This window comes from Bos taurus, chromosome 9 (assembly GCF_002263795.3).
Source record: "Bos taurus isolate L1 Dominette 01449 registration number 42190680 breed Hereford chromosome 9, ARS-UCD2.0, whole genome shotgun sequence".
NCBI classification, from domain to species: domain Eukaryota; kingdom Metazoa; phylum Chordata; class Mammalia; order Artiodactyla; family Bovidae; genus Bos; species Bos taurus.
Genome location: NC_037336.1, coordinates 10,378,746 through 10,450,834, shown reverse-complemented (window position 1 = coordinate 10,450,834; position 72,089 = coordinate 10,378,746). Strand labels below are relative to the sequence as shown.

Here is a 72,089-nt window from a genome sequence, read left to right as displayed (position 1 = left end):
GCCCCTCGGTGCTGTTCCAGAGCTTTCAGAAGGGCAGCTCAATGGTTAAGGTGTGAACTCTCAGGTCCGCCTTCCTACATGAAAATTCCAGTTCCACCACTTACCCTTTACATTTTTCTAACTATAAGTCAAGTGCAAATTAGATACCGCAGAGGGTTTTGATGAGGTTTCAACAGGATCATCCAGGCATAGTACTCAGCCCAGTGCTATTCAGATGTGTCAGTCACAAGTCTTCGGCACCACGTCAGAGCCTCCCAGCGTCCACCTCCCAACAGCCCACATTGCAGGGTGAGCAGGGCCCGCTCCCCAACTCGCCATCCCAGGCACTGCACCAAACTTCCCAACCAGTCACTGCAGGTGCCTCCTGACAACCTGCAAGTGAGAGGGAGTCAAAACCCCCGGGACAAACTCTTATCAGGGGGATAGGATGAGCGGGAGCCAGGCAGACAAACCCCTCCTTCCTTCATCCTGGACCCTCAAAGGACAACTTATCCTTCGGACCTGTCAGTGGGTGGGGGAGGTTCCCTAGAAGACCTGTTGTGTCCATCAGGCTCCCACAGAGCAGAAGCCATGGTGCGGTGTATCACAACCCATCACACATCATTTTCTGCAGAGCTTCCTTCTTCCCAAGACTCTGACACCCCCGGACTTGCTCCTCCCAAGTCAACTTCCGGTGTTAAAATTCCTGCTTGCTTCAGTATATGAGCCATCAGGGAAGCCCAAGAATACTGGAGTCAGTAGCTTATCCCTTCTCCAGTGGATGTTCCCAACCCAGGAATCAAACCGGGTTCTCCTGCATTGCAGGCAGATTCTTTACCAGGCAAGCTAATCCACCTGCAATGCAGGAGAACCCGATTTGATTCCTGGGTTGGGAAGATCCCCTGGAGAAGGGAAGAGCTACCCACTCCAGTATTCTGGCCTGGAGAATTCCAAGGACAGAGGAGCTTGGCAGGCTACAGTCCATAGCATTACAGAGTCGGACATGACTGATAGATTTTCACTTTCAATCACTGCAGCTAACTCAATCTAAGGTAACCACTATTGTTACTTGAACTAGCTTGATTGGGTCTCCACTACTTGAAACCACAGGAGCCAGAATCAAACAATGAGGCAGAGTACATGCTGTAATTTCAAATTAGATACCAAGAAATAGGTGACCAAGAAATAGGCAAATTACTCTGGCTCAGAGCTCAGACCTAAAGATTTATTTTGAAGTTTGAAGGTAATTTTGAAGAATAAAAGTAAATAATTCTTAAATCAGTTTACTAATACATAATGTACAGTAAGATGCTTTATATAATGTGATGATTTTTCAAATGTATGTTTATATATTGGGTTTCCCAAGTGGTTCAGTGGTAAAAAAATAAATCCGCCTGCCAATACAGGAGATGCAGCTTCAATCCCTGAGTCAGGAAGATCCCCTGGAGAAGAAAGTGGCAACCCAGTCCAATATTCTTGCCTGGGAAATCTCATGGACAGGGGAGCCTGGTGGGATATAGTCCATGAGGTGGCAAAAGAAACAGACACAACTTAGCAACTAAAGCAACAACATTTCACATCCAGGTGAGAATCTTAGAGAAACATACGTTTAATAAGGAAAACAACATTTATTTGTTCTTCACTCCCCATCTCCTGCCTTTGAGAAAACTTTCTCAATGGCACCCCACTCCAGTACTCTTGCCTGGAGAATCCCACGGACGCAGGAGCCTGGTAGGGTGCAGTCCGTGGGGTCGCTAAGAGTCGGACACGACTGAGCAACTTCACTTTCACTTTTCATTTTAATGCTTTGGAGAAGGCAATGGCAACCCACTCCAGTACTCTTGCCTGGAGAATCCCATGGACACAGGAGCCTGGTAGGCTGCCGTCTACGGGGTCACACAGAGTCAGACACGACTGAAGCGACTTAGCAGCAGCAGCAGCAAGTATACTGGAGTGGGTGGCCATGCCAGTATTCTTGCCTGGAGAATCCCATGGACAGAAGAGCCTGGCTGACTACAGTCCATGGGGTCACAAAGAGTCGGACACAGTTGAGCAACGAACACAGGGATAGGATTAGGAAGCATAATAGAACCCACCTCAGAGGACCGCTGTGAGGAAGACATGAGGCTTTTCTCATCTCAGGAAACCTTAATGTTATTCATCTAACTGCTCACCCTGAGTTTCACTGTCCACACCTTTCCCTCACCCTACATCCAGCCCATCACAGTTCCCACGAGCGTGTGCCCCCGCCACATACCCCGCATGCCTCTCTCCTCCGCCTCCAGTGCTAGGTCTCTTTAAATGCTGCCTCCTCAGGCTTATCGCCTCTCCTTCCTAGACCCCACACCATCACTCTTTATTCCTTGTGTGCTAAGTCGCCTCAGTCGTGTCCAACTCTTTGGGATCCTGTGGACTGTAGCCCACCAGGCTCCTCTGTCCATGGGATTCTCTAGGCAAAAACACTGGACTGGGTTGCCATTTCTCCTCAAGGGATCTTCCAGACACAGGGATCAAACCCGTGGCCCCTGTGTCTTCTGTATTGACAGGTGGGTTCTTTACCACTAACACCACCTCGGAAGCCCTTTATTAATTTCTTAATGATATATGATTTTGTGAGATGACTGAACTGTCTACAACCCTGTTTCTTTGTTGCCTATTTACTGCATTGGAATACAAGACTCATGGGAGCAGAGATGTTGTCCATTTGTTTTCCTCTCTCCTCCCCGTGCTGAATCAAAGAATGAGGGAGTGAGGGAGTGACCATGTGCAGTGCTTAGCATGGTATCTTAGCACCCAGCATTTCCTGGAGTCTTCTTCAGAGATCTTGAATTGCTTTTATAATGGGAACAAAGGAAGCTAGTTTTTCTCTGATGAAGCCATGTTGTGCCTTTAAAAATATTCATCTGTCCTAAAACTAAGTCTTCGGAAAATTCCTTTCTCTATTGTTCTCTTATGCAATGTTTGGATTTCAAAATGAGACCTAGTTTCTACAATACAGTAATAGGAGCAGGACACAGTTTAGTGTGCCCAGAGTCCACGCAGAGTGCGCAGAATGTCAGCTGGCTGGGGTGGACAGCATCAGGGCGGGTGGCCAGAGGGGCACAGTCACAGAGACCAGATGTCCACAGACAAGGAGCTGGCTTCCAGACTGAGAGCCATGGACAAGGGGAAGAGCCTTCTGCTGACGATGCAGATATAGGATTTTGTAAATGAGGGCAGCGTTCTTCAAACTCAGAATGAAGCAGGAAGGCACCTGAGTCAGCAGGATGGGCTGCAGACCAGTTCTGGGCAGGCAGTTCTTCCCCCACGCAAGGCAAGCAAGTCAGCTCCTCCAAAAACAACAGGGAGTGACTGAGCCCTTCTTCAGAAGGTAGTTTGGCCTTGTCTGGGCTGCGACGTCCCATGTTGAAATTGTTTCTATCAATTCTTCAAGTGACACTCAACTAAGGATATTAGGCGATGCTACGGCAGGTGAGTCCAGACTTTCTCAGGGTCATTACTCAGATCCTCGTGGGCTCACTGGGGGAGCCCTGGACAGGCTTCTGGTTTCCCTTCATTATTGCTGCCTTTGCCAGCCACCAGGGTCCCTTGACCTGGATTCAGGGTCAGGATCAGGAGAAAAGACTAAACTGGAGATTTCCATGAGGCCCAACTTCAGCACTCATGGTCAAGGAACCGTGCCTCTTGGCTAGGACTCCGCCAGAGAATGAGGCCGGTGAGGGCCTGCAGCCATGCTCTCAGTCACTGAACTAACTCCCCACCCAAGTCTGAGTGATCTATAAAAGCCCACAGGAGCCCCAGAAGCAAAGAGAGCGCTGGTTGTCTGCCAGGGAACACTAAGCTTCACTCCCAGGCACCATGCACACTATCTACTGCCAGCCCCCAGTGGAGTGAGTGCTGGTCCCAGTTGTGCAAACCCCAGCAGGACCCAAATCCTGCCAAAGCAATTAACGTACATCAAAGAAGCAGACTTGAAATGAAAACAAAGGGATTTAAAAAGTTCAACTGTGAGTTAAAAAGTGCACAGCTGCTGGTACAAGTGGGTTAAGCTGCTTTGAAATTGGTGCTGGGTTCATAATGGGACTTGATTACTTCCACGTGGTACTTAACAGGCTCATGAAATTCCACTAATAGGAAAGAAATGCATTTTAAATGTTGCTTGACAGAAAAAATAATACTTTACTAAGAAATGCAAAAAGAAATTTTTTGGCAACTTAAGTGTATTATCTCAGAATATTGATTTAAAACTGTTCTAATAATATAGAAGAGCTTAAATGACCATTTGCTATTAACATGTATCCAGTTGATTATGTTGGAGCCTTTTCTTGTTTGTAAGAAACTGTTTTAGACTTTTAAATAAACTTCAATTATGTTTGAAACTTGCGTGTGTATATGTGTGTGCAGTCAGTAGTGTCTGACTCTTTTGCAACCCTATGGACCATAGCCTGCCAGGCTCCTCTATCCATGGAATTTTCCCAGCTAGAATACTGGAGTAGGTTGCCATTTCCTACTCCAGGGGAGGAAACTCTTGACCTGAAACAAATAGACTGCCAGGTATTTCTCCAGTGAACATGGGTTTAATCAGGATCAGCAGAGAATTGCAATTCAAGGTCTGAAACTATGATGAGCAGCATGAAGGCCCCTCCTCTAATTCCCAGTAAGGGAAGATGAAACCTTTAATAGAGAGAAAAGGAAGGTATGAGAGCTTAAGCAATGAGTCCCCTCTAGGAAAGAGGAGTCTTTCTCCTACCTGGTGTGCTATGTGATCATCACAGGGTGTGAGAGCTCCCCCTGCTGGTCTCCCCACTCTAATTAATTGAGATTCCTCTTTATTAATTTGTTACAAAACCTTCCAGCAAAATATTTAAGAGATTTCCAAGACTCCTCGAGCTAGACATCGTCTACTGTCTGGATTAATCTCTAACATCTGGACCCTTCTGTCTCTGAATTGTGGCTGAGCCATTCTGTTCTGTCTGGACTTGGTGATATAAACATGAACCATTACTCAACAGCATGGTTTCATTGCTAACGTCTTAGACCCTTGGTTCAGATCCTGGCTAAGCCCCTGATTACCCCTGTGACAATAAGCAAATTACTTAACCTTTGTATGACTTTTCCTCCTCTGTGAAATACAATACTACCTAAGGTTGGGAACCCAAACAAACAAAGACCCCATCAACAGGGTCATCCAACTTAAAATATGTATCTAAGACTTGCATTTATAACATGCACACACCCTAGGCCACCTTTCCAGACCACTAGCTCCTCGTGATTTGTACAAGCTTCCCCTCCTTCCAATCATCTCTGCTCTGACCAACAGCTGGCACAAAACACTCCCTAAGTGTGGACCAATACTGGGTGCTCGTCTAGAGTCCTTAAGAACAAACTCTTTGCAACAGACCACACTGGGGCCCCAAGACACACTCAAACTAGAGACAGGTCCAAGGTGGGCAACATCAATAAGCCTACCTGGGAGATGTTATCTTGGTCAATGTGTGCCTCTCTGCTTAGACCACACAGTTAAAGCCCTTAGAAACAGAGACAGCTCCACTTTCTCAGTGCTACTGTGTACAACCCTGGAGGAGGAAATGGCAACCCACTTCAGTACTCTTGCCTGGAGAATCCCATGGACAGAGGAGCCTGGTGGGCTACAGTCCATGGGGGTCACAAAGAGTCGAACATGACTGAAGCGACTTAGCATGCACACTGCATTCGAGGCTTTGTTTGTCATCTACAACATGATCTCATTTAATTTTTGTCTTTATCTTTGCACTGCTGTGGGAGAAACAAAAATGTCAGCCAATTTCTGATGCTGACTCTCTTTGAGAATAGATAATTCCACTCCCCAAGTTCCTCCACTAATGATATTTTTCAGTTCTTTGTATGAGGGGCTGGTGGATACAAAATGATTTCATATTCAATTCTATTCCTATTCAGTATTTTTATCAGAACTACAGTCTTGATAAAAAGTCAGTATCTAAAATGCAGCAAAGTTTAAATTCATTTTTTTGGTTTTACCTTTTTATTGAAGTATGAGAAACATAAGGAAAAATGCACACATAATAACTATATGGATTGCTATATTTTCACAAACTCCAAACAGCACCCAGATAAAGAAATGGAACATGGGCAACGTTTTGCACTTCCTTCCTGTCAGCATCCCCTCCACAATGATAACCGCCACCCCAACTTGCAACCCCACTGACATGGTTTTGCCTGTATTTCTCTATAGGATAGAGTCACAGAGGATATAATCTTTCATATCTGACTTATTTCGTTTAATATTCTGCTTGTGAGAATCAGCTCTATTGCTATGTGTAATTATAAATGGTTCCTGATCATTACTATATAGAATCCCATTTTATAAACACACTACCACTTACTTATGACGTTTAGTGGCAGTTTGATGGGCAGTCTGAGGCTGTTATGAATAGTCTGTGTCCTTCAGTGCACATATGTGCACTTCCATTGGGCATCCACCTAAGAATTCAGTGTGGGGCCACAGGGTATACATGTGTTCCCTTTTACAGCTACTGACAATGGGCTTTCCAAAGTGGTTACACCAACTTACATCCTGTTGTTAGTGAAGAGGCATTCCAGTTCCTCCACAACTCAACCAACACTTGGTACTTTCCATTTTTTAATTGCAGCCATTCTCATAAGGGGATTTTAGCTCATCTCTGACTTACTCTCTAACCTAGCCTTTCCTGTGGCTGTGAGGTATAGCACACTGCTTGGCAACAGTACAGAATCACTCTGGAGGACAGTCTCAACACAGTAATATGACCTGCTGCTGCTAAGTCACTTCAGTCGTGTCCAACTCTGTGCGACCCCATAGACAGCAGCCCACCAGGCTCCCCTGTCCCTGGGATTCTCCAGGCAAGAACACTGGACTGGGTTGCCATTTCCTTCTCCAATGCATGAAGGTGAAAAGTGAAAGTGAAGTCACTCAGTCGTGTTCGACTCTTAGCAACCCCATGGACTGCAGCCCACCAGGCTCCCCCGTCCATGGGGTTTTCCAGGCAAGAGTACTGGAGTGGGGTGCCATTACTTTCTCCAGTAATATGACCTACAAATAACAAATCTCACCCCCAAAGCCTGGAAAATCTCTCGAGGAGGAGATAAAGAACCCGGACACACACTGCACAGCAGGACGTCCTGCAGGACACTCGGGGCAGCCTCTCCCAACCCCATCATCAGGCCAGCCTCCCCTTCTTCCTCAGGACTCCTCCTCTACTGTCCTCGTCACTGGACTCTTCCTGACTTCTTCTAGCCTTTATGACTTTGGGGCTCTCTCCCCATCCTTTGGAGAAGGCAATGGCAACCCACTACAGTACTCTTGCCTGGAAAATCCCATGGACAGAGGAGCCTGGTATGCTGGAGTCCATGGGGTCGCTAAGAGTCGGGCACAACTGAGCGACTTCACTTTCATTTTTCACTTTCATGCATTGGAGAAGGAAATGGCAACCCACTCCAGTGTTCTTGCCTGGAGAATCCCAGGGATGGGGGATCCTGGTGGGCTGCCATCTATGGGGTTGCACAGAGTCGGACACGACTGAAGTGACTTAGCAGCAGCAGGAGCAGCCCCATCCTTCTTACCCTGAACAGCACCTCACATTCAAGATGAATGGTCTGACAAAAACCCAGTTCCTCCTCCTTTAAAGCAAGAGGAACGGCAGATCATGACCATTATCCCTGGGCACTGCCCCATGATACCTGTGTGGTGGGAATTTGACAGGACACCATCTTAATTTACCCCTGTCCCCTGTCCCATGCTGGCAGTCAGGCATGGCAACCCCTTTCCATGAGGGCTTCCATGCTTAGACAGGCAGAGAGCCTAAGCCAGTATCCAAAGGCCTTCTCACTCTTTTGCAAAGTCCTAGATCCTCAAAAAGAGATTGTGCTGGGGGTCCCTGAGGAGAATGAGAGGAACGCTGCTTGTGAAAAGTGGCCGCTTAGAGAAGAGACTGCCTTTCTGGGTAGGGGGAGAGGACCTGACAGAGGGCTGTGAAGGGCAGCCCCTGGGTCTGGGCTCCCTGACCATGTGGGAAGGAGGAAGGCAGGGAGGAGGAAGTACCAGGAGAGGAAGTGCATAGGAGGAAGTGCTGGAGGGGAAGTGTGGGGAGGAGAAACGGCCAAAGGAGGAAGAATGGGGAAGGGGAAGTTCATAGGAGGAAGTGCTGGACAGGAAGTGCATAGGAGGAAGTGCTGGAGAGGAAGTGTGGGAGAGGAAGTGCTGGAGGGGGAGTAGGGGGGTAGAGAAAGGGCTGAAGGGAGAACTGCTGGGGGGAGGAATTGTGGGGAGGAGGAAGGGCCAAAGGAGGAAGTGTGGGGAAGAGGAAGTACATAGGAGGAAGTGCTGGAGAGGAAGTGTGGGGTGGAGGAAGGGCTGAAGGAAGAAGTGTTGGGGGGAGCAATTGTGGGGAGGAAGAAGGGCCAAAGGAGGAAGTGTGGAAGAGGAAGTGCTGGAGAGGAAGCGTGAGAGAGGAAGTGTGGGGAAGAGGAAGAGCTGAAGGAGGAAGTGCTGGAAAGGAAGAGGAAAGGCCAAATGAAGACATGCAGGAGAGGAAGTGCAAGAGAAAGAAATGTGGGAAGGAGGAAGCACCAGAGGAGGAAGCTCAGGAGGAGGACATGGCGGAAGGAAGAAGTGCAGGGAGGAGGAAGTGCTGGAGAAAGAAGCCCTGCTAGTCCACAGGAGAAGCTTTTGTTCAAACGGAAAGAGGCATGTCCCCCTCCACCAGATGCAGACCAAAAGCAACAGGCTTCCGTGTAGATGAGGCCTCTGCCCAGCCTGTGCCAATCAGGGCCCATGAGCATACAGGCCTTCAATCCCTGTGGTCCATCCAGCCCTCTGTGCAGATGGACATGGAGCACACCATGACCCAGCGACCCTGGGAAATGCGATGAGACTCAGGACGATCTGCGGTCACTGGTCACCAGGAGGAGTTCTAGGTGCTGGCTGCCACCTCACTTGCTGTGGAGCAGGGCCCAGAAAGCTCTCTTCAGGAGAAGGACCCAAAGGGAATCTGGGGCCTCCACAGTGTTCCTGGAAGTCTGAAAATATTGGAGTCAATCTTTTCAATTTGATTTAAATGCCGTAAGAACTGGGATGTTTCCTGTATGCTTGAGTTTATTTCCACACCTGTCACACCTGAACTATATATAGTTCCTTTTCAAAATAAATCTATTTTTGATTGATGAAACTATAAAATTGAAACTGCAAAATAAAAGTGAGATTACTCCCATGTGGGTCTAAACAAGTAGATTTTTATTTAACCCATGTGAACATTAGAATAAAATATAAAGTTTGGATATAATCCTGTATAATTTTATATGGCATTTTATGTAAGCTATAATGCTCCTCACATAAAACATGGGGAATTCAAGATTATAATGATTAAATATCTGACATTTCCAAGTATTCATGTGAGCATTTAAGATTACTTGTCATTTTTTCTCTTTGTTACCTTGCATTTTAGATGCTATTTTTTTCACAAGGTAAGCAGAAATACCTGAAATATTACTACTGTCATATTAACACATACCCTGAACTATTTGCAAGTGTCTGCAACTGAAATGTTTATTTTTGAACACACAGCTGTGCTCCTGTTTTCATGACACTGAAAAGTGTTACTTGAATAATACACAGCCTGATTTTGAGAGAGCCAAATTAATCATGATTAAAATTGAAAATTAACTTTAAATGTTATTGTGAGACACTACAATCACAGTCAGAAACATCCAGAAAAAAAAATTGTAATATTATTCTCATTTAACCTAGAGTAGGTATGGTTTTCTAATAGATTTTCCTTATGAATAAAAGCCTGGATAATAAAACAAGTATTTATTAAAAATTTGCAATACCCTTTTATTGCAAATTTTTCATAGCAATGACCAGGAGGATTATGTTATATTATTACAGTGAATAAAATCATAATAGTAAGAATCATAAAAATCTGATACCTCAACTATGCTGATTTTTAGATGCCTTTCCTTTGAAGTGTTTGAAGTACTTGAAAATGGATTATCTTAACACATTCCATTTTCTAGGATGGTAAAAAGGCAAATATGACTATCCCCAATGCATAAACAAACTGAAGCACAAAATTTAATAGATTTCTGAAGACCACAGTTGGCCATTAAATTATTCATATGTGTGTATACTTTAATGCTTCTATGCTTTTTTCTTTTATCATAGGACTTTTTCCTTATTCTCACTTCTTCATAATGCTTTCTAAAATCTAAGACCAAACTGAAATGTTACCCTTTCTGTCAAGCCCTCAGGTAGAAATATCTGACACGGCTGTATGTTATTCACCAATTCCAACTTCTTTAATAATTGACTCTCATCCTTTTGATTTTAAATAGTTTTCTTAAATTATGCTTAAAAACAAACCCAAAGGGCTTCTCTGGTGGCTCAGTGGTAAAGAATCCACCTGCAGTGTAGGAGATGCAATTTCAATCTCTGGGTCAGGAAGATCCTCTGGAGAAGGAATGGCAACCCACTCCAGTATTCCTACCTGGGAAATTCCATGGACAGAGGAGCCTGGCAGGCTATAGTCCATGGGGTTGCCAAAGAGTCAGACTTGACTTAGCCACTGAAAACACAGAATGAAACAAACCAAAAACAAATAAAAAATACACCAGAATTGCTAACTATGATTATGTGTGGGAGTTGCACCATGCTTAACTTTTCAACTTTCTATTTTCCAGATTTTCCCTAAAGTTCATAGAGTTTATGATTGGAAAAAGCAAAACAAAAACAAATCAAATGGGGAAAATGTTTTATGAGCTATCCCTTTAACTTAAAGCTGGGAAAAGGCACTGATCCAAGGCTAGAATATAGAAGAGACATCATAGGAGGGGACAGAGGCCTTTGGATAGAGGAGGGACCGAAAAGTCCCACCCCCCCCCCAAGATTTTACCTCCTTCACATGTTATATCTAGATGTGACTCTGCTCCCCAGGAAGCTGGAGAGACATCAGAGCAGCCACTGGAACCCGTGTCTTAGTTTCAGGAAAGTATAAGACAAAAGGCCAGAGGGACAGGTGGCATTTGAGAACACTAGTCTCTCTTCCTTAAATGAAATAGAGAGGAAGGAGTCACTTAGAACCTCCTTGGGAGAAGTAAGAATCTCCTAGGGAGAACCTCCTTGGGCAAACCTCCTTGGGCTTCTCTGGTGGCTCAGCTGGTTCTGCCTGCAATGCAGGAGACTTGGGTTTGATCCCTGGGCAGGGAAGATCCCCTGGGTTCGATCCCTGGATTGGGAGAAGGGAAAGGCTACCCACTCCAGTATTCTGGCCTGGAGAACGCCATGGACTGTATGGGGTCGCAAAGAGTCAGACACGACTGAGTGACTTTTCAGTTTCACTTTGGGAGAAGTAAGAGGTGGTGGTGAGTCAGTCCATCTCCAGAGGCCAGAGCTCAGCTGAAGTCTCCTTGTGAACTGAGCCTGAAAAGAGGTAGTAAGTCCGCTCATGTGCTGGGTGGCGAAACAGGCCCCAGAGGAGAGGGGTCTGGTCTGTAGGAAGCCCCAGGCCCTCACCTGGGCACCTCTTTCTATCCACAGTCTCCACTGTAAGGTAGGAGTTGGAAAACTTCAGGCCTGTGAGCTTGATCCGGCTTGCCACCTGCTTTTGTAAAGAACATTTTATTTGAATCCAGTCATGCCTATCTGTTTACGTATCTTCTTTGGGTGCTTTCACAACATGAGCCAAAGACTTGTCTGGTGGCAAAGCTGGAACTATATACCAGTCGGCCCTTTCTAGCAAAAGCTTGCCACCTCTGCTCTGAGGTGTGGACCTCAGTGTGTGCTGGAAGCAGGGTGGTGGGCCTTTGGAAGTTCCAGCTCAGGAAAGGCAGAGAGCGCAGACCCGAGTGCACAAGGCCACGTACCTCGCCTCTCGCCCTGCTAGACTCATGGGGTGGTAAGGCGTCGGGGACTTGAGACTGACTGAACCGTGGGTTCAGCTACAGCTTCCTCCCAGGGAACAAGGGAGAATGCATTCCGGAGGACAGGCGACAGCCTTCATCACCCGCAGTGCTTGTTTGGTCCCCTTGTCTTAACTTTAATCTTTTAAAAGTAGCATCTGTCCTCATGTGTGTCACGTCATAGGCAAATGATCCACCCAAGAAATGTATTTTTGCTGCCTCCAAGCCAACTTTCTAGTAAAATTTGTCAGAAAGAACGTTGACAAGGTGCAATCTGGTGCGAGGTTGAGGAGCTGCAGAGAAAGTCGTGCCAAAGCTGAGACAGACCGAATTCATACTGGAACACGCAAGGGCGTGAGCAGGTTGATCAAGATGAGCACACTTCTTCCCAAACAGCATCATGATGTGGGAGGGTGACGTCAGGAGTGTGCCAGTGAGTCCACAGGTGGGAAATGTGTCATCCAAAATTCTGTTTTGTGAAAGCATTCCCTAAACACAGAAGAGTTTGAGACCCATTTTGAAAATACTGATCACATGCAAAATATTCTGTAAGGCTCCAGACGAGCTCCATTTAGAAAGGAAAAATAAGTGTATATAAAAAGATCTAGCGAAGAGTCACAGGACCCATAGGGGACTTTATGGTCCATTTGCTCTACCACCTTATGAGATTAGAAGTAGAAAATGCATCTAAGCTCATCTTTTGCCAGGATGGCTCTCCTAGCAAGTTCCACTACCTTCTTGGACTCAATTCTGAGTGTCTGGGGCCATGTACTCTCCTTGTCCTTCTCTTGGAGGCAGTAAAAAGTCCTGTGGGAGAATTGCCCAGCACCCTGGTGGAAAAGGTAATGGAGCAAGGAATGGGGGAGAGAAGACTGGTCCTCACTCTGCTATTTCTCAACCACCAGAACCCACATGATTCCACAGATTCATTCAGTTGGTGTATTCTTCCTACTAGACACAAAGCCAGTGCTGTGGGAAAAATAAAGATGCTGGAGACAGAGCCTGAGCTTCTAGGAGTTTATGGGCAAACAGAGGAGCAGCTGCAGGAGGAAGGAACATGCTCTGGGAGGTGGAGCCACATCCCACATGTGCAGTGGTGGAGGGGGGCCCTCCAAGCTGGTGTGGAAGGCCAGGTCAGAGGGGAAGTGTCCCAAGTGCAAAAGACAGAGGCAGCGAAGGAGATGAAAAGGAATGACTCAGGGTCGGATTCAGCTAGAATATGCCATCACAGGGGAGCAGTGCATGGTCAGTTACGCAAGACAGCCAGGACCCAGACTAGAGAACAAATGACTCTGGTGTTACCCAGGGAGCAAAGCAAAGGCCTCTGAGAAGTGAGGCAGTGGTGATCTGATCAAGGAAAGACTTCAGAAGGATTAGTCACATGGTGGTTTGTAGACTGAAGTTGGGGTAGGTTTCAGTTCAGTTCAGTTCAGTCTCTCAGTTGTGTCTGTCTCTTTGCAAAACCCTGGACTACAGCACACCAGGCTTCCCTGTCCATCACCAACACTCAGAACTTCCACAAACTCATGTCCATTGAGTCGATGATGCCATCCAACCATCTCATCCTCTGTTGTCTCCTTCTCCCATCTTCAATCTTTGCCAACATCAGAGTCTTTTCCAATGAGTCAGTTCCCTGCATCAGGTGGCCAAAATACTGAAGCTTCAGTTTCAGCATCAATCCTTCCAATAAATATTCAGGACTGATTTCCTTTAGGATTGACTGGTTGGATTTCCTTGCAGTCCAAGGGACTCTCAAGAGTCTTCTCCAACACCACAGCTCAAAAGCATCAATTCTTCAGTGCTCATCTTCCTTTATGGACCAACTCTCACATCCATACATGACTACTGAAAAAAACAGCTTTGACTAGATGGACCTTTGTAAACAAAGTAATGTCTCTACTTTTTAATAAGCTGTCTAGGTTGCTCATAGCTTTTATTCCAAGGAGCAAGTGTCTTTTAATTTCATGGCTGCAGTCACCATCTTCAGTGATTTTGGAGACCAAGAAAATAAAGCCTATCACTGTTTCCATTGTTTTCCCTCTACTTGCCGTGAAGAGATGGGACAAGATGCCATGATTTTAGCTTTTGAATGTTGAGTTTTAAGCCAGTTTTTTCACTCTCCTGTTTCACTTTCATCAAGAGTTTCTTTTGTTCCTCTTCACTTTCTGCCATTAGGATTGTATCATCTGCAAATCTGAGCAATCTTCATTCCAGCTTGTGCTTGATTCTGCTTGTGTTTCTTCCAGTCCAGGATTTTGCATGATGTACTCTGAATATAAGTTAAATAAACAGGGTGACGATTTACAGCCTTGACATACTCCTTTCCAAATTTGGAACCAGTCTCTTGTTGCTTGTCTGGTTCTAACTGTTGCTTCTTGACCTGCATACAGATTTCTCAGGAGGCAGGTCAGGTGGTCTGGTATTTCCATCACTTAAAGAATTTGTCCCAAAGTTTGTTGAGATACACACAGTCAAAGGCTTTAGCATAGTTAATGAAGTAGAAGAATATGTTTTTCTGGAATTCTCTTGCATTTTCTATGATCCAATGGCTTTTGGCAATTTGCTCTCCTAGTTCCTCTGCCTTTTCTAAATCCAGCTTGAACATCTGGAAGTTCTTGGCTCACATACTGTTTAAGCCTGGTTTGGAGAATTTTGAGCATTACTTTGCTAGCGTGTGAGATGAGTGCAATTGTGTAGTAGTTTGAGCATTCTTTGGCATTGGCTTTCTTTGGGATTGGAATGAAAACTGACCTTTTCCAGTCCTGTGGCCACTGCTGAGTTTTCAAAATTTGCTGGCATATTGAGTGCAGCACTCTAACAGCATCATCTTCTAGAATTTGAAATAGCTCAACTGGAATTCCATCACCTCCTCTAACTTTGTTCATAGTGATGCTTCCTAAGAACCGCTTGACTTTGCACTCCAAGATGTCTGGCTCTAGGTGAGCAATCAGACTATCGTGGTTATCTGGGTTATGAAGATCTTTTTGTATAGTTCTCCTGTGTATTCTTCCCACCTTTTCTTCTGCTTCTGTTAGGTCCATACCATTTCTGTCCTTTATTGAGCTCATTTTTGCACGAAATGTTCCCTTGGTATCTCGAATTTTTTTGAGATCTCTAGTCTTTCCCATTCTATTCTTTTCCTCTATTTCTTTGCATTGATCACTGAGGAAGGCTTTCTTATCTCTCCTTGCTATTCTTTGGAACTCTACATTCAGATGGGTATATCTTTCCTTTTCTCCTTTGCCTTTAGCTTCTCTTCTTTTCTCAGCTATTTGTAAGGCCTCCTCAGACAACCATTTTGCCTTTTTGCATCTCTTTTTTCTTGGGGATGGTTTTAATCACTGCCTACTGTACAATGTTATGAACCTCCATCCACAGTTCTTCAGGCCTGCTGTACAATCATAAGGGATATGATTCAGGTTATACCTGAATGGTCTCATGGTTTTCCCTATTTTTCTTCCATTTAAGTCTGAATTTGGCAATAAGGAATTCATGATCTGAGCCACAGTCAGCTCTGGGTCTTGTTTTTGTTGACTGTGTAGAGCTTCTCCATGTTTGGCTGCAAACATAATCAATCTGATTTCAGCATTGACCATCTGGTGATGTCCATGTGTAGGGTCTTCTCTTGTCTTGTTGGAATAGGGTGTTTTCTGTGACCAGTGTAGTCTCCTGGCAAAACTCTGTTAGCCTTTGCCCTGCTTCATTTTGTACTCCAAGACCAAATTTGCCTGTTACTTCGGTTATCTCTTGACTTCCTTCCTACTTTTGCATTCCAGGTCCTATGATGGAAAGGGTATCTTTTTTTGGTGCTAGTTCTAGAAGGTCTTGTAGGTCTCATAGAACCATTCAACTTCAGCTTCTTGAGCATTACTAGTTGGGGCATAGACTTGGATTACTGTGATATCGAATGGTTTGCCTTGGAAATGAACAGAGATCATTCTGTCATTTTGAGCTTGCATCCAAGTACTGCATTTAGATTCTTTTGTTGACTGCAAATGGATTATTCCAGTTCTTTTAAAGGATTCTTGCCCACAGTAGTAGATATAATGGTCATCTGAATTAAATTCACCCATTCCAGTCCGTTTCAGTTCACTGATTCCTATAATGTCGATGTCAATCCCCTGTTTGACCATTTCTAACTTATCTTGATTCATGGACCTAACATTCCAAGTTCTTATGCAGTATTTCTCTATATAGCATCAGACTTTACTTCCATCACCAGTCACATCCACAACTGGGTGTTTTCCCTTTGGCTCTGTCTCTTCATTCTTTCTGGAGTTATTTCTCCAGTCTTCTCCAGTAGCATATTGGGCACCTACTGACGGGCAGTTCATCTTTCAGCGTCATATCTTCTTGCCTTTTCATACTGTTCATAGGATTCTCAAGGAAAGAATAGTGAAGTGGTTTGCCATTCCCTTCTCCAGTGGAACACATTTTGTCAGAATTCTCCACCATGACCCATCCATCTTGGGTGGTCCTACACAGCATGGCTCATAGTTTCATTGAGTTAGACAAGGCTATGGTCCATGTGATCAGTTTGACTAGTTTTCTGTGATTGTGGTTTTCATTCTGTCAGCCCTCTGACAGATAAGGATAAAAGGCTGATGGAAGCTTCTTGACAGACTGACTGTGGGGGAAACTGGGCCATGCTCAGTAAATCTTTAATCCAATTTTCTCTTGATGGGTGGGGCTGTGTTCCCTCCATTGTTTGACCTGAGACCAAACTGTGGTGGAGGTAATGAAGATAATGGGGACCTCCTTCAAAAGGTCCTGTGCAGGCACTGCAGCACTCAGTACCCCCGACCCTGCGGCAGGCCACTGCAGACCCACGCCTTCACAGAGACTCCTGGACACTCACAGGCAAGTCTGGCTCAGTCTCTTGTGGGGTCACTGCTCCTTTCTCCTGAGTCCTGGTGTGCACAAGGTTTTGTTTGTGCCCCTCAAGAATCCATTTCCCTGTGTAAGTTAGTTCTGTAATCAAATCCCACTGGCCTCCAAAGTCAAATTCCCTGGGAGTTCTCAGTCCCTTTACCAGATCCCCAGGTTGGAAAATCTGTTGTGGGTCCTAGAACTTTATTAACAGTGCGAGAATTTCTTTGGTATAATTGTTCTGCAGTTTGTGGGCTGTCTGCTCAGTGGCTCTATGGAGGGCTTAATGGCAACCTCCTCCAAGAGGGCTTATGCCACAGGCTCCATGACTCAGGTAACTTCACCCAGACCCCTGTCCCTATAGCTGGCCACTGCTGACCCATACCTCCACAGGAGACTCAAATAGGTCTGGCTCAGTAGTGGGGTCTCTGGGTCCTGGTGCACAGAAGTTTTTGTTTGAGCCCTCCAAGCGTCTCTAGCAGGTATGGGGTTTAATTCTAAACACGATTTTGCCCCTCCTACCATCTTGCTGGGGCTTCTACTTTGCCCTTGGATGTGGGGTATCTTTTTTTGGTGGGCTCCAGCATTCTCCTGTTGGTAGTTGTTCAGTAGCAAGTTGTAATTCTGGAGTTCTTGCAAGAGAAAGTTAAATCCCACTAGCCTTCAAAATGGAGAAGGCAATGGCACCCCACTCCAGTACTCTGGCATGGAAAAATCCCATGGACAGAGGAGCCTGGTAGGCTGCAGTCCATGGGGTCGCGAAGAGTCGGACACGACTGAGCGACTTCACTTTCACTTTCACTTTTCACTTCCATGCATTGGAGAAGGAAATGGCAACCCACTCTAGTGTTCTTGCCTTGAGAATCCCAGGGACAGGGGAGCCTGGTGGGCTGCCGTCTATGGGGTCGCAAAGGGTTGGACATGACTGAAGCGACGCAGCAGCAGCAGCAGCAGCCTTCAAAGTCAAATTCCCTGATGGCTCTCAGTCCCTTTGCTGATTCCCAAGTTGGGAAATCTGTTATGGGCCCTAGAACTTTTGCAAAAGTGCAAGAACTTCTTTGGTATAATTGTTCTCCAGTTTGTGGGGGTAGGAATACTAGTTAGAAACTAGTTAGGAAGCTAGGACAAGACAGACATGAAAGAAATGATCAAAAAGCAAATTCAAGAAATTCTTTGCCTTATGTTGAACATGATCCAATCATTTATATTGAAAATGCCATTAAAAAATGATGAAGCCAAAAATATAACACTTTCGAAGACAGAACAAAAAACATTTGAAATTGAAAATAACAAGAAATACATTTGAATTTTAGCCATTTGATTTGATGTTTTTAAAGATGTTTAACTATTTTGTAAGCTACGACAGGCAGTAAATCTGAAACCCTGGGAAGGGTGCAGAAGTGTCCCGGATATGAAGAGGATACTGATGGAGAGAAAATTACTATCCCCTTCACTTCCTTGATGGATCAGATGGCAAAGAATCTGTCTGCAATGCAGGAGCCATAGGAGACTCGATTCGATCCTTGGGTTGGAAGATCCCCTGGAGGAAGGTACGGCAACTCACTTCAATATTCTTGCCTGGAGAATACCTGGGAAAGAGGAGCCTGGAGGGCTGAGGTCCATGGGATGGCAAAGAGTTGGACTTGACTGAAGTGACTTAGCATGCACTCACCACTCCTTAATTAAGGATAATTGCTTTACAATATTGTGTTGGTTTCTGCCATACATCAGCAAGAACCAGCCATAGATTATACATATGATCCCTCCCTCTTAAGACTCCCTCCCACCTCCCACCCTTTCCCACCCCTCTAGGTTGTCACAGAGCACCAGTTTTAACTCCCTGGAGTCAGACAGCGAATTCCCACTGGCTATCTATTTTACATATGGTAGTGTATATATTCCCATGCTACTCTCTCCATTCATCCTACCCTCTCCTTCGCCCATTGTGTTCACAAGTCTGTTCTCTATGTCAGCGTCTCCACTGCTACCCTGCAAATAGGTTCATCAGTACCATCTTTCTAGATTCCATATTTGTACATTAATCTATGTATTTGTTTTTTTCTTTCTGACTTACTTCAATCTCTATAATAGGCTCCAGGTTCATCCATCCCACTAGAACTGATGCAAATGAATTCCTTCTTATGGCTGAGTACTATTCCATTGTATCTATGTACCACAGCTTCTTTATCGATTCATCTGTCAGTGGACATCTAGGTTGCATCCACGTCTTGCGTGTGTGCATGCTAAATGGTTCCAGTCATGTCTGACTCTCTGCAGCCCTATGAACTGTGGCACCCCATGCTTTTCTGTCCATGAAATCCTCAAGGAAAGAATACTGGAGTGAGTTGTCATGTCCTCCTCCAGGGGATCCTCCTGACCCAAGGATCAAACCTGTGTCTCCTGTGGCTCTTGCATTGCAAGCAGATTCTTAAACACTGAAACACCAGAGGAGCACCTTCCATGTCCTAGTTATTATAAACAGTGTTGCAATGAACACTGGGGTACATATGTCTCTTTCAATTATGGTTTTCTCAGGCACAGTATGTGATTGTTGGGTCATATGGTGGTCTTATTCCTAGTTTAAGGAATCTCCACACCGTCTTGCATAGTGGCTGTATCAATTTACATTCCCACCAACAGTGCAAAGAGTTCCCTCCCTCTCCATCATTTATTATTTGTAGATATGTTGATGACGGCCCTTCTGAACAGTGTGAGGTGACACCTCCTTGTAGTTTTGATTTGCATTTCTCTAATAATGAGTGATGTTGAGCATCTTTTCATGTGTTAGCCATCTGTGTGTCTTCTTTGGAGAAATTTCTATTTAGGTCTTCAGCCAACTTTTTGATTGGGTTGTTTGTTTTTCTGGTATTGAGTACATGAGCTGCTTGTATATTTTGGAGACTAACCCTAGGATTCTTTCCTGGAGAATTCCAAAGGAGCCTGACAGGCTACAGTCCATGGGGTCACAAAGAATTGGACATGACTGAGTGACTAACACTTCCGTTTCTGACTTTTTTTTTCAGTCCTTCAAACTTGAAATAGGTTAGAGGGGCTTCTAGGCTGGGAAGGTAGTCTATTTCATTTATTTATTTTACCTTATCAAACTACTTTTTGCATATAATAAGATGCACCAATTTTAAGTTTGGTAAATTTAATACATACAAATTTAGTAAATTTAATAAATGCAAATTATACATCTGTACAGTCATCACCAAAATTAAGATACAGACTATTCCTGTCACCATCTTGCCCCAAAGTCCCTCCTAACTCTGCAGTCAACTCCAATCTCTACTCAAGCGGCTGCTGACTGGACCCCTGACATTATGGATTTAGTTTCACCTGTTGTAAAACTTCATGGAAATGCAATCATACTCATATATCCTTTTCTGCCTGGTTTCTTTTGCTCAGAATATTTTTGAGGTTCATCATTGTTGTTGCATATATAGTTTTTTTTTCTTTTTAAATTACTGAATATGATCTCTGAATATTCCACATGTTGTTTGTCCATTCATCTGTACGTAAGTGGATGCTTGGTTTTTTCCATCTTGGTGCTATTACAAATAAAGCTGTTTGAACATAGTTTACAGACTCTTTGTGGGCATAGATTTTCACTTCTCTTGAGTAAACACCTAAGCCTGACTTATATGGAAATTTATGTTTACATTTACAGGAAACTGAAAAACTGTTTTCCAAAGTTGTTGTAGTATTTAACATTCCAACAGCAGTGTGAGAGAGTTCCAGTTGCTTTGCACCCTTTCCAACACTTGATATTGTCAATCTTTTTCCAATATTAACATTCTGGTAGACCTGGGTTCACTTCCTGTGTCAGGAAGATCCCCTGGAAAAAGGAGTGGCAACCCACTCCAGTATTCTTGCCTGGAGAATTCCATGGACAGAGAAGCCTAGCAGCCTCCAATCCATGGGGTCGCAAAGAGTCGGACGTGACTGAGTGACTAACACACACTCAGGTTTGTAGTAGTGTTTCACTGCAGCTTTAATTTGCATTTTACTAATAATTAATGATATGTTCATGTCTTTATCTTCCTGTCCTCACTATATATACATGTGTGTATATACATATATATATATATATATATACACACACACATATACATATATAGTGTATATTCAAAAAACTAAGATCATGGCATCTGGTCCCATCACTTCATGGCAAATAGATGGGGAAAAAATGGACACAGTCATAGACTTTATTTTCTTGGGCTCCAGAATCACTGTGGACAGTGACTGCAACCATGAAATTAAAAGACACTTGCTCCTTGGAAGAAAAATTATGACAAACGTAGATAGCATATTAAAAAGCAGAGACATTATTTTGCCATCAAAGGTCCATATAGTCAAAGTCAAAAACCAAAAGACTATGGTTTTTCCAGTAGTCATGTATGGATCTGAGAGTTGGACCATAAAGAAGGCTGAGCACCGAAGAACTGATGCTTTCAAACTATGATGTTGAAGACTTTTGAGAGTCCCTTGGACTGCAAGGAGATGAAACCAGTCAATGCTAAAGGAAATCCTGAATATTCATTGGAAGGACTGATGCTGAAGCTGAAGCTCCAATACTTTGGCCACCTGATCTGAAGAGTCAACTCTTTGGAAAAGATCCGGGTGCTGGGAAAGATTGAGGGTAGGAGGAGAAGGGGATGACAGAGGATGAGATGCTTGGATGGCATCATTGACTCAATGGACATGAGTTTGAACAAACTCCAGAAAATAGTGAAGGACAGGGAAGCCTGGTGTGCTGCAGTCCATGGGCTCGAAAAGATTTGGACACAACTGAGTGACTGAACAACAACATGGTGTGTGTGTGTGTGTGTGAAGTGTATGTTCAAATCTTGCCCACATTTTATTGCCATTTGTCTTATTTTTAAGTTGCAAGGGTTCTTCAGCTCTCTGCAAATTCTGGATATGTCCTTTTTTGGGTGTATGTGTTGGAGATATTTTCTCCTGATATGTGTCTTGTATTTTCATTTTCTTAGTGGTTCCTTTGTAAGTTCAGAAAGTTTTGATTTTAACAAATTCCAATTTATAAGTTTTTATGGATGGGGTTATGGTCTCTCTACAAAATTTTGGCCTGCCCTCAAATCTCGAAAAATCCCTACATTTTCTTCTAGAAGTTTTACAAGTTTAGATTTTACTCTAGGCCACTGACCCACTTTGAGTTTATTTTTGTGTACAGTCTGAGTAGTGTCCAAGATTCTTTTTTTCCCTCTATTTCAATATCCAGGTGTCCCAGTACTACCTAATGACAGTTCTGTTATTTCCTCATCAAATTACCTTGACACTTTTGTCAAAGATCAATGGATTCTGTAAATGTTGGCCTATTTCCTGTCCTAACTCCCTTTTTCATTCCACCAACCTATTTGTTTATCCTTATACCAAGGTCACAATCTTGATTATTTAGCTCTGATGTAATGCTTTAAAATCAGGAAATGGAAGCCCTCCAAATTTATTTTTCTTTTTAAGCATTATTTTGTCAATTCTAGGACAAATGTATTTCCATATATCCATTAGAATCACTTTCAGGTGATTCTACAAAGAGTCCTGGGGCTTCCATTGTATCTAGAGATCGTTTTGGGAGAAATGACATCTTAACAATATGAGTTTTCTAGTTCAAGAATATCCTTTTTTTTTTTATTCTCTAAATCTTTTACAGTTTTCAATGTATGTATTTTACACATGTTTTGTTAAATTTATCCCCCAATATTTCAAACAGCCTGCCTTAGAAGTTGTCTACTGGAGAAGGCAGTCTTCCATTACTTATTAATTTTATTAGCTTAATTCCCAGAATAACAATTTCTCCAAATTGATGGTAGTGGAGGAGGGGTGGTACTGGGGGAAAGGTCATTCCCATGGGAAGCATTTTTCTGTTACAAGATAATTCCCTGCCTGTATGAGAAAAAGAGATCTCTGGATGAAAGCTCACTCCACCCACTTATCAGAAGGTCAATACACACACATCAAGGGAGACTGCAGATGTGAGCAAGTGTAGATGTCAATATTGAAGCTACTTGCTAAAGTAATTAGGTCTTTAAAGCTGAAAGCAGCTCTTTTATGGATTACCCAGGCTACAGATCTAATGGGAGTTACCACTAAAAAAATTATCTGATTTGGACACTTGGAACTTTTTTTTCCTAGGGCTAGATATTTCTTTTTGCAAAATTTCCATATTTCAGTTTGAATTGGTGATAGCATTTGTGCAATTAAAGAACACTTGTAGAAGACTAAAGATGAAGAGAAATGTTTATCAGCAGAACTTTACCTCAATGCACAAAATTCTCTTGAAAACACTTTCAGGAAATGTAACCACCTCACTCATCTTTTTGCTTTCCACAGAAAAATATTGATGATAAAGAGGAAACTATGATAAAGAGGAACCATCAGATATTGTATTATTCCTCTCACCAAATTCCCTGATGGGCAATTTATAGATTTTCCTTCATTTAAAAAGTAGATTATTCAAGATTCTTGAAAGAATTATATTACAAATATAACAATATCACATTAACTTACACAGTGCTTCTTCTGTAATATCAATGATTTCCTCAACTATCAAATTAGATAAAGAAGGATTAGGTGTTATTATCAAATCATGAAACCAACCCAACAGACAATGCAGAGAGCAATCTGAAATGTTATACAGAGACCTGGTTATGTGGTTTTCTTTTTTTTCCTTCCCTTTCTTCTTTCCTTCCTTCTTTCTCTCTTTTAAATTTTGGGCTTTCAAAGAAAAACCCAGAAGCCACAAATATTTAAGAAATACCAACAACAATTATATTAACTCCTCTGTTTCAGGAATAAACATTGCAATTCTATAACTTCATACTTCTCCAAGGTCAATATTACTGTCCCCATCTTACAAAGAAACTGGAGCTCATGGAGCCTAGTGGCAAGCCCAAGGTCACATGGCCAACTGTGGAAACAGGACTCAAATCACAGAACCAGCTCTCTCACACATAGCTGCCTCTAAAAGCAAAATATTTAATTAATTCAACCAAGTGAAAAAGTTGATTTAAAACTCAACATTAAAAAAATGGAGGGAGGTGGGAGGGGGGTTCAGGATGGGGAACATGTGTACACCCGTGGCGGATGCATGTTGATGTATGGCAAAACCAATACAATATTGTAAAGTAAAAAAAAAAAAAAAAATTAAGTAATTAATTAAAAAAAATTAAGATCATGGCATCCAGTCCCATCACTTCATGGCAAATAGATGGGGAAGCAATGGAAACAGTGAGAGACTTTATTTTGGGGGGATCCAAAATCACTGCAGATGGTGAGTGCAGCCATGAAATTAAAAGACGCTTGCTCCTTGGAAGCAAAGTTATGACCAACCTAGACAGCACATTAAAAAGCAGAGACATTACTTTGCTGACAAAGTCCATCCAGTCAAAGCTATGGCTTTTCCAATAGTCATGGGATGTGAGAGTTAGACTATAAAGAAAGCTGAGCACTGAAGAATTGATGCTTTTGAACTGTGGTGTTGGAGAATCCTCATGAGAGTCACTTGGGCTGCAAAAGGCTTAAACCAGTCCATCCTGAAGGAAATCAGTCCTGACTATTCATTGGAAGGACTGATGCTGAAGCTGAAACTCCAATACTTTGGCCACCTGATGGAAGCAACTGACTCATCTGAAAAGACCCTGATGCTGGGAAAAATCGAAGGCAAGACGAGAAGGGAATGACAGAGGATGAGGCAGTTGGATGGCATCACCGACTTGATGGATTTGAGCAAGCTCCAGGAGTTGGTGATGGACAGGGAAGCCTGGTGCTCTGCAGTTCATGGGGTAGCAAAGAGTCGGACATGACTGAGTGACTGAACTGAATTCAACCATAGGGTGAATAAAAAGGGAGACTCTAGCCTGGAGAATCCCAGGGACGGGGGAGCCTGGTGGGCTGCCATCTATGGGGTTGCACAGAGTTGGACACGACTGAAGTGACTTAGCAACAGCAGCATGTAGTTTCACAAGTCTTCCAACCTGCATCTATTTAGGAACCCACACATACAGAAAAGGCAGCCGTGCGTCACGAAAGTGCACAGAACTGCGGCTGGGAGTTACCAAATCAGATTGTCACAAAATCAAAGGAAAATCTTTAAACCTGTTCCTTTCTTTCTTTTTTCTTAAAAAAAAAAAAAAAAAAAACCTGTTTTTTATAAGTAAATGCAGATACTGGACTTCATGCTTATAAAGTCTATTCCAACTCTAGATTTTACCCCCAAAAAATGTGCCTATAATTAATTACAGGGGTAATATTCTTTCTTCTTTTGAGTCTTACATGAGTAATATTTTCAACTCATATCAGAGTTTTTGGAAACATCAGAGACGTATAAAGAAGCTGGAGTCCAGGCAGGTTCCCCTCTTTCCTGGGTGACCTCTGTGGGCTGAGCCTCCAGGAGATGCTCCCAGCGGCTGCTTCCACCGAGGCTGAGATGACCACAGAAGGTGGGCAGGAAAGCGGCCCCCATCAGTACTTCTGGTTTCCTGTTGACCAGGAGAGCCCAGGGGAGAGGACATGTCCACAGCCCGAGGAGGTTTGGAACCTAAATGGTGTGGCTGCTGCTCCACACTGAAGCCTATCACCTCCATCACCAGCACCCCTGACCTAAGTTCAAATCCCCAGCTGAGACCATGAACACCAGTGGTTACCAACTCAGTAGCAGCCTAGCCTGCCACTCCACAGGGGCACCCAGAGGATACCCCAGGCATCTTCTCACCTGTTCTCTGCTGTCAAAAATTTCCAGTGAGACCACCTCAAGATCCCCCATAGCCTTCTTGAGCAAGAAAAGAGAGGGGGGTATAAAAAACGAATGACTAGTGCTTAACCAAAACAAATAGGGTCATTCCAAAGAGGCTGCCACTCCATCTACGATCCAGATTTTGAAGAGTTGGAATGTTTAAACCAAAAGTACAATCCATAGGGTTGCAAAGAGTCGGACACAACTGAAGTGACTTGGCAGAACACACAGAAATGTGAACAACAGTGACAAAGATAGCTCCAGTTGGCAAGCCTACGACACCCCCATCAATCAGTGAGGTGGGACTCATGAAGAAGTTCAGATAAGCTAGGAAGAAATCAATGCTCCATCTTCTCTACACATCTGATTGTACTGCAAATGATTTTGTGACTTCATAACAATTTCAGAATTCGAGTTTCATTATAAAAAGCTGCTGCTGCTAAGTCACTTCAGTCATGTCTGACTCTGTGCAACCTCATAGACGGCAGCCCACCAGGCTCCCCCGTACTTGGGATTCTCCAGGCAAGAATACTGGAGTGGGTTGCCATTTTCTTCTCCAATGCAGGAAAGTGAAAAGTGAAAGTGAAGTCGCTCAGTCATGTCCGACTCCTAGCAACCCCATGGACTGCAGCCTACCAGGCTCCTCCGTCCATGGGATTTTCAAGGCAAGAGTACTGGAGTGGGGTGCCATTGCCTTCTCCATAATAAGCTAAAAAAGGACAAACAAAGCAAGGAACCACCCTCTTCGCCAAGTCAAGTTCAGCTCAGATGCTTTTCTGAGTATATAACATACTCAAGCCTTTCTTAGGCTTGTAAACACATGTTCTGAAGGTTAAAGGAATTTGGGTGACAACTTACTCCACCCCTGAGGAGTTCCATAACATTTTCATTTAATGAAATCTTTAGATAAGTGAGTTCTTAGTTTCAATTTGGTTGTTAACATGGAGGAAAAAGAAAAACTCACATCACAGAAGCAATACAATCATAAAATTAAACATTAAGGGGAAAAGCCATTTCTTAAAGTGTAGCCTTTTATGTCAATTAGAATTTTGGTCTGAAATGTAAAATAGAGAGAAAAAGTGAGCTCTGCTGTGAACTGCCAAGGAATTGCCTTTATTCTGCCAAATGCTCCAGATGCTTTTCTTACAGGAATACTTCCATGTCTCACTCGCACTTATTTCCACACATCCAACTCAGCCAGGCACGGAAACAGGTAGTCTGCTAATCCACCAAATGTGATTTTTAAATGACTCCATCTTATCTCAAAGTTCAAACCAAGCAGGACAAGTAGGGCCACGTACTTCCCTTTCTTTTTTTAAACCTCCGATTTGGAACTTCTGTTAAATCAGTTTAAAACCAGTTAATGACATTTGTTACTAAGTGACCCAAGAAACCAGGAAGAAAAAAATTATGAGCTAGGCTTGTCAAACAAAGCATTAAATACTTAGGAAACGTTTCAATATTAATCTTTGTACTGTCATACAAGTGATTTATTTTGAAAGCTGTTTGTCTTGTGGAAGACATCTTATTTCAGAAATGGATCCAGTAATAGCTATACCTTAGTTTATGCATCTTGTTCCAAGGTGTCACTGCTAAATGTCTTTTTATTCAGTGGCCATTCATTGAGTGTTTATACACTGTGGCATCTTGGGAAGCCTGCATTATCTCAGGATAAAAGCCTATAGAGGAAACAAGGGTACAGACAAAGGGGTGGGTGGGAGACAAGTTCCAGAAGGAGAATCAACAAAATTTTTTGTCAAACCGGTGTGTGTGTGCTGTGACTCAGTTGTGTCCGAATATTTGCAGCCCCTAGAGACTGTAGCCGACCAAGCTCCTCTGTCCATGGGATTTGCCAGCAGGAATGCTGGAGTGAGTTGCCATTTCCTCCTCCAGGGGATCTTTCCAACCCAAGGATCAAACCCACATCTCCTATGTCTCCTGTATTGCAGACAGATTCTTTACCGCTGAGCTACCAGGGAAGCCCACTGTCAAACCAGATAATGGGATGAATGAATATTCTGACACAGCTCCTGGTTTCCAGTTTGTTGAGGGGATCAGCTGATGCCATTCAATGAGATTAGGAATATCAGGGAGCATAAAGGCTACCCAGGTCTGCATCACCCCAGCATGAGTTCCAAGGGGCAGCTTGTGCAGAGAGGCACATGTGGAGACAACCACAGTCAGACTGCACTGTGGGTTCTTCCCAAAGGGAAGCCTTTGACCCAGCTTCAGAGCAAGTGCCCAGGGTGGTGAGAAAGCCTCCTTCTCAGACAGGACCCTAGCCTTGGATGACAGCACTGCACACACTGGCCCCGCTGTCCAGGCTGACACATTTGCATCCCTCTGACTCCCAAAGGGCACTCAGAGGTTCAAGGGCAAACACACGGAACTGAGCGCCTGGGGCTTGGGCGCTCCCTGAACTCTTGCCCCTGCAGCATCTGAAGGAAGACAGTCTTGTCCCTTCTACACTGCCTATGACATTAGCAGCCACACTCACTGTGGATTACAAGAATCTGAAATACCCCTTCTCATTTCTGGACGTGGAAACAGATAACATGAGGGGTAATCGGTTGAAGTGAATGCTAAAGCATAAAAGGAAATGTCCAACTTCTATGATGTCAATGAGAACTCATTTCCTATCTTATTTATAGTGTGTGTCTGTGGGGTGCATTCTGAAAGGATTACTGGTTGAACAAGACGGCAGCCCTGTAACTCCAGTGACCCCATTTTAACTTCACAGTGTAAAGGTACCTACAGGTTAGAATTTTGAAAGATGAGTATTTATTTAGCAGAAGATTCACCCTCCTAATTCTGGTTGTCAGAAAACAATGGCAAGAAGACCACCAAGTTCATAGCATTTATTACATACACATTTTTAAATAGTGTTAACTGTTAAACGGCCATCTACTGAGATATGAAGCAAATGTCTATTTGAAGGATTTTATTTTTTTTAGTTTTATTTTATTTTTAAACTTTACATAATTGTAATTAGTTTTGCCAAATATCAAAATGAATCCATCACAGGTATACATGTGCTCCCCATCCTGAACCCTCCTCCCTCCTCCCTCCCCATACCATCCCTCTGGGTCGTCCCAGTGCACTAGCCCCAAGCATCCAGTATCGTGCATTGAACCTGGACTGGCATCTCGTTTCATACATGATATTTTACATGTTTCAATGCCATTCTCATCAGTGCTGATAGTGTCCTAAAATACATTCAGATCATCTCCTAATCCTGACCAAAAGGCTTCAGCTCTGCCCCAAATGCCAGCTCTTTCTTGGCAGAGAAGGGAAACCAGCTGAAAGTTATTCAGTAAGTAATAAAGGGCTATTTTGTACATTTATTATATTCACAATAAGGGAATTTTTCTATCCTATCAATATCAGTATGTCTAATATAAAATCATCCATTCCATACTTGGTAGCTTTTATAGTAAGATTTACAATAAAATAATAAACAAAGCTTACCATGTTTATTTTGATCTATGAGCTTGGGAAATGTAGATAAGGTCAGATGATCTCCATTGAGAGAAAAGCTGTACAATGTCTGCAGTGACCACGCATTTAGATTTTTTTCTAGAATGCTAGCAGTTAATATACAGAGGTGTCTTGACTATGTCCCTGGCATTTCAGCTACACTCTAATCCTCCCAAGAAACTCACAAAGTAGACACTGTTACCAACAGAGACCAGAGACCCCGAGGATTCACATGACCCATGCAAAGCCACACAGCCAAATTTGACAATGTTGCCATAGGGACCCAAGTCCATCTGGCCTCCAAGCCAGGTCTCCCCAGTAAGCAAAATACCTCCTTACCTTTACATTTTCCTCCTTTGGGGCTTTTCCTTAAATTTCCCTTCCCAACAAGAGTGAAATCATCCACTCAGGGATCTCAGACACCCTCAGGGTCCTAAGGTGAATTGTCAGGCCTTATTTGGGTCACATCATCCACCACTTCGCTGTTTATTCCTTCTCCCTCTAACCTCTTCCTTTTCTCAAGCTGAGAGTAGAAAAAGCAAGCTATTTGAATCCCAATAAAATTCGTTTTACACCATTTGAGAAGAACATATTTGTATATTCCTTGGTAGTGCTGAATATACACTAAGGTTATAAAAATAGTGGGATGCTAATGATTAGAGCTCCAACATCACCGCAGATGGTGATTGCAGCCATGAAATTAAAAGATGCTTACTCCTTGGAAGGGAAGTTATGACCAACCTAGATAGCATATTCAAAAGCAGAGACATTACTTTGCCAACAAAGGTCCGTCTAGTCAAGGCTATGGTTTTTCCAGTGGTCATGTATGGATGTGAGAGTTGGACTGTGAAGAAAGCTGAGAACCGAAGAATTGATGCTTTTGAACTGTGGTGTTGGAGAAGATTCTTGAGAGTCCCTTGGACTGCAAGGAGATCCAAGCAGTCCATTCTAAAGGAAATCAGCCCTGGGTGTTCTTTGGAAGGACTGATGCTAAAGCTGAAACTCCAATACTTTGGCCACCTCATGCGAAGTTTGAGTCATTGGAAAAGACTGTGATGCTGGGAGGGATTGGGGGCAGGAGGAGAAGGGGACGACAGAGGATGAGATGGCTGGATGGCATCACCGACTCGATGGACATGAAATTAGGTGAACTCCGGGAGCTGGTGATGGACAGGGAGGCCTGGCGTGCTGCAATTCATGGGGTCGCAAAGAGTCAAACACAACTGAGTGACTGAACTGAACTGAAACTCAACCAAGAGAGGCCACCCTGCCTGTCATGACTTTTCCCCTGGCTGAGGTTTCCTTCTGTCCCCGGACACCAAGTTCGCCAGCTCTGTGAGCGTGTGAGGCTTAAAATAAGGAATGTGTTTTATTGTAAATCTCTTCTGTGAACTCTCTCCCAGACTAGATTTTGCATCTTGAGGAAATGAAGACTCCATCCTGACGCTTTCACTCTACTGAGACTCTCTATCCTCATAAGACTGCCTGCCCTCTGACTTTGACCTTTGGGGAAAAGCAAACCTCTCTATTTTCTGTCACCAGAACATGTCCCTTCCTCCCTTAGGATGATAATTGCTTGTGCGCCTTGCTCTCTCCCTAAACAATTCATCCCAAGGTCAGGCAGTTACAATCCTGCTCATTCACCATCGCAGCTGTGATCTGTTCCTTTCCTCTCGCTGCGTTTCTCATTTATGCACAATATGATTTCATTACAATTTCATTCTTGAAAGTGTTAGTCACTCAGTCGTGTCTGGCTCTGAGACCCCGTAGACTGTAGCTCAGCAGTCTCCTCTGTCCATGGAGTCCTCCAGGCAAGAATACTGGAGTGGGTTGCAGTTCCCTTCTCCAGGGGACCTTCTCGACTCGGGGATTGAACCTGGGTCGCCTGCATTGCAGGCAGATTCTTTACGGTCTGAGCCACCCTGGAAGCCCTAATTTCAATCTTAACCACAGTTTATTCTTTGTTCTGTCATCCACTCTTCACCTGCCTCTGCAGATCTGCACAGCCACACTGCAAGGTAATGCTTTTCCTCACCTTCAATCCCACTGTCCTGTGGCATCTTAAGCAGCCTCCTCACTTGCACCTCACAGCTGCATTTTTCTTAATCAAAAAAAAAAAAGTTGTTAAAAGAGTAGCCTTACTAAAGTGAAAAACATCTGTTCCATCCGTTATTCATGTTGCACTCATTTATATTAAAAATACTTTTAAATCTTTGCATTAGAGAAAAGTGAAAGAGAGCCATAAACAGCCAGCTCACATATAACACATGTGAGCTGCCCTCCAATCATCCCTGACAAAAATAACTGCCTGTGTAAATAAGATTTCACCCTGCAAAACACAACATTTATTTTAGAGGATAAAAAGGGAATAATGTTGATCTCATACAATAACCATAAGAAAGTCTAATCATAGAAAAACAGCAAAGTCATTTGTTCCAGCTCTTTAAAAATAGTTTAATCATGCAAAATCAACATAATGTACTCTAACGTAAGGCCAAAATGTTAACCAAGATGAAGTGGCTTTTAGTCATTTTACAGGACATATATTTGGCACTAGTTATTAAAAATAATTGAAGGGACTCTAAACATATAGTTTCAGAAACGATCTTTTTAAACACAGCAGTAAACAAGAGAAACTATTGCTCTTTATACATTTTTGGCATAACACTGCCATACAGTTACAGGATTATAAAATAAGTGTTTCATAGTACCAGACATATCCAGAAACTGGTTACAGCTCCTACCACATACACATGGTATTGGTGCGCACAGACACGCGCAGCATTCTGTAATTCATCCTGCAGACGATGGCGCATGGCGGAAGGCCCGCCGCTGCGGAAGAGACAGCGCTCACACCGGAAGGAAAGCACCCATCTTTCTGAGAATCATACCCATCCTCCTGAATACTCAAAATACAAAGGGCACTGAAGTTTCCCAATTGAAATGGTGACTGGACCCCGTTGGCCATCTGTCTTATCAGTTTGCACAAAGGAAGAGTGGACAGCTCACTGAGGAGACAAGCAAACCAACTTTGTACAAAGAGGAAAACAAAAGGCTTGTAAAAGGACCTAACGCTTGGTCCAGTTTGTTGCTCTTCGTTGTGATGGTTCAGGAGACACGGTTACTTTGCCATATGCAACCTATCACTGCCTCTCCTCCTTGGGTCTACAGCCAGCCCCTCCACTTAACCCAGTTAAAAGCACCGGCAGAGGAATTAGACCTGGTTCCGGATCACGTGATTATTTCTCTCCGTCGTGCAAGGTCTCAGTCTACCGTGGAGTAAGCAGAATTCAGGCTTCAAAGGAGAGCAGGAATGGGACTGTTTCCAAATAGGTACTGATTCCCTTGGCACGTGTAACTCAGGGCACGTCCCCGCTGGAAAGCTCTGCAGACCCTGCCTCATCTCGTCCTCACTGCAGCCACTCTGGCACTGCACAGACCTACAATCGGTTACATCTTCGTTTCAGCAGGGAGTCTCTGTCTTCTAATTTTGTGTTTCAATCGTGTTTTCCTCTCCTCCACATGACACTGAACCCAGCAGAACTGACAAAAGTGTTCATCTGAGCAGTGAGTGCAGAACTTGGATGTTTCTTAGGACCAGAGCTTATTACACAACTAATCTCTCTAGTTAATGTTAACTGTTCCACAACTCCATTATAATTTAAAAATGAAAATAGGATAAACTTTATAACTTCCATATATTTTACATATTAAAATATATAAGGTTTCTGATTTTTTTTATATATACATAAAGGTCTTTCAGCATAACAAGACAGCACTGGTGCCTTTTCCCTTTCATTTCATCTTTACATTGAACCGTTTTATGAAGACTTTTATACAGAGGCCTGTGAAAGAACAACCCAAGCAATATTTGATTGGAGATCAGAAGTTTTGAACTGGTGGGGGAAGGGGCAGGCAGAACTGGTATTTCAATGTTTCCTGAGATACATTTAGCAGTAATCTACACAGCAGATGTCGAATTGCTCACAATTTTCTAAGCAACTACAAAATGGTGGCAAATGAACTACACCAGGTATTTTTATGAAAACTGACACCCACTGAAACAGTGTATGGAGTTATGGAGTCCCAGGTGGCCCCCAGGCCTCAGAAGTCAGTAATCGCAGAGCGAGACCCTGGTCACTCAGAGGAGGTTCTGGGGACCCTTCCTCCACTGGAGGGCCTGCACCCAGGGTCGGCTCCCCTTCACCCAGATGGTTCTCAGCCAACTCCCCTTCTCTGAACTCAACCTCCAGGCAGAGTTTGGACCATAAAACAAAGCAGTTAACTGTATCCTCCACACAGACATGTTAATTCAAGGAAACAAAAATATTAAGAAGCCATTTCCCACAAATAACTAAAACAGTAAACTTCTCAACAAAAGAAGAAAAAAAGCAGATGACAAAAAAATATTTTCTCCAACCTAAGGTAAAAAGCAAGAACAGTACTGTTTAAATGTTTCTAATAAAACTACAGCATAAAAGTCCAAATTAATTTCAGATTCCCCCAAACATCTATTGGAATTAAAGTTCTAAATCATTTCTCTAATTCCATTTTCTACATCCATCTGCATCTAAAAACAAAAGACAGATAAATATTACTTGTAGAAACTGAGACATGTTTACAGTGAAAATTACAGCATGTAGCAAAATTAAGGAGAAGCATAAATAATGTAACCATGTAGCTAATCTTTCTTACTGTAAAGGCCTTTTGTCAAATATAACACATGTTTGAACACGGTGGCTAAGTATACTCACTTTTGAACTGATGTTACTGATACAAATGGAAATGTCCCCAAAATGCAAAAGCACCAACCAAAGTAAATTTCACTAAAATAACTGATCTTCGTGGTTTGGAATGTTTCTTATGGCAAGATTTTATAATGGAGTAAAAATTTAAACTTCTGAATGAAAGCCTGATCACATTAGTTAAGGCACATCTGGACACCCCCAGGCATTCATTTATTTATAACTATATTATCATCAACTTCAGTAATTAGGAATTTCTAAAATACAGTCTGTCCCCCAGCACACTCTGCTGGGTGGGCTGGAACACGGGAGGAGGCAGGGCGTACTCACTGTTACCCTAGAGATACCCACACAGATCTGCTCGTGGAACAAACAGAATTCAGAGGTGAAAGACATCAATACATGTGCACCCCTAACTTTCTATATTCTACTAACCCGTGCCATCTTTCTCTACAACTACACCTACATTTGAAATGATTTCCAGTGTGTCTAACTCCAGCTTACCTTACATTTAACAGAAATACCCCAGGAGAAAACAGAATGGATATTTTTAAAGTGGGAAACAAAATAGAAATCTTCAAAATTATTCCTATAACAAAGAATCCCCGCTCACCCCAAATAAACTTGAGAGCCCACAGATGCAATCAGAACCAAACAAGATCAAGACTGTCCTTTCCTCAGGTTAGAAAATAAAGCTTTTATAAGAGTCTCAATTATAGAAAGACAAAATAAAAGGGTTGATTTAGTTGCTCAGTAGATTAAAAATCAACCATAACTATACTATAAACTAGGGAAATTTAACTTTAAACAATTAACCAAATAGTCTCTCTCCATCGGGTCAATCAATTTTTGACCACTTTGATACGGATGTTTACTTACTAAAATGATTTTTTAAAGAGTGACTCAGATGTAACACTGTAATGTTTTCCTTTTTCACCAGATCATTCCTTCTGTCAGATTAAAGTATAAAAACTAGAAACAAAGTAGATAATTATATAAACATAACATTTATGTTTTTAAGACTTGGCAAAAAAAAAAATCTTGGAACTTCTCTGCTAACTCCTGAGTTATAAGTTCTGTTTTCTCCTTGAAGCTGAAAAAAGCTTTTTATCACAATTAAAATTCAAAATAAAGCTGTATCATATAATTTTGAACTGAGAACTGGACCTGACTCAGAGAAAGCAGACATATTTTCGTTATCATTATTCTTTTCCGTTTCTTGTAAGATTGAGCATGAGAATGTATAATGGTATAATATTCTTAATGTTATAAACTTTTTCTCTACTTACAGAAATATATCTTATCATTATATATCACTTTATAGTATTTCAAAATATTTTCACGTATATTATCTCCTTTGAGATATGAATGCACAAAATATTAGAAATAGACTAGACTAACCAAGCAGTATAACATCTATTTGCCATGAAACGCAAATTAGTATTTTATCAATAGCCAATACTGAGTATCCTCACAGTCCATGGTACAATGATAAAGTCTATAGAATTGCAAAAATTCGATAGTTTCTAGCTATTTGGCCATGCTCCACCGCATTTTTATAATAGCTTCTCAGTAAGTTTCTGCAAGCACATAGTAGGTTTTTAAAATACAACACATCAGAGTCAAACCCAGAGGGCTGTTTCATGTCTAGCACACACATAAAGACACACCTATAGATCTTATTTTAAAACTACTGAATGTACAAAATATTCTTAATAGAAAAAAAATTTAGGTGTTTGTAATTTTTATCTGCAAAATGAATGGCACTCTCTTACTTCTTTCCACTGAACAATTCTCTCATAAGTTATTTATAGATTAAATGTAGAACTGATACTGTTACATGTGAATATACCTTTCAAAACCAGCATGATAGAAAAAGGCCCCTATTTTAAATGAAAGCCAGGCAGTTTTTCCCTTGAGACTAAATATTCTCAAATTAAATGGTACAATCTAATCAAATCCCTAATTAGGAATATTCTAAAAGTTAAATTATTGAATGAAACATTTTTACTTTTAAGGGCTCTGATATACTACTAGCTTCTAAGTAATTCAGATTATACCCATTTTAGTATCAGTCTGCTGCTTATTAATATTTTAATATCTGGTCACAAAATTTTAACATTATGTACTTAGAAAGTGGTGTGAACACTTTATCATGTATGCAAAATTGGTAAGATATTTCCAATGTATTATATTTCTACAATTCAGCCCAATGTGACAACCTACTCTCATGCCCTAACCCTGCAAAATTGCTTATTGAGTTTGATGAGGCCATTAAAGAAAGAATGGGGCCATGAAAGAAATCTTTTTTTACATTAAAGTAAAAAAAGAAACTGAAATCCAAAAGCAGAATTGTTTCCCAAATCCTAATGCTCACTTCAAAAAAACAGAAGAAACATAAAACTGCTGTATTATGAGAAATTATAACGAGAAAATATTCTATATTTATTGGAATACATATATAACACACGTTATTAACATTCTGACTAAGTAAGTCAGATTTGAGAAACAGTGATGTTTTATGTAAATTTCAAGGCAATAAAATCCTTCTAAAAGCATACTGTTGGTGTGTTTAGTTTCTAGAAATCCTTTGCTAAAAATCCTCAGATCAATAAAAGTAACAGAAGATGATATGATGTGATTAAAAAACAGGACATAGTAAAAACAGTAAAAATTCTTTGGGGGTTAAAGTGAGTAGATCTTCCCTTAAAAGCCTAAGAAACACACAAAGGCAATTTCTTTCTAAATGAAATTAAGTTTTTAAAAAAGGTCTATTAATTACTTTCATTATATTTGTAGGAATGCTGAAGTTCTCACCACAGTGTTTAATTGTTTTCTAATGTGTAATAATAATCAGTAACAATATTATAGGAAATAAAGCTATTTGCTCTTACCCAATTTTGACACATTCTGTGCTTACTAAAACTGAATACATGGGATATCAAATCTACTCTCAATTTCAAGGTCTGACAACTGAGATGCAGCAAATTGTATTTTTTTAAAGATACCCTGTGGGCTAAGCAGTATGAACTTCATAGTCCACGTAACACTGAGATATTCATGGTTTCACGGACTACTGCCTTGTTGCCAGTACAAAATGCATGCATTTTAAAAATGAATAATTTCTCCTCTTATTTTTTAATTCTTTAGTCATTTGCATTCAGACACAAGCACCGAATTTATACAGAACAGCCATAAAAGGCAAGATTTTTTTCTTGTACTTTTGCATCAAAATTTGTTTTTAAGCACGTTAATACAGAAAAACATGTTTATTGTTTTAAACAAAGCAAATTCTTGAAATCGTACAGTTGACATTCTCTTCTGTCCCGTGCAAATGTCACTGTAGGAGACCATCTGAATGTCTAGATGACAACACTAGAAACGCAGGTACCGGCCAACACAGGTGGCTGATGAGAATGAGGCCAAGGGTGGAGAGAGAGGACCGGGAAAGAGACTGACAAGCAGGGGAGGGTGATTCCAAGTCCCCAAGAACATCCATCCTCCTTACCAGAACCTGCAAGTAAACACGCTGAGGTGCTGTTAAAAAAAAAAAAAAAAATCCAAATTCCTTTCTGAATACCTCAAAGAAGACCACATTTTTTTCTTGCACCTTAAACATAGGAACCTTTAAATCTGGCAAAGGTGTGGCCACATAATGAAATTATCCTCTCAATTTCCTCCAGGTATAGTACAGTCCACTCCAAGAACTGATTCCTATCTCAGCTATATCAAACACTCCATGATTACTTCCAGATACACTGAAAATAATTTAAAAGGAATTGTGTACAGGATGCAAAAATTCACATCCCCAGAGTTTTACAGGATACACTTACTCACTGGGTCTCGTCTTCAGACTTCTTTTTAAATATTAAATTCACAGCCACCCAGACTAAAAACCAGGTGACAACTAAATGCTGACCACAGAAAAATCACCAACCGCCGGCTGCGCTGAGAAACGCGGCCTCTACTGCTCAGGACACGTCACAGCCTCCCCTCCCGGGGATACACAGGCGTGGGGGCCTTCTGATAATTCACGGCAACGCGGCGTCATCATGGGAACCCGCATCGCCTGGACTTCCACCGTCTTGGTTCCGGGTGTCACTCGCCTCATCCTTCTCCGAGGGAGATGCACTCTCCTTTTGCTCCTCGGGATGAGTAACTGTCTTTGCTGCCCGAGGACTGGAATTGTTTGCAACCTCATCCTGCCCTGGGTCTCCGGGCTGGGCGGCCTCGCTGCCTGGCTCCTCACTGGGCTTGTCCATCTCTTCTGACTCCTTAGAGGCCACTTTTTTGTCTTCAGCTGCTTTACTGATCCCATGCGCGGCTGAAGAGGCGTTTTTGGAGTCTTTGGGTTTTTTGTGCATAGACATCTGACCGTGCTGCCCCGCGGTGGGCGGCCCGGGGGGCTTCTGGGCTTTGCTGCCCTCGGGCTGTGCCTTCCTCGGGGGTCCCCAGATAAAATTCTCTGAGGGCGTGTAATGTTTCTGGGCAAACCGTAGGAGCTTTCTCCTCTCCCTTCTGTCTCTGATTGTGTACACGAAATACTCCAGCGCGCTCTGTTTAATATTGGGAATAGTATTTTCCACCAGAGCCTCATGAAGGATAAATTTTACAAGAGGAGATTTAAAACTTTCATATCCAAGCTCGCCGAGGCTTTTCAGAATACGAGTGATCCTCAAATAGTTGTGCTGAGACCTGGAAGCAGGTTGAATAAAATGAAGGAAGAAAATTAGGTGGGGTAAGAAGCCTGGGAATGAAAACTACTGGGAAAGTACTTTTGATGGAAGTGTAAACCATGAAAATATGCCTTGTAATGACTTTGCTAAAAGGAGCATTAGACTCCATGAAGAAGCGTAAAACAGAAGGTATTAAACCTCTGTGCCTCAGTGTAATGCCAATCTACATAAAACTCAAGTATATAAAATAAATTCTCCCTGGCTTGTTAGTTCTTCACATTTGAAAAACATTTAGATTCAATATGTATCCCCACGGATGTTGAATTATTATTTATAAGATACAGTGAGGATGAATATCGACTACACAAAGGTATCATTCCTGTAACAGGTAACCAGTGCTGGGCATTAGCTACCAGCCGAATGTACAATTTCCAGGGTCAGCTGGTCAGCAGAATCCACCATAAGAACCAACTCAGAAGGGAAGCAGAAAAAGCCATTCTACCTGGCTAGAACAATTCCGACAAAGGATGCAAAACTGACTTATTTAGCACAGCAGGGAGCGTGGGCTTTGGAGTCAGAACTGAACTCACATCCTGACTCAGCACCTGCAGCTGCATGAAATGATGGCACCTCGAAGGCTCAGCATCCCAGTCTGCAGATGGGGAAAAGGGCCCACACCTCCCCGAGTTTGTAAGAGTCAAACAAGCTGACCCATAAGCTGAAAATGTGAAACTTAAATATTAGACACTATTTAACCATATAAATGTTGGTACTGGTACACTAAGGACCACCATGCTTGTACCTATCATAACATAATCACCCCAACTCTTTTCCATCTGTGACCTCTCTTGCCTCATCTTTCCCTATCACAGAATTGACAATTTTGCCTTTAATGCCATTGATTCCAAAGATGCTTCTTTCCCCAGATTGCACTAGTATCATCTTTGTCTGAAAACTAAGGCCATTATCAGATGAAAGCCTTCCAAACCTATTCTGTCACAATTCATAATCTCACCTCCCTGACCTCACTCAGCCCAAGAGTTGCTTTATTACAAACACCTGGCTGTGTCCAAAAGGAATCATTAATACATGATTAATTTTCATGTATTAATCACATGTGTCATCAATAGCCCAGGTGAGTTATTCACCCAATGCTGCTGCTGCTGCTGCTGCTAAGTCGCTTCAGTCGTGTCCGACTCTGTGCAACCCCATAGACGGCAGCCCACCAGGCTCCCCCGTCCCTGGGATTCTCAAGGCAAGAACACTGGAGTGGGTGGACATTTCCTTCTCCAATGCATGAAAGTAAAAAGTGAAAGTGAAGTTGCTCAGTCGTGTCCGACTCTTAGCGACCCCATGGACTACAGCCTACCAGGCTCCTCCTTCCATGGGATTTTCTAGGCAAAAGTACTGGAGTGGGGTGCCATTGCCTTCTCCAATTCACCCAATACTCCAATTCACAACCACTACTTATTCCTAACCTCCCTAAACCTCTTTACACCTCAGGCATTGAACTTTCTACAACCGTCACATATACTTGCCTTGGCATCCACAAATGCTTGGTATTCACTTAGGAATAACTAGCAACTTATTTGGGAAAAGTGGAGGATGCTGAATATTTGAGGAGTGGAAGGACCTGGTTCCAGGACCTTATAGTTTGAGACTTAGTTTGGACCAAACTAAACAAACCCTGAATGATTCAGGCTCACCAAACATTGGAAAAGACAAGTACAACAGTTTTCAATGTTTCCATCTTTCTGGGTGTTTACCAAAGTAGTGTTCTCTTAATAGTCAATAGTGTTCTCTTAATAGTCTTTGAAGGCCAAAGGATAAAACATAGCACAGATAATGCTTCAGTTTTATGAATCAAGTACCAGTCTTTTGAGACAATACCAATTCGAGTGAAGTTAAGACAAGGTGCCATTATCAGCAGGACCAACCTAGTAGTTAGGTTAGGGTAGCATCTACATGGTCTGGCATTTCTGGTGGCTCAGACAGTAAAGAATCTGCCTACAATGAGGGAGATCCAGGTTCGATCCCTGGGTCTGGAAGATCCCCTGTAGAAGGACATGACTGCACATTCCAGTATTCTTGCCTGAAGAATTCCATGGACAGAAGAGCCTGGCAGGCTACAGTCCATGGGGTTGCAAAGAGTCAGACACAACTAAGCGACTAGCAGTTTCACTTTCGCTACATAGTCTAATAACTTGGTAGTGAAATCCCAACGTCTGCTTCCTAAGTCTATGAGAAAGAGAGGCATGGTAAAATGGAATAATATTTTCCTTTAAAAAATCAAAGAGGAGTTATATGACACAACAAAAAATTTGCAAGTAGCTCAATTTCACATATCCAATCCAAGATGAATGACCAAGATAAAATTTTCTCTATCAACACATTCTCCAATTTAAAAGTTTACATAAGAGTGGAAAAGAACAAACACTTGGGTTAAAGTGAATAAAGATCAGGACTATGGAACAGAATTACACAAGAAAGAAACTGGGTGTTTCAGTATGATTTGAAACAAATGTCACCAAGAAATACAAAACGCCCCCACTCTCCTAATGTTGTGAGTAGACTCGGGTGGCTTAGCAGATCAAAGACAGAAGCTGGGCTTGCAGACAGAGGTGAGGCCAGTGGGAAAGGCTGAGATATGTTCCCTCTTTGAGTCATGGTCCTTGTTCACTATACTTTATTTCACTTCACTTTCTTTTAATATTTTTCTCTGCTGGACTACTATGCTGCTGCTGCTGCTAAGTCACTTCAGTCATGTCCGACTCTGTGTGACCCCATAGATGGCAGCCCACCAGGCTCCCCCGTCCCTGGGATTCTCCAGGCAAGAACACTGGAGTGGGCCGCCATTTCCTTCTCCAATGCATGAAAGTGAAAAGTGAAAGTGAAGTCGCTCGGTCGTGTCCGACCCTCAGCGACCCCATGGACTGCAGCCTACCAGGCTCCTCTGTCCATGGGATTTTCCAGACAAGAGTACTGGACTACTATAAACACACTGAATTCCCTGCTTACTCTAAAAGACTCAAGATACTATGCAGATTAAAACACACAAAAAAGCTGTACCCATGGAAAGGAAAACTGGTGGTGGAAGGAAGGAAAGATGACAGGGCGGGAAGGGTCAGGTAACAGTCAGGCTCCCCTCCGAGTCCCAAGCCAGAAAGTCATTTAACGAAAGCCTTCTGCTTCCAACCACCAATTAAGAGTGGGGGAGATGATTAAACCCCAAGGAGGATTTAGGTTTTTGTTCACCACTTATTCATTCAACAAATATTTACTAAACAAGAGTGCTATTCCAACTAAGAAAAAAAAAAAAAAAACAAGTTGGAAATGGAAGTTCTCTCAAATGACATTCGTGAGCACACAGAAGATGAGACATCATCAGATCCTCTTCTGAGGTTGACTCTTGGTATCCTTCATGTCAACAGACTACCTGCACACAGCTGTCTTTGAGGGTAATCCACAGTGCTTAGAAACTGTGCACAGAGAGCTCGGGGAGAGCTCTCTGCATCGCTTCAGTATAAGTGCTCTGTCGTCACTTAGTCGCTAAATCGTGCCAGACTCTTTGCGACTCCATGGACTGTAGCCCACCAGGCTCCTGCATCCATGGAATTCTCCAGGCAAGAATACTGGAGTGGGTTGCCATGTCCTTCTCCAAAGTGCTCTCTATAAATCAAATTTAACTTGAGTTATGAGTTAACAGGTCTTCTAGTCAAGATCATAAAGTTTTATGCCCACATCTTGAGTGTTTTACTACAAGTCACCATTTTAATAATGTTGATTATAAATAATAAATAGAAGGCTCAAACAGTAATGCTTCTACTCACTTTACCAAAGCAAGATCAAAGTTATAGAAAAATACCCACAAAAAATTAGTTTATCAATGTACAAAAATGCTGTTTGGTGCAAAGACATATTTCTTAGGTTAGTTTTAATTTTTTTTCTCTTGGTATTTGCCCCATTCAGCTAATTATAATGTGCTAAAAATGTTTTAAAGTTGTTGGTTTTATAGTCCAGTGCTCATAAGTCACCCTATAATTAAGAAGAAAAAAGAAAAGGCCAGTTTGCATGCAAAGAAAATATTTTTTTAAATTGGGATATAAGTATTAATGAAAGTTATAAATATCTAAGCAAAAGAACACAGAAAATCAGTTCCAGATAAACTGCTAAAATTTTCTTCACAGGTGTTTCGATTTACTAACAAAAACTGGGCTTCTGATTTTGACCTATAAGGTGATTATTCTAATTTTCTCTCTTTCTAAAACATATGAGTACCTCTCAGTCTTATAAAGTGGTTTTTACAGTAAGTCCCCTACATACAAATGAGTTCGCTCCAAGAGCATGTTCTAGGTCCATTTTGCTCAGAAGTCCAACAAAGTTAGCCTAGATATCCAACTAACTTAATTGGAAATTTAGTACTGAACTGTAATAGGTTTATAATACTTTTCACACAAGTAATACATAAAAATACACAAAAAAATAAAGAAAACATTTTTAATTACAGTACAGTACCTTGAAAAATACCACCTACACCACTGTCGCTTTTATGCTTGCTTCCAGATATCCTGGGCTGGAAATAAAGATACTGCCCTGCTGTACTCTACACAGTACTGTTCAGTAAAGTACACAAAAGCACCGCCAATTGTAGAGAATGCACACAGGCAACAACGTACACCAGACCCGTGAGCTAACTTACAACATGGGACACGTGAACACACGTTTGCACCTTTGAAAGTTCACAGCTTGAAGGTTCATAAGTAGGGGACTTACAGTATATGTCATAGGCTTAATTATGGATTTGATCTAAGAAGGCACAGTGCCTGAGGAGCAGCCCGAGCTACCAGAAGCATACAACCCAGGAGAGGGGTCTAGAAAAGCCTATACAAACAACCACCACAAATGCTGAGAAACACGATATAAACAGGGAGTGAGGCTACACTTGACTGTGGGCAGTAGAGTGGCTGCACGAATAAACAGTTCCGAAACCAACGTGAACGTGAAGTTGCTCAGTCGTGTCCAACTCTTTGTGACCCCATGGACTGTAGCCTACCAGGCTCCTCTGTCCATGGGATTTTCCAGGCAATAGTACTGGAGTGGATTGCCATTTCCTTCTCCAAGGGATCTTCCCAACCCAGGGATCAAACTCCGGTCTCCCACATCGTAGACAGACGCTTTACCATCGAGCCACTAGGGATGTCAAGCAGCCATATTTCTACCTGGAATATCATTCCTTTTTTTTTTTTTGCTATTGTTATTGTTATTTAGTTTTGCTTTAGAATATAGAATGGGGAATAAAGTGCATTTCAGATGAGCTTTTGAATTCAAATCCATGGATCCACCTGCTTGTGGCTCTATGTGCCATAGAGAATTCCAACCCAGAGAAAACCCCGTGCCTTGGGGACTCACTGCAGGGGCTCTACTTACTCATTCAGATGCTGAAACCTTTCCTGCCAGTTAACAGCCCGGGCAACGTTTCCAGTTTTATCTATCAGCTTTATTCCAAAAAACTCTAACATCATTTTATAAGCCAGGAGGAATCTTCTTATTGCTTCCTTTGTTTTCTTGAATTCCTAATGAAAAAAAGAAAAATTCAGCGGAATGACTCAGAGTTACCAGGGCCATCAAACGGCAACATTAATTTGGCTAACTCGCATGAAATGAAATCAGCTTGCCTCACCTCAATTTCATAGGTAGTTAGTTCTTTAGCATAGAAGTTCAAGCCTTGTTCTCTCAGAGGGAAAAGCCTATGTTTTAGAGAAATAACATTTGTATATTAGTGATCTCTGGGAAGCACACGTGATTAAACAGGTCACGGTTCGAGAGAGAGCAGGCGACTGACCATTGGATGTAGGTGTGATTGTGTTCCAGCTTCTCGTAGTCCCCTTTCCACTTATTGAGAACTTCTTCAATGTAAACACCTGAAGAGGAAAGATTCAGAACATGAACCAGGTGTTAGAACATTGTTGAAGGCATTTTGAGACTGAATCACTTACGCTTTGTGTTAAAACTTTTTAAAACGTAAAAACAGCACACAAGAGCAATGCAATGCCTTTATAAGATGAAAACCCTATGCCACAGACTCAGTGGTGAAATAAGCCTGATTGAAAAGAAAAATCATGGCACCTCAAATCGCAGAAAACTCTATTGGACAGTTACTCCAAAGTAGAAGCTGGCAAACTGTGGCCTGCCATCTGTTTTATAAATAAAGCTTTTTTGGAACACAGCCATGCATATCCATTCATGTATTATGTATTTAAACCGTGGAGCTGAGTAGTTGCAACAGATATGGTATGGCCCACAGAGCTGAGGATATTTACTCAATGGCCCTGTACCAAGAAAGTTGGCCAGCCCCTGAGTTCTTGAAAGCCACTGAGTTCTTTAAATACTAGAGCAAATAAAAATGAAATGTATCCCAGGCAAAAAGGAAGGAAGGGGACAAAGGTGGGAGGGAGAGAATGCAGAGAGAAGTCGGAAAAGGGGAAGGAAAGGGAGGAAAGGAAAAGTAAAGGCAAAGGTGTTGAGTGCTTCCTAGCGGCAGGACCAGCCTGCAGTGCAGCCAGCCCGCTGAATCTGCCCAGCACCGTCTCAACCCAGCATTTCTGGAGCATTGCTCCTCCTGCTTGACTACTGAGAAAACAGTGAGATCTGCTCAGTCGCACACCAGCAAAACCAGGAGCGGAAGACAGGTCTTTATGGTCCTGAAACGTAAACCCTCTTCTTCACCATGTCCTGTCCTTCTCCTAGAAGAACTTATTCGGGCAAAATTCTGCTTCCCAAATCTGTCTAGGTCCTCACAATTAACTGTAGCCACTTAGTCAATTTTACAGACCAAGACACGACAACATAATACCATTCTAAACATAGCTCATCTCACTACTGTATCCTCCAGAGGTCACCGGTTTGTATCAGAGAATCTCACGCTCAAGGTTTTCGGTAAAACGTTGCTATTTAATCCTCAGCCTATTGAAAACATTTACCCCTATAATTTCCTATTTGTTTCCCCTTCCATCTACCCTTCCTCCTACTTAATAAGTAAAATATTGGGCTGGCCAAAAAGTTTGGTCAGTTAGTGAATATGGTTTTCAATAAAGTTCTTCATGAAAATTAAAAATAGTCCTTTTATTTGTACTTAAAACCTAACAAACTTTTAGTCAACCCAATACACGTCATTGAAGTGTGGTGTGTGTGTGTGTTCACACATACTGGGGAGGAAAGTGTGAACTGATGTAATTTATATAATAAACTAGAATAATATTTTATGTGATCATACCTAAAACGTCTGACCCCCACTAGTCTTATAAGATTTTCAAATAAATATTTGTGGTAAAGATTACCCAAAAAAAGTAATTGCTTTAAGTTATTTCTCTAAATTACTACCTCAAAAATAAATTCACTGTTAGAAATACAAAAAAAAAAAAATTAAGTTAAACATTGTCATTGTCTCTAATCCTCAATGTGTTCAGTATTTGAAGGCATTCCTTTGGGTAAATTTTATCAAAGTCACATCAGAGTCAAATTAACAATCTACCACTGCATTTCTTCAAAAGTTTTTCTTACCCCAGGTCCTAAAAAACCAATTAATTAATCTTATTTCAATTAGTATATAAAGCAATTTCCACCATTAGTAAATGAAACAGAGCATTTTCACCTAGAGGGTTCCTTCCAAATCAGAGCAGACTTCTGGAACACCAGAAAATAACTAAAGTCAAGTGGATGGGGCCATGTCAGCAATACACCCTCCTTCCCAACTGGTTTGTCTGCCAGTGCACAATGTAGGGAAGTCCTTAGGCATTTCTTCAGGCAGTTAGTTCATCAAGAACTAACTTGGTTCTGCTTTGCAACCCATGACCCTCATTCCCTGATTCACCCTGCTGTGAATTTGGCTCAGTTTTCACTGAGAGCAAAGAGCCGCAGCCAGGGCCATCTGGTCACCTCACAGAGACAAGGGCTCTATGGAGAGCAGCCATTTTTCTGGCTTGACCTAGATAAAGTGAGACTGCCCACCACGAAGCACAGTCTGGTGCTGGGGGCAGTCAAGCATAGGTACCGTGGGGACTGCACCCTCTCACTGTAGGTTTAGAAAAGACCCTGGGAAGGCACCTGCAGAGCTGTGGAGGGCAGGCTTATCTGACAGAGCTGTGTGGAGACCTGCAGTGTGCGTAGCTCCCTCCCTAGGATACTGAGACGCTGAAGTGAGGCTCCTCTAGCTTCCTGACCTTGAATCTGAAAACCAACAGGAAAGATGATCCCAACAGAAACATCACGTTCAATCATGCTCTACAGACTTTTGGGTTATGGCACAGTGAAAGGAACACTAAATTCTGGAACTGAGACCCAAGTCTATGACGGAGTGAACCAACCAACCAGTCATTCCAGCTTCAAGATCCAGTGACTTCATCTTTAAATTGAGGAAACTGAATTTGTCCTCTGCTAATGTTTCTTAATAATATGATACCCTAGCGTTCTAGAAATCTCCTTTTTTCCTCTCACAAAAATGGCCCCCACTACCTTCCAGACAGGAGTCCTCACTGTAAAGAGGTGGTGGGAAGGAATTGATAATCCTCAGGTTACTCCTCCAGAATCTGCCGAGTGGATGCTCACAGCTCAAGGGTCTAGACTCTGGGGACACAACAGACTGCAGGGCAGAGCCAAGCCAGACAACGAAACAACACGCTGAGAATGGACCGAGCTGGGAATAAACAAAGAACAGCTACTGCTACTACTACTATTTAAAGTTTGCTTTTTACCAAAGTAGCGGATTACTCACCATCGGGCTTAAATGGAATTTTATTCTTATAAAAACGAAGATTGCTCAAGTCATTTTGATATCGGATATCTTTGAAGTTCTGCTAAAGGAAAAAATAAATCAATCTCCAGCACATGGACATATAAGGAAGGCACAAGGACCTTCCTTGTACATTTGCTCATTGGCACCATAAAATAACAGAAACAGAAGGGAAATATTTTACAGTTTAGAAAAAAATCATTCTATAGTCTTACTGGGTACTGGTGTCGGTATTTGTACAAATCCCTCGCAGCATAAAAACTTCTCTTTGGCTTGGCAGGTGCTTCAGTGGAATCAGTCCCCTAAAATAAACGGGGAAATTCCATTTACATTTTGAAGCAAGACATTTTCGCCGAGGAATTTTCAGAACAAACTTGAAATAACAAGCACACAAAAAGAAAGGCTGAACAGTGTCCAGCTATCCATTGAGTGAAGATATTTTAAATGTCCTTTTAATAATGCTTACTAGCAACATTTGTTGGCTCTCTCGTTTCCTGACTTGAAGCCAGTAACATTTGTTCTGAGGTGTTTTACTAAATAAAAAACTTTATTATTTACCAAAAGCCTATAGAGGCCAAATATTATGGATCAGTATCTATTAGAAAAAGAACTTACAATGAATTAAAGACCAGAGGTTAGACAAGTGATTTTACGACAAAACTTATTACAACAATACTTATTTTTAAATATTTTACATAACATGAAAAGTGTTAAGATAATAAGTCAATCCTACAAAGAAGATTGTCATCAATCTTGCAATGTTTAGCTGTACTTGGAAGTCAAGTAATATTTGTGAAGGGAAAGGGGACTTTTAAAACAAACTAAATAGCTTTCTAAACTCCATCCTTTACAGTATACAACAGGCACACAAAGGCATGAATAACCTTTGTGTTAATTCAGTGATAATACAACGTGATATAAGGTGTGTGTGTGTGTGTTAGTCACTCAGTCATGTCCGACTCTTTGCTATCCATCAGACTGTAGCCTGTTCGACTCCTCTGTCCATGGAATTTTCCAGGCAAGAATACTGGGGTGGGTAGCCATTCTCTTTTCGAAGGTAGCAGATTTCAAACATACACACACAAAGTAGTGTAACTCTCAGTTGGAATGAACTTCACATTGTAGTAACCTGTATGTGGTAGTTTACTTACACTTTTAAAATTCTAAACAAAATTCCCAGCCCCACGGCAATTTTTAAAGGATAAGATAGAAGTCAGTATAATCAGTTCTCATGCTCTTAACTCCATGTGCTATCATAGTGTACAAGAACGTGCTTTGGGTCCAGAGTCACGCAGAAGGGCAAAGAGACTGCTGGGGAAGATGAAACAGATGACAAAGCTGAAGTCTGAATATTCATTAAGAGGTTCACCCACCTTTCCTCATCGGCCCCCGCCCCTGTTGGTGCTGACAGACCGGCATCCACCAAGCAGTTTCTGAAGCGGCATGATTCTATTACTACAAGTACAGAGTGACTTACTTTAACTCCAAACTAGCTGATGTTTAACAATAGCTGCTCCTTACATAAGCAAGGAAAAGCTTATATTCTGGTCCTCACCACACATTTCAAAATAGCTCTGCCTAGCAGGTTTCTGGATCTCTTTAGCCTATGCTACAACCCCATGACTCATCATCCCAGAAGCATAAGGAAAGCACTTTTCCACTTACCAGGCACATATATTATTTCATTTGATTCTTATAACCCACCTGGAAGGCCATCAGGAGTGCTTCCATCTTAGAAACAAGGGAACCCAGGCTTGGAATAAAGTTCAATAACTATCGCCCAGAGCCCAGCAATAGAGCCAGACGGAAAACTCCAGGCTGGAGGCTCCAAGTCTGACTAATTGGGTCTGAATCAATTTCAGCTCCACCCAATGCGAAGGACTGTCATAGAAACCATGGTAGAATATCAACAGTTCAAAACCAGGAGTCAGGACACTCGGGCTGAGTCTTTAACTCAGCTGCTGACGTGTGAGGATGTTAACTGCATCTTCATTTGATCATCAGCGAAATGAGAATGACTCACGCCCTACCTATATTTCCCAGGGTTATGCTGAGAACGCCTGCCTCCTCCAGGCTCTAAATGCACCGGCCTGCCAGCATCATCCATGCTCCCTCCCCTTCCTGTTCCTCCAGGCTCTCCTCCCCACTCCCTTTCACCTGCTCAGCCACAGATTTTGTTCCTTAATATTTTATCACTAATTCCCGTGTCCCCAAAATTTCCCTGTTTTCTGGGTCATTGCCTTCAGCAAACATGCTGTAGCATCTCTAATCTTAAACATGTATCAACTAGGACTGACCCAAACTCCCCTCAAGACAGATCCATAGCTTTGCTCTGGTTTATAGCAAAACATCCCCAGAGAGTTGCCCATAGTCCCTGCCTGTCTCCCCTTCTCTCACAACCCTCCCCAATCAGGCTATTATCCTCTGCACGCCATCAAAATGGCTTTTATGAACATCACCGAACACATTCCCATCTCACTGAGCAGCTTTCCCAGTGCTCCACCCAGGTGACTTCCCAGCAGCACTGGGCCAACTGATATCTCTCCTTCTGAAACACTGTCACACGCCACACCTGCCCCGGTTTGCTTCTGCTCCATCTCACTGGTCGCCCCTGGGCAGCCTCATCTTTGACTTCTCTCCCTCACATGGTCTCCATGGAGCAGTGCCCAGGGCCCGTTCACATTTCTCATGCTCCTTGATGACCCCAGACCTTCCCATGAATTTAAATACCTCCATTCTTAAATGCTGACGATTCCAGTCCTGGACTGAGGCTTCACTCATAATGAACTACTCATCAACTCCCCTTGGATATTTTATAGGATACTAAACTCAAGGGGATTCTTGATTTAACCTCTGATGCTGCTTGCTACCTTAGACTTCCCCATCTTGGTTAATGGCACCGTCATTTGTCAAATACTCACTTGTACTAGGAATACAGCAACAGAGCTGGTGAAAAGTAGTTTTTCTACTTTTTAGCAGTCTAAAAAGTAGACTGGGTTAGACTTTAAAGGTAGCTCCATTAGTTCTTGCAAATGACCATGGGGAGTAGGGAGCAGGTAAGGTGGACATTCAAAAGCAGCATTAAAGAGTAGACATTACATGGTGATCCAGACAAGAAAAATCAATCATTAAAGGGGAAAAGAAAACATTGAAGCCATCTACCATTTACTGGGGTTGTGATTAACTGATTGAAACATGAATTATAAAACTGTTTCATATAGATGGACCAGGTTAGCTGGACAGAATCTGAGCAGATGTTTTTTTGTTTTGTTTTGTTTTTTTGACATCCCAAACTTCTTCATTGAGATACAGATCAGATCAGATCAGATCAGTCTCTCAGTCGTATCCGACTCTTTTCCACCCCATGAATCACAGCACGCCAGGCCTCCCTGTCCATCACCAACTCCCGGAGTTCACTCAGACTCAGGTCCATTGAGTCAGTGATGCCATCCTGCCATCTCATCCTCTGGCGTCCCCTTCTCCTCCTGCCCCCAATCCCTCCCAGCATCACAGTCTTTTCCAATGAGTCAACTCTTCGCATGAGGTGGCCAAAGTACTGGAGTTTCAGCTTTAGCATCATTCCTTCCAAAGAAATCCCAGGGCTCATCTCCTTCAGAATGGACTGGTTGGATCTCCTTGCAGTCCAAGGGACTCTCAAGAGTCTTCTCCAACACCACACTTCAAAAGCATCAATTCTTCGGCACTCAGCCTTCTTCACAGTCCAACTCTCACATCCATACATGACCACAGGAAAAACCATAGCCTTGACTAGACGGACCTTTGTTGGCAAAGTAATGTCTCTGCTTTTGAATATGCTATCTAGGTTGGTCATAACTTTCCTTCCAAGGAGTAAGGGTCTTTTAATTCCATGGCTGCAGTCACCATCTGCAGTGATTTTGGAGCCCAGAAAAATAAAGTCTGACACTGTTTCCACTGTTTCCCCATCTATTTCCCATGAAGTGATGGGACCGGATGCCATGATCTTCGTTTTCTGAATGTTGAGCTTTAAGCCAACCTTTTCACTCTCCACTTTCACTTTCATCAAGAGGCTTTTCAAGTGGAAGGGAAAAACAATGAATTCAAAAGGCAAGACAACCAGCTTTTGCTGCTGCTGCTAAGTCGCTTCAGTCGTGTCCGACTCTGTGCGACCCCATAGATGGAAGCCCACCAGGCTCCTCTGTCTCTGGGATTCTTCAGGCAAGAACACTGGAGTGGGTTGCCATTTCCTTCTCCAATGCGTGAAAGTGAAAAGTGAAAGTGAAGTCGCTCAGTCATGTCCGACTCTTCGCAACCCCATGGACTGCAGCCTACCAGGCTCCTCCGCCCATGGGATTTTCCAGGCAAGAGTATTGGAGTGGGTTGCCATTGCCTTCTCCAGACAACCAGCAACAGGGCCAAATTGTCAGTCAGGTCTCCGGTTCTGCAGCAGGTGACAGGCAGACTTGGGTCTGCACCTCTCTTTCCCTGGATGATCCTGGGCAAACTTCTCTTTCTAGGCCTCAGTTTTCTCCAAAACGGGAGTTCAAAAGAGCAACTGCCACCACACTCCACTCCAAAAATTGCAGCTGGAAAGAACATGTGTATAGCACAGAGCCTGTACAGTTTGCTGCTGACCCAAACAGATGACTGTTAAGATGGATGAGGCAGCCTACTTGTAAAATATACCTGCTGATTCCTCTGCTAGAGCCGAGACACCTTGGTCTCCACTTCCCACCCTCTTCCCCTCAAGGCCGAGGAGGAGGGCCTGACCCAATACCCCGGCCTGTTAGAGCTGAGCCAGGCGCCCTTCAGAGGCTTGGCCATGCAAGTCCTCCCTTCTAAAGTTTCCTGATTTCCTGATTTTTCAGTCCATCAGAGGTTAGAAGGGTTACTAACCTCTCCTCCGAACTGAAGGAGGCAGATGACTTCAGCATATCTGGATCAACAAGTCTTCTGGATGAAAAAAAAAAAGATGTTTGGAGCATGCCCTGAACTCCTGGGTTAGAAGGCCTGACTTGGAACTCTGGCATTTTCACGTCGGATGGGGACCTTCCAGAGATTCCTAAAGGCTGGAGACCCCGCTGCAGGGAGAGGGTTCGCTGCCCCCACCTCATTCTAGGTGATTTTTTTTTTTTTTTTTAACCAATAACACGCACTAGACAGGTTTTCACCATCCTCTATTCTCAGGCAGGTTACCCCCACCCCGCCTTCCATCACCCGGCTGCGCTGCGGAGGCTGAGAAGACACTCCGCCAAGTTGGGTTCTGCTCGGGGTGGCGGGGGGACCCTCCGGCCGGTGCCCGCGCTCAGGCCCCAGGCCGTCCGCGGGCGGCCCGGGGCGACCCCAGCGCGCAGGGCCTGGGTCCCGGGGCGGCCGCAGGAGGACGAGCCGCCGCGCCCGCGCGCGCCCGGGCCCTGCGCGCTGGGGTCGACCGCGGCCGCCCCCCGCCCCACCCCGGCCCGAAGCCCCGGCGGCCGCCTACCTGCTCTGCGCCTGCCGCCTCGGGGTCCGGCTCCGGCGCGGGGCCGGCGCGGAGCCGGCCGCCGGCTCGCTCCGGGGGCTCCGCGGGCTCCGCGGGCTCTGGGGGCTGCGCGGGCTCCCGCCCCGGGCCCTCGCCGCCGCCCGGCCCCGGCTCCTCGAGCTCGGGCTCCGAGTCTGTCTGCCAGGTGGAGTCGCAGTCCTCCACGGTGGTGGGCTCGCGCACGCTGACCCCGCCGAGCAGGTTGCCCATCGGAGAGGCGGGCGCGGGGCGCGGCGGGGCTGCGGGGCGCCGGCTCCGGGCTCCGGCTGGCGGCGGCGCTAGGGCCCGGGCAGGGCCGCGGCCGGGGCGCTGGGCGGCACCTCGGCGCCCGGCCCGCTCTGCCTGCGCGCGGCGAGCGGCGGGCGCAGGGCGGGGAGGAGCCCGCGGCCCCGGGGCCGCCGCCCGCGCCCGAGCCCGCCCATCGCTCCCGCCTCCCGGCCCGGCGCGCGCCGCTCCCGCCGCGCTGCCCCTCGGAAAGCCCTCTGCCCTCGGCTTCCGACCCTCCCTGGGCTTGGACCGGGGTCAGAGGAGGTGTCGCCGTCTGCGGGCGATTCCCGTCCGCACTCCGCCTCCTCTCCCGGCCGGTCCTGGGAGAGGACCTCCGAAATCCTCCGAAAGATGGATTGGCCGCGGCAAGAATTCGCAGCTGCTGGGGACCGGGCAGCAAACCCGAGCTACGGGGACTGCGTCTGGGCTGACACTCGCAGCGCCTCGGACATGGAAAGTCAAAGCTGTAGCCACCTCATCCAGGCAGCAAAAACAGCGAGAACCACCAGACGCTCACACGCATCCGTGCATGGTTTCGCTAATACCCACTCTGCATCGGTGCTCGAAATAGAATAAAAACTCAGGAACCTTGACCCCTTGTCTGTTTGAAATGGGAGGGACAGCCAGGGAAAGGGTGTCATAGAAGTAATTAAAGCGGGCTTCCCTGGTGGCTCAGCTGGTAGAGAATCCGCCCGCAATGCGGGAGACCTGGGTTCGATCCCTGGCTTGGGAAGATCCCCTTGGTTCGATCCCTCGGTTGAGAGAAGGGAAAGGCCAGAAATATTCTGGCCTGGAGAATCCCATGAATAGTCCATGGGGTCTCAAAGAGTCGGACACGACTGAGCCGCTTTCACTTTCACTTTCAAAGGTAAAACAGCACAATCTGATAGAACGAGTGGCTCCTGTTAACTTTGTATCATGACCTTCTGACTAGAGGCGACCACGCCTGCACACCCACCCTGTCTGCTGACCGTGGACTGAAAAGAAAAGGTCCAATGTATAAGACTAAATTGCTGTGCTTGAAATAAACAGTTTCTTTCTAAATGTTTCGTGATGTAATAGGAGACTGCATCAAGAATGATGGGCCGCTCCTAGGGCGAGAAGAGGTGACAGGATGCCCATTCAGGATGGCTTCTCTTCAAGAATTGCAACTGCGGCTCCGCCCATAATCAGTTTCTGACCTTGGCCAGGTCACACAGCTACTTTAAAGCTAAATTTCCTCATCTATAAAATAGGACCTGAGTCTCTCTTCCGCATCCCTTGTAGCCCTGACTTACTATGATCCATGAGTGACCTGAAAGTAATAGACACACAAACAGACCGCAGACATAAAAAGACTGGTTGGTCGTAGGGCTTAGTGAAGGAAAAATGGGCAGCCCTAGGATCTGGGAGTTTGGCGTCGTCTTCCACTGGCAGAGGGCCAGAAGGTGGCGCAGAAGTAAGTGGTGTCCGTCTAGCCGTGGGCATCCTAGAAGAGAAAGCGTAGCGCCAGTTGCTGCGCCCGGGTGCTCCGGCAAATGGTCTACAGGTGTGTAAGTTAGAATTGGCCTCATGTTCGTTGCGCTCCTCCCATTGAGAGGTACAGTCTAACTCTCCACCTTTTGAATTAAGGCTGACTCCAGTGGCTTGCTTTGAAAAACAGAATATGGAGGATTTTCCAGAAAATCTGGAATTTACAAGATTAGGGTGAAAGGAACCTTGCATCTTCCCCTGAGGCCTTGGGAACCTACTCTTGTGTAGCCCTGAACTGACATTTAAGAAGTTCTCCTCCCTTGAGACCACTGTACCCGAAAGGCCACCCTATCTGTCTTCTGGTCACCAGTGCCAGCTGGAGGTCCTACCTTCCAGGGTCCCCTGCTGCATCCTTCTGGGTTTTATTAGCTCCTCCAGACTTGCCCATCTGCCCGCTGACCTCTTAGTGACCTCCACTGATGCCATGTGCAACAAAGGAACCACCCAGCAGAGTCTTGCTCAAATTCCTGACCCTCAAAATAGGAAAAACAGTAAAGGGAAAACTATTTAAAGTCACTGAATTTTGCAGTAGCCTGTTATACAAATAATGGCACAATGAAAAACATCTGTAAAAGCCTGTACATATTTGTATATATAACTGCTGCAATTATGTCTTTACCTTTTCCACCACCTTTTGGCAAATGTATCAGTTATTATGGGGCTATAGATTTTGTGCCATTGTGCAATGTATTTTCTAAAGAATGTAATTTACATGAACTATTGCCAAAAACCTTAAGTAGTGATTTTTAAGTTTGGAAGCAATGCTTGATCACATTGTGTCCAATATATGTGTTTAAGAAAGTTAATTCTGGAGGTCTTTCATCTTTTAGGTTCTGTATACAAGAATTACCCTACCTGAAAATCTAAATTTTTCATTACTCCTAACTTTGACAGTATTTAACATTCCTTCATTGACACCAAAGAAGCATGTCTTTGTTTCATAGGAAAAAATTCAACACTCTTTGCCATGCACATATTAATTTTTAATTGACATATATTAACTCTAATCAGTATTCACCCAGTGAATCTTCAAAGAATATTGAGTTCAGTAATTAAATAAATATACATACACTGAGGAGAAAGTACTGTCATAATGGCCTGTAACGGCTGACTCCCTGCACCCAGAAGCTGTCCTAAGCTCTGCAGATACTATAGCCGTGTTCCAGTGCAGCTGTTTCCCACCTTGTCATGGTTTCAGCCATGTCCTTGAAGGGTGAGGCAACGATCAGGGGGACCCACTACTTCAGGATCTAAACTTTTTTGACTAGAATCCAAGACATATGTGCCATAATTTTTTTTTTAATAGTGAGTTGTGTCTTAGGGACTTTAATAGAGAAGGTTTATTGTTATACATTTCCTTTAAGAGCTTTTCAAATAAAAGGAAAAGGCAGACCAAAGGCCTTGTTATCTAACCTCAGGAGTTAATGTCTCAGTAGCTCTTGGGAACTGAAGACCCATGGAGGAAAAAATATATATATGTTATAAAAAGAAAAAATCACTCTCTTTTAACAAAAGCAACTCCATTGCCATTATTTCCAAGGGGACACTTTTTGTTTTGTTGTTTTAAGAGGAAAGATCTTCCCTGGTGGCTCAGACGGTAAAGGATCTGCCTGCAATCCAGGAGACCCGGGTTCAGTTCCTGGGTGGGTAACAGTGCAGGGAGAAGTAACTGACATCCTTGGCAGACCTGGGAAGTCAGCTGCCCTGGCTGTGTCCATCACGTGTCCTCTGCAGCCATTTTCAGGCCACTGCATACAGCTGGCTAAAATCCCAAAGTATGAACACAACATATTCAAGGAGTCTAAGAAGCAACGGATTCTATGATGCATCTTATTCTAGAGATATTTAGATGTGAAGAGCTGTACATTCTACAATTCATGCATTATGATGGTTTGCTAAAAGAGAAGTTTAACATTTTTAAAGGACTCATTTATTTCTAAGAAACAGTTTACAATTCAAAGGCCGACTCTAGATCCATATCCTGTACTGAGTATTTTCATAGCTTAAAGCCCTCTGTTCAATCACAGGAAAATTATTAATAAAGCAAAAGTAAATGTTTATAGAATTTATGAGTGTTTAATTAGTGTATAATAAGATATCAGTGAAGGCAGGTTGAAATTAACCTGATAAGAATTTGGTAGTAAATCATCATTTGCATGAATATGCAAATAAATTCAGCCTGTAGACTAAAAATAGAGTCATGTTTAAATTTAAAAAGTAATAACATTTGTTCAATAACAGTGATTGGAGTCTTTAGTTGAACAAGTCAGCAGCTTTTAAACCTATACTTTGGGTTTTCATTTCAGACACTGTACTGAAAATAGAAATGAAAAGATCTTTTCTAGCTACACTTTAAGAAAACAAAACATTCAAAAATTTTTAAAGAAAATTGGCATAGAAACTATTAAATATAGGAATTTTTTTACCTCAATCAAAAAAGGAAAAGAAATTTTGCCTATCACCTGCAAAGTTATTTTTATTTTCCGTGAATAAAAATAGATATGTAGCCCCCATATTTCCTTTTTTCAATAATTACCATTAAGTATTTGTTATTATTTTATATAATTCTTGTTTGTAGCCCTTTAAATTTATCTGATCACCTAAAAACACTACAGTGACAGTAAGAAATGGGTATGTAAACACATTCTGGACTGTCTACCAGGTCAAAAGGGCGCTTGTTATTAAATGCACAGCTGGGGAATGTGTGATTCTTGTGGGTTCCTCAGAGTTTTTGCCCTTCTCTTTTACAGTTACTGTTCGCCTTATGAAAAGACTCCCCGAGGCATGCTGTAGGGGTGGGTCTCCTCCAGGCTTCTCAAAGCCCAGATGCCCCTGGAGGACACAGCAGAACCAGCAGAGGTGCTGTCACTGAGACCAGGGACACGTAGAGAGGCTACAGGGAGACCCAAAGGCAGGCATCCAGTCTAGGCCAGGCCTTGAAGGCAGCCTCAGTACAGCAGAGGAACCAAGTCTCGCTTCTGCCCAAAGACGAGTGTCTTTCAAGTCTTCACCAACCCCAGACTGCAGACTGGCCTCCCAGGAGATGGCTGTGCTGTTTGCGAGGTTAAAGAGTCACTTCTCCTAGACTCCATTGGAAGTCTGCAACTCCATCGGAAGAGAACTTGGGCCTGGGTGTTGGTGGCAAGGTACCCTCCATCCAGATGGCCGTCTCTTCAGAGAGCCACAACAGTTTCTTCCAGGCTTCAGAGCTCACAACCGCCTTCAGATGAATGCCTAGGGAGTAGCTTTGTCTCATTGTTTTCCAATGGCTAATCGTGTACTCTGCCCAGTTTCCAAGATGGTTTTGATGATCCTCACTTCTTGATATTCAGGCCCTTGCAAAGTCTCCTCCCATGCCAGATGAGGACTGGCCATGTGGGGTCAGTAAAACACGGGGACAGGACAGCATGGGACTCCTGAGGCTAGGTCACAAGAGGCGCTGGGGCTTGCACCCTGACCTGTAGCACTTGCCTGAGGGGAGGCCACCTGTCACATCCTAGTGATGCTTAAGCAGCCCTATGGAGAGGCCTACAAGGAGGGGAGCAAGGGACCCCAGCCAAGAGGCAGCACAGACTTGACAGCCATGTGAGCGAGCCTTCCTGGATTCTTGGCAAAGCAGAAATCATGAGGAAAAATAATAAGTGATTATTGTTTTAAGTCACTACATCCTGGGGTGATTTATTACAAATCATTGGAGTAACTGGAGCACCGTTGCTGAGTCACACCAGTCCCCAGCTTCATTTATGCCGCAGACTTTTCCTGAGAGTCTATTATATGCCAAGCCCTGTGCTAGGCCGGGAGCCAGTGGATGCTGTACACCCCTTGGGAACACAAATGAGGAGTAATAAGTGACCACAGAAGATCTTAAGCAAAATGTTATGGGAGTCCAGAGAAGAGGTGACGCTTGTCTTTCCTTCATCAATAACAATTATTCATTCTTTCAAAAAATAATGTATTGCATGCTTTCTGGGAATCAGTCACTGTGCTCTGTGATAGACACTGGGTGGAAACATCCATTCCTGCTCTCAAGGCCAACATCACAGGCAGAGGAACATCACAAGAAAGTGGAAATGGGGTAGTTGAATTTGGCAGGTTGTGACTTCAGTGAAAGCAGTTTCTGCAGAATGGTGAAAACAGACAATAGAATAAAAAAAGGAAGTTGAGACTGCTGGCGTAGAATTTTTTTTTCCCCAAAACTATTAGTGGCAGAGAAACAGAATGAGGTCAACAGCTTGGTTCTCCTTCCTGCCTGTACCCTGGTTCCAGCTGCTCTGCGGGTTTCATCCCCATGCTGGTCTCTGTCTCTTGTTCACAGTCAGCAGGCTGAGATGATCAGAAAGGTTGATTGGCTCTTACTGTGAGAACTTCCCGGGAATGGGGGAGGGGAAACAGGCAGCATCTGCAAGTCTGAGATGCCACCCTCAGCCCAGGCCCAGAATCTCTTAACTTGTCAGCATCACCCAGTTGACCTAGCTTGAGGGCATTTGCTCATTACCAGGACTCTCAAAAGATTATTCCATAAACCCAGGAGGCCTGTTCTTCGTTCTCACAACTGTAACTGACAGTTCTAGCATATACCAGTGTCTGCCCACCAGGCCTGGGGAGTGCTTCTCAGAATTCATAGGTTGACATCCATCCCCTAATGTGATGATACTGGTGGGGGGTGGGTACTGGGGGTTGATTAGGGCATGAGGGTGGAGCTGTAAGGAAAGAGATTAGTGCTCTTCTAAAGGAGACCCCAGAGGGCTCTCTGGCACCTTCTGTCATATGGGGACACAGTAAAAGATGGAAGCTTATAAATCAAGAAGTAGACCCCCACCAGGTTTCAAGTCACACCTTGATCTCAGACTTATTAGCCTCTAGAACTGTGAGAAACAAGAGTCTTGTTGAGGCTTGTTTTGTCATAGCAGCCAGCACTTACAGAGGGAATGAGCATGAATCAGGACAGGGACACTGCGTATTGGATTCAAAGTCTGAAGCCTCTTCTTGTGTGTGATGGGGGCACGGCGGGACACCTAGTCCAGGCACTGTTCCGTTAGGTCTCTGTGCCTCTGGGACTCTGGTTCTATCTGAAGATCCATCAGTGATTGAATGATCCACTGTTCATAGGTTGGATTATTCAGGGAGGCTATTCCAAGTCTCTAACGTGTGCGTGTGCTAAGTGGCTTCAGTTGTGTCTGACTCTTTGCGACCCTATGGACTGTAGCCCACCAGGCTCCTCTGTCCATGGGTTTTTCCAGGCAAGAATACTGGAATGCATTGCCATTTCCTCTTCCAGGGGAATCTTCCCAAGCCAAGGATCCAACCCGCATCTCTTGTGTCTCCTGCCTTGGCAGGTGGGTTCTTTACCACTAGCACCACCAGGGAAGTCTCTCAGGACCCATTCAAACGGGCTCTAGCCAAGCTGAATGCCTGCAGGAGGGCTGGAGGCCCCCTGCCCTGCCAGCTGCTGGGTTTGGGGAGTTCCAAGATGGCTGGGAAAGGGCAGGACTCCTGGGGGTGGCAGTCATGACTGTCTCAGTTTTCAGCTCCTTACAGGCTGACTGTCAGCCTCTCTTGTGTATGTGAACACTTTGATTGGGACAGACTCCCTCAGAAGTCTTAGTCTTTGTGGTAATTGCTCATTTCAACCCAAAACTATTTAATGCTGAATCAAAATGTGGTTCTCAGAGGAAAGCTCAGTTTCTAAGTTCTTGAAAATACACCATTGTTGCCCCAGGTATTATTTCTAATAAAAGGCAGCAAATTGCAATGGGTTGATATTTTTGTTCCTCAGAGCCCTTCACAGTAGGTGACATATTACAGGCACTTTTAAAAGTTCTCTGATGAATTATTAGGTTAATGAACAAACAAGACTAACCCAGTAACAGCATGTTCCTTCAAACTGATATCTATGACTTTCATCAAAACTTGTTAACAAATAGAGTATTAATACAAAGATAGCTCACTGGTCTCCTTCTCATTGGGAACCCTTAACGGTTCATGGATTTCAACAGTCATTCAACACCTTCACTACAATCCATTCACACACTGTGATTGTAATGGCATGATATCTTTGCCATTACAAAACACACAAAGGAGTGATTTTTATTTTGATTTTCAAAAGTATAACAAAAATTAAACAAGGCATAAACATTTAATGTGTCTTGCTATAGGTTGATCATTCAGAAATCCCTGGAGGGATCACAGAGCCCAGTCTGACCCCAAGGACCAATGAACCACAACTGCTTAATATTTTTAAATGTATTTTTAAATTTTAAAATAATTATTACACCATCCTGTCATTTTTCCTCCCAAAGTAATGGCACTAATCATCAGTCGTGACTAACCTCCTATTCATGTAGCACTTCATCTAGCAATCCATTTAAGTGGAAACTTTCTTCTTTAATTTCTTCTTTTATGTTTTGTAAGATAGAAGGAACAAAAAAAAATCTCAGAGTGTAATAGATTTCTGGGCTTGCACTTAGGAGTCATGGAAATCTATATGGAATAATTCCCAAGACAGCATTTTCAAAGTTCTACCATAATAAGTAATATGTCATTCCTAGGAATTTATAGTAGACACCAGTCAGCCTCCACTGTCTTTAACCCCTGATACAGGAGTTTCTTAAAGAATATTAATTGATGGTGGCAGAATATTACATGAACTGTTTTAAGGTGAGAAGAAGTCGCCAGTCCAGGTTCGATGCACGATACTGGATGCTTGAGGCTGGTGCACTGGGAGGACCCAGAGGGATGGTACGGGGAGGGAGGAGGGAGGAGGGAGGAGGGTTCAGGATGGGGAACACGTGTATACCTGTAGCGGATTCATGTTGATATATGGCAAAACCAATACAATATTGTAAAGTTAAAAAATAAAATAAAAATAAAAAAGGTGAGAAGAAGCAAACCTGGGTAAACTCAATAGAGGAAATCGATCTTGAAGTGTTAATTCTATTTATTAAGTCAGTTATATCCTACAGTATTTCAGTAGTCCTTCAGAAGAATGTAAATGCTCTAACAGTTTTACAGTTTGGTTACAAAGACAGAGGTGAAAATTGAGGTAGAAAATAGAATGTTGCAATCTCCTTCCTGCCAAGTCCTAGGGGACCTTGATTTAATTTCTCCCACTCTTCTTCCAAGATTGTCAGTCTCTCCCACTTTACTGGCTCTCTCTCTCTCTCTCTCTCTCTCACACACACACACACACACACACACAGGTCTTCCTCAGCTTCAAAAAAAGTCATAGACTTAAGCAGATGCTGCTGTGGATACCATCCCAGTCTTCACCTTCCATTCACTACCAAACCCCTCCACAAATGCACATGTTTCCACGTCCTCATGATTCACTCCCTCCTAGGTGGTATTCCATTCCCCACCATTCCACCAAAACTGGAAGAAGTCACTGCAATAAGTTTTGAAATCTCTGTGACAAGTCATTCTGCTTGCTGCAGTGACCACTGGTGTGACCTGCTCCATCTTTACCAGTGTTCAGGATCCCCCCTGTCCAGGCTCTCCTCAACCTCCCAGCCTTTCCTTGGCTGCTGACTCTTTTCTCCTTATACCCACTCCCTTAAGAAAGTCATCAGCTGTCACAACATCAGCTCAAAAAATCTGACCTCTCTGCTGAGGGCCACTGTTATATACCTTCACCTTTGTCTTCTCATGAGGGTTCTATTGTTGTTTCAAAAGTAGAGAAAGAAAGCTGGTATTTAATTTTTTTTTTAATTTTTCACAAGTTGAACTCTACTGATCACTTCTTCCTGAGTAAGTTACAGGTTTGTTTATGAAAACCAGAGACACAAATCTAGGGAGAGGTATGACAGGAACACATGCGTTGATGAAAAGGCTACATTTTGTGCCCCATTCACTGCCATTTGCACTGAACGTGTACTTCTCAAGAGGAGCAATGTAATGAACATGTAATTCATGTCACTGTGTATATCACAATACCCTAACTGACATATTATGCATGATTGCTATGTCTCTAGACCCCAAGACCATCCTATACTTCTGTACCTTTGAATGACGAGAACATAATCCTATGGGATACTTTCCACCGTCTCAAATTCTCAGCGACATTTATCTGAAGAACAAGTGTTGAGTATCAGGTGCTGTACTAGGGGCTGGGACACAAAAATGAATGACCCACAAGCCCTGTTCAAGACATCCTAATTTAAACTCATGACCTTTCTTTTCTGAAACCACAGACTGTCTTAACTTCTCACCCAAGTTAAAAATCTTGGCCTCATACTTGATTAGTTCATGCTTATTTCTCATACTGATAAATCTTCATATTGGGTTCATTTTTCACTTTAAAATGCTTGCCCTCTCCATCTATTCCTTTATGTTTCCATAACCCATTGTCACAATGCTAGTTTAAGCTCCAGACCCTGCAAGCCTGGATTTAATAGTCTCTCAGTTGCTCTTTACCATTCTACACATGCCCCTTCTTCTAACCCATGGAGTATATCATTGCCAGAATAATCATCCCTGAGAGTCCATTTAAAGATCCTTATTTCCTGCTCATCTGGCTAAGATGGGCTCTTGACTTTGTTGACCTGTCTTTATCTGTCATTCAAGCTGAGAGATTTGGTCCATTTGTCTTCTCACGGACACCTTGGGTTAGTCAATGAATTTTTAGGTGTGAAACCAAAAGCACAATTCATAAAACTTTTTAAAAGCCATGAATTATTTTTGGTCAAAATTTAAAACTTTACTCTGAAAGTGATTCTGTTAGGAGAATTAAGAGACAAGCTACAGATTGGAGGAAAATGTTAGCAAATCATACATCAAAAAATTACTTGTCTATGGGATATATAAAGAACCTTCAAAATTAAACAATAAGAAAAGAACCACAATTTTTTAAATGGGCAAAATACTTGAATAGGCACTTCACCAGAGAAAATATACAGATGGCCAAAAGACATATGAGCACATAAAAAAAAAAAGTTCCATAACATTAGCCATTTATGAAAATGCAAATTAAAATTACAATATGATACCATTACGTGTATGCATATGTGCTAAGTCATTTCAGTTGGGTCTGACTCTTTGTGACCCTATGGACCAAACCCCGCCAGGCTCCTCTGTCCATGAGACTCTCCAGGCAAGAATACTGGAATGGGTTACCATGCTCTCCTCCAGGGGATCTTCCTGACCCAGGGATCGAACCCACGTCTCTTATGTCTCCTGCATTGGCAGGTGGGTTCTTTACCACTGGCGCCACCTGGGAAGCCACCTACCTACTTGGGAAAGTAGCAAAAAAACAAAACACTGACAATACCAAGTATTGAGGATACAGAGCAGCTGGAGCTCTCACATATTGCTGATGGAGATCCAAAATGACCCAGGCACTCTGAAACCAGCTGGCAGTTTTTTATAAAGTTAAAAACACACTTACCATATGATCCAGCAATCCCATTTAACCTAGAGAAATAAACACATATTCACAGGGAAAAAAAAAAAAAAGCCAGCAACTTTATTCACAATCACCAATCTTTTAAAAATGTTATTGGGGTATAGTTGCTTTATGACATTGCATTGGTTTCTACTGTATAGCAAAGTGAATCAGCTATATGTAAAGTGAATCAGCTATATGTACATATTTATCCCCTCTTTTCTGGATTTCCTTCCCACTGAATGGACAGAGTTTCTTGTGTATCCAGTAGTTCCTCATTAGTTACCTATTTTATACATGGTATCAGTGGTGTAAATATGACTATCTCAATCTCTCAATTCATCCCACCCCACACGTTCCCCTTTGGTACGCATACCTTTGTTCTTTACATCTGTGTCTATTTATTTGTAAATAAGATTGTCTATGCCAATTTTTTCAGAGTCCACTTACATGTGAAAATATACAATATTTGTTTTTCTTTTTCTGACTTACTTCACTCTGTATGGTAGTCTGTAGGTCCATACACATCTCTTCGTACGAGCCAATTTCATTCATTTTTATGAATACTCTGTTGTGAATATTCCATTGTAAATTACTCCACAATGAGTAATATTCCACTGTGGGTGGTAAAGAACCCACATGCCATTGCAAGAGACATAATAGATGCAGGTTCGATCCCTGGGTTGGACAGATCCCCTGGAGAAGGGAATGGCAACCCATTCCAGGATTCTTGCTTGGAGATTTTTGTGGATAGAGGAGTCTGGCAGGCTACAGTCCATGGGGTTATAAGGAGTCAGACACAACTTAGTGATCAATAACTTTTTCCCTGTTTTCACAGGAAGGAAGAACAGATGAGGAGCTGCAGGAGCTAGGGGTGAGGGAAGTGGTGTGTAGAGATTGTATTAATATTAGAGAAGCTTTGGCGGTTATAGAATTGTTCTCTGTCTTGATTGGGTTAGTGATTATTTGAATCTATACATGTATTAGGGCTTTCCTGGTAGCTCAGTGTTAAAGAATCTGCCTGCAATGCAAAAGACACAGGAGACACCAATTTGATCATAGGAGACACCAATTTGATCAAGAATACCCTCTCCAGTATTCCTTCTGGGAAAACCCCTTGGACGGAGAAACCTGACCAGCTACAGTCCATGAGGTCACAAAGAGTCAGATATGACTATGCACGCACACACAAACACGAATTAAAATACATAGAGGTGTATAGCAAAAGAGTTATTTTATGGTTTTTATTTTTGTGGTTATTTTTATGGTTTAACAGAATTTTAATAGCAATAAAAATAATAAAAACTTAAATTTTGTGCCTACATATAATTCTAGTGCCATCTCAATTGTTATTTAGGTTATTTAGAATGTTTTTCTATTTAAAAAATAAATGTGTTTAGTACCAGGTGATACAGATAGCGGAAAAATCTCTATGAATTTTCTTCTACAAGTCTTCCCAATACAGAGACTTGCACAGAGTTGAAAATCACAAAATACCACCCTTGATCCCCAAAAGGAAGATATCAAGATTTTCCATAAAAACTCAATATATACTTCATATCTCTAATACACCTTACTCTTTGTAAGACATTCAGTATGTATTTATTGAATACATCTGAATTAATCTACTGCAGCGACTAAACTAAATAAACAATGTAAATCGAATTTGTGGGGGAAAAAACAGGCCCTAATATACTGAGAGAGAGGCCATCACCATGGTGACTGTTTTCTAGATGCCAAAGAACCTTCCACAGTCTTCCTGGTCAGCATGTAAAAGAGACATGGATAGGACTCTTCTTCAGGATCATCCAGTGAAACTGCAGCCAAACCTGCCTGCTTCGAGATGGACATGCCTGATGGAGGCCAATGACGGGTCCACTCGCCAACCCACGGCCGTGATGAACTGAGTGAGTGGAGTCTGTGCGTGCAGTGTGTGTACAACTGAAATGTTTGCATTAGTACAACTGTTATAAACCAAAGATTTGGCTCAGGGACGTAGAGCACTTAAAAGAATGTCACTTCTTCAGCGCTCATGACAAAAACTAAAACTGTCAAAACGATTGTTAAGTCCATCACTTTTCTAGAACCCATCTGAGAGCTGAGGTTGCAGGCCACCAACGAGGCCCAAACCTAGAGATTAACAGGCTTCTCCTGGAGGGGTGAGCCATGACCACTGTTTCCCCAGAGCAGACACAACCAGACCCTCAGCCAGACCAGCCGGCAAACTGGTACAGGCTGAGTGTGAGCTGGTGAGAGACGTGGAGCCTCTGAAAACTGCAAGTGGAGGAGGGCTTGCACTTTTGCAGGCTCTTCTCCATGGACCTCAGAGGGGACTGAGAAAGCACCCTGGTCGTGGAGGTCTGACAACCAGAACAGCAGTCTCTGCTGGAGGAGTAAAACCACCCTACCAGGACCTTTCTCCCTCATCTCGCCTGGGCAACAAAAGCCTTAAGGACTCTGCGACCCCGTGGACTGTAGCCCTCCAGACTCCTCTGTCCATGGGATTCTCCAGGCAAGAACACTGGAGTGGGTAGCCGTTCCCTTCTCTGGAGGATCTTCCTGACCCAAGGATCAAACCCCAGTCTCCTGCATCGGCAGGCAGATTGTTTACCATCTGAGCCACCAGGAAACCCCCAAGAGAGTCAGATAGCAAATGTTGTCACCCATAGGTTGTGGGTGAAAAACTGTTGCAGTGGAGAAAAGGAACAGAAAATAATCCTTCCACCCCTAGTTTCAGTTCACCTTGGACAGACACGGGGTCTTCAGCACTAAGACTGGGGAAGTCCCTGCAGACTGAGAGGAGGTAGTTACCCTAAGCCTGGGCAAGGCCTGAGAATTCCTTCGGGATAAAGGATCACCATGTGGCTGAGCACTATGGAAACCACAGCCCCAGATACTGTGCCTGTCGAACACGGAGGTGTCACAGCAAAGAACTTCCTCCCCCACCACCAGGCTCACAACCTGAGGGATGGGCTGCTGCTGGAAGAGGGCCTGAGGCTGCAGACAGACCCTCCCCAAGGGGCAGTGCAAAGGGGGACCGAGGGCAGAGGGTGAGCAAACAAAACATCGAGCAAAAACTATCAGCAACTTGCCCTCGATGGAAACGTGAGAAGTCACTAAGGTGTCTGATGCCTGTGGGCACACCAAGGAGGGAATCTTAGGCTCATCCAAGCCCAACTCAAAGTCACACAGCTGAAATTCTAGCAGGAGGACATGTGCACACATTCCTAGGCATTTTTGTTTTTGTTCAGTTGCTCAGTCATGTCCGACTCTTTGAAACCCCGTGGATTGCAACACGCCAGGCCTCCCTGTCCTTCACTATCTCCTGGAGATTGCTCGAAATCACATGCATTGTGTCAGTGATGCCATCCAACCATCTCCTCCTCTGTCATCCCCTTCTCCTCCCACTTTCAATTTTTCCCAGCATCAGGGTCTTTTCCAGTGAGTCAGCTCTTTGCATCAGGTGGCCTAAGTATTGAAGCTTCTGCTTCAGCATCAGTCCTTCCAATGAATATTCAGGGTAGTTTCCCTTTAGGATCTACTGGTTTGATCTCCTTGCTGTCCAAGGGACTCTCAAGAGTTCCAAGCTATTTTTCTCATCTCAAGAGTCCTAAACAAGGTGTCTGGCTTTCAACAAAAAATTATGAGGCATGCGGAAAGGTGAGAACAGACAACACCCGGTCAAAAATTAAAGCAATCAACAGAACAAGATTCAGGTATGGAGATATGTGAGAACTACCTGATGGAGATTTAAAATAACTCTGAGAAATGTGAAAAAGCTCTAAGAGGAGAGGAGGGCAGCATGCAAGATCTGAGGGGTCAGGTCAGCGGAGAGATGAGAAGTATAAGAATCAACCCACTGAAACGCAAACCACAGAAATGAAGCCACAGTAGATGCCTTCAGTGGGCTCGTCAGTAAACTTAACAAAAAAATCAGTGAACTTGATGAGTGATCAGCAGATATTACATAAACTGAAACACAAAGAGGAAGAAAATATTATTAGGTTGGGCAAAAAGTTGGTTCGGGTTTTTCCAAAACCAGAATGAACGTTTTGGCCAACCCAAAATAAATCCCCTAGGTATTTACCCGAGAGACCTGGGAACTTGTGTCCACACAAACACCTCTCCTACCTCTATTCAGAATCACCCCAAATGATTTCTCATCTGTGAATGGAAGACCAAGGTGTGTCACCTGTTCAGCAGGTGAAGGGACTGAACTATTCACTATGGTGACAACACTGATTACTCTCCCATATATTTGCCAGTGAAAGCAATCAGACTCCGAAGGTCATAGAGTCTATGACTCTAATTTTGTAACTTTCTGGAAATGGCCCAGAGACAGAAAATAGAAGTGTGAGTGCTTCGGGCCGGAGGTGGGGCCGTGCTTGTCTGCACAGAGGCAGCCAAGGGAACTTTGTGGGGACAGCATGAATTACCCTGCCTCATGCTTGTGGTGGTGGATGGCTGGATTGAAGCATCTGTCAAACCCAGAGAATTAGACACCATGACGAGTGAAGTTTATTCTAAATAAAAAGATAGCAGGGTGTATGGGGCACCTCTAAATGGAATACAAACCCTAACAAATGTTACTTATCTAACCTATGAATATGTAACATCACTACCTAATTCAGGTGGGGAAGGAAGGACCCAACCCAATAGCTTTGGAAAGCAGCATTTTGATTGAATACTATTAAGGCTAAAAACGAAAAGTATTCTAGTTACTAAATGTGCTCCTCATGGAGTTATGAGTTAGCAATTCTGAACCTACTTTGTGTGAGCTAGAGTAGGAGCTTGAATAAAAAAGCAAATTGTACTGTAAACCCTGAGCACCAGGTTTCTAAATGTCAGAGAAGGAATAAACTCTGTTGTATTGGTATAGGGCTGAAACGGGATTGAAAGATAGCTAGATAGACCAAAATATTACAGACAGACCAATAAAATATAGAATAAGCATAAATGTGCTTATATACACATACATGTAAAATGTGTATCTTCATCATAAGTATGTATGTATGGGGTTAATCACTGCAGATGGTGACTGCAGCCGTGAAATTAAAAGATGTCTACTCCTTAGAAGAAAAGCTATAGCCAACCTGGTGCTGGTAAGTCGCTTCAGTCGTGTCCAACTCTGTGCAACCCCATAGATGGCAGCCTACCAGGCTCCCTCGTCCCTGGGATTCTCCAGGCAAGAACACTGGAGTGGGTTGCCATTTCCTTCTCCAATGCGTGAAAGTGAAAAGTGAAAGTGAAGTCGCTCAGTCGTGTCCGACTCTTCTCGACCCCATGGACTGCAGCCCACCAGGCTCCTCCATCCATGGGATTTTCCAGGCAAGAGTACTGGAGCATATTAAAAAGCAGAGACATTACTTTGCCAACAAAGGTCCATCTAGTCAAAGCTATGGTTTTTCCAGTAGTCATGTATGGATATGAGAGTTGGACTATAAAGAAAGCTGATGCTTTTGAACTGTGATGTTGAAAAAGACTCTTGAGAGTCCCTTGGACAACAAGGAGATCCAACCAGTCTATCCTAAAGGAAATCGGTCCTGAATATTCATTGGAAGGACTGATGCTGAAGCTGAAACTCCAATACTTTGGCCACTTTATGTGAAGAACTGACTCATTTGAAAAGACCCTGATGCTGGGAAAGATTGAAGGCAGGAGGAGAAGGGGATGACAGAGGATGAGATGGTTGGATGGCATCACCGACACTATGGACATGAGTTTGAGTGAACTCCGGGAGCTGGTGATGAACAGGGAGGCCTGGCATGCTGCAGTCCATGGGGTTGCAAAGAGTTGGACACAAATGAGCAACTGAACTATGTTACACACACAGATATGTGTATATATACATATTATCTACCTTTGTTGATTCAGATTCATGTGCCTCAATGCAACCTCCTTCACAAAGCTTCCCAGTTACAGCTCTGCAGATTCCCACGGTGCTTTATAGCTCTCAAAGCACTGATCAGATCTGTCTTATGCTTTTGTTCATGTCTTGGATATCCTTCCATAAAGCAAACTCCAAAAGGTCTTGTTTGACTTTTTTCTTTTATGACGCGCCACCACCCCACTCCCCACCCCCACCACGACCTCTTAAATGGTAGATTTCCTCAGAAAATTTACTGAATAGAAGTCATGTCAGAGGTGCCAAGATACATATCCGAATGTCTAGGGATCAACTGTGCCCTTGGGGCAGCAGTTCTCCTTAAGCTAGATTGCCAGGGGCCTTAGAAAGTCCCAAGAGCCTCTCTAGGCTTCAGTCCTGCAGCCTCGACTCTCCGCATTCTCTGTGGTGTCATCTAGTCCCAACAGCCATGGAATGAAAAGGCAGCCCTGACGACCCTGCGTGGACACCTCCAGCCTTCACTTCTCCTCGCCCTCCTGTGCCCGGCCCATCCCGCTCTCCCCCAGCTTCTGCTCCACAAGAATGCTTGTGCCACCCCTCATCCCGTTCTCCCCAGTCACCCTCTCCTGTCCATTGCTGCCAGAGCCTCTCCTGGAAACTTGTGAAGGCTTGCGAGCTGATCATCCTGTTTCGTACTCTTTACTTCAGCTCACTCTGTATATGGCAGTTAGAATGATTATTTAAAAATCTAAATCGTATCATGCATCTGTTGCCAATTCTTCAGTAACTTCCCACTGTACTTAGAATAAAACCCAGTCACTTTTTATTTATTTTCGTCCTCAAGGCTCTGCACACAACTACACACCCAGTCATGAGCCTCCTCTCAGTTCCTGAAACTCAGTTGCTTCTTTCCTTCTTCAGGGCATCAGGAATCACAGGGTACTTCCACTAAAGCAGAGCATCTTAAATCACGCACTGTGAATTAGCGACTGAACAACAAGGATCAGATCTCGTCTCCTCAGTCTATTGTGGAATTCTATTTTATAAAATATAGTAAAAATTGAATACCAGAGAAAAATTATAAAGACGTTTTGGTTTTAGGTTGAACAGACATCAAGGTAGTCTATCAAATCATTACAAATGTTTTCAGATGGGCAGTCTCAATTTCTGTACAGATCGCCTTAGGGTTCAAGAACAGCTTTCTGATGTGGGCTACTAAGTTACCCTGTGTCTGTTCCATCTGCTCTTTAAGGTCACAGCTTAAATGTCATTTCCCTGATGTGTGCCCTGACCATACAGTCTAATTGGGCCCATTCCCCTCTATAATGTTTTCTATCACCACATCCTAGTTGTTTCATTCATAACACTTACCTAAATTACACACGCACGCACACGCGCGCACACACACACACGCATGCACGTTTCTCTGCTGACTGTGTTCCCTGCCTCTTCCTTGTAAATTCCAGATGGCAGGGACTGTGACCATTTTCTTTCCCTAATGCATATCAATTGCAAAGTCAAAAATGTCAAATTCTATTGGAGACTAATGGATTTCTCAGAGGCTTTCATGTGCTAATATGAAGTGTGACATTCCAAGAACAGGTTATAAAGTGCAGAGTTTCCCAAACTCATTTGCCCAAGAGACCCATTCTTAGGATGTATTCTGTGAAGTATACTATAGAAAATACTGACCTAAAGAAACATCCAGAAATCTTATTTATGCTGAAACTGCTCTCATTAGGTTATAAAATTTAAGTTGCACTGATATTTGAACTTAACCTGTCATCATCATTTCATGGGTGGAGAAAGCAGAGAACTGGCATCATACCAAAGACGTGGGGGGACGGGGCATGTGACCTTCATTTGCCCATTTTGCTCTCAGACTCCTTTCTACCTTTTCATATTCTGGGGTTAAAACACTTAAATTTCCCAGATTTCTCAGCCAGATGACTTCTCTGGACAGGTTCTTCCAAAAAGAGGTGATAGAGGAGACTGGAAAGCTGAAGGAAAAGGAACCTTTTTTTACAATTCTGCTTCTGACAGCTGTGGGTGACCTTAGGCTTCCCCAGCCTTGCAGACACTGGCTGGTGGCTGCTGTTCTCACATCGTCCGTAGGTCCAGCCTCACAAACCGGCCACAGCCAGCCAGCCAGCTGTGCCTTCCATAGCCTTCCGTGGCTGCAGCAGCAGACAAGGGGTTTTGCAGTGGAGTGGCTCCCAGCCTACAGCAGTGACTCCTGTGAGCATCCGCCCACGTCTGGCAACACTGCCTGTTCCCTGGGGTTCCCCAGCCAAGGCTGGGAGTGACTTGCTGTCATCACTGACCCTTCATTAGTCCATCTTCCACTCTGTCAGGCCTTTCAACACTGT

The 72,089-nt window shown here is 43.3% G+C and overlaps 1 protein-coding gene across 2 annotated transcripts; it reads right to left on the bottom strand.

Moving 5' to 3' along the window:
* Nucleotides 1-31,437: 31,437 nt before the first annotated feature.
* On the bottom strand, nucleotides 31,438-53,063 carry OGFRL1 (opioid growth factor receptor like 1). Of its 2 annotated transcripts, none has more exons than XM_024996877.2 (7): nucleotides 52,679-53,063; nucleotides 47,433-47,519; nucleotides 47,200-47,281; nucleotides 44,272-44,350; nucleotides 44,110-44,176; nucleotides 43,857-44,002; nucleotides 31,438-38,448 (listed from the first exon to the last, which is right to left on the bottom strand). In XM_024996877.2, the coding sequence occupies exons 1-7, from the start codon at nucleotides 52,925-52,927 to the stop codon at nucleotides 37,785-37,787; spliced, it is 1,374 nt and encodes a 457-aa protein (XP_024852645.1). In that variant the 5' UTR covers nucleotides 52,928-53,063; the 3' UTR covers nucleotides 31,438-37,784. The 2 variants fall into 2 exon arrangements, with proteins under 2 accessions (XP_024852645.1, XP_024852646.1); XM_024996878.2 differs by having other exon boundaries at nucleotides 47,200-47,278.
* Nucleotides 53,064-72,089: the final 19,026 nt, after the last annotated feature.

Excerpts from the sequence above, each read along its gene's own strand:
- OGFRL1 (XM_024996877.2), bottom strand. The coding sequence starts at position 52,927 with ATGGGCAACCTGCTCGGCGGGGTCAGCGTGCGCGAGCCCACCACCGTG. Across the intron at positions 47,282-47,432 it reads AATACCGACACCAGTACCCA|CAGAACTTCAAAGATATCCG; the intron begins GTAAGACTATAG and ends TTTTTCCTTTAG. Across the intron at positions 44,003-44,109 it reads TAACTACCTATGAAATTGAG|GAATTCAAGAAAACAAAGGA; the intron begins GTGAGGCAAGCT and ends TTTTTTCATTAG.